Source organism: Carassius auratus, chromosome 4, assembly GCF_003368295.1.
Source record: "Carassius auratus strain Wakin chromosome 4, ASM336829v1, whole genome shotgun sequence".
Lineage (NCBI taxonomy): Eukaryota > Metazoa > Chordata > Actinopteri > Cypriniformes > Cyprinidae > Carassius > Carassius auratus.
In genome coordinates, this window is record NC_039246.1 from 23,463,573 (window position 1) to 23,535,661 (window position 72,089).

The 72,089-nt window shown below is 37.0% G+C and overlaps 2 protein-coding genes and 1 long non-coding RNA gene across 6 annotated transcripts; 1 reads left to right on the forward strand and 2 right to left on the reverse strand.

Annotated features, from left to right (window-relative positions):
- Positions 1-2,282: 2,282 nt before the first annotated feature.
- Positions 2,283-10,377, reverse strand: LOC113063304 (uncharacterized). 3 transcript variants are annotated; one of them, XR_003278656.1, is made up of 3 exons: positions 10,237-10,377; positions 3,276-3,446; positions 2,283-3,117 (listed from the first exon to the last, which is right to left on the reverse strand). It is a non-coding gene; the product is annotated as an uncharacterized LOC113063304 (long non-coding RNA). The 3 variants fall into 3 exon arrangements; XR_003278657.1 differs by having other exon boundaries at positions 10,233-10,298; XR_003278655.1 differs by lacking the exon at positions 10,237-10,377 and having other exon boundaries at positions 3,276-3,579.
- Positions 8,938-20,391, forward strand: LOC113063234 (inosine-5'-monophosphate dehydrogenase 1b). Of its 2 annotated transcripts, XM_026233484.1 has the most exons (16): positions 8,938-9,178; positions 10,975-11,073; positions 11,146-11,220; positions 14,127-14,175; positions 16,001-16,102; positions 16,186-16,260; positions 16,373-16,579; positions 16,753-16,840; positions 16,969-17,168; positions 17,385-17,475; positions 17,563-17,658; positions 18,369-18,512; positions 18,589-18,733; positions 18,947-19,090; positions 19,177-19,260; positions 19,359-20,391. In XM_026233484.1, exons 2-16 carry the CDS (start codon positions 10,976-10,978, stop codon positions 19,378-19,380), a joined length of 1,620 nt encoding a protein of 539 aa, XP_026089269.1. In that variant the 5' UTR covers positions 8,938-9,178; position 10,975; the 3' UTR covers positions 19,381-20,391. The 2 variants fall into 2 exon arrangements, with proteins under 2 accessions (XP_026089269.1, XP_026089277.1); XM_026233492.1 differs by lacking the exon at positions 11,146-11,220 and having other exon boundaries at positions 8,940-9,178.
- Positions 20,392-22,277: 1,886 nt separating this feature from the next.
- On the reverse strand, positions 22,278-47,817 carry LOC113063192 (proline-rich transmembrane protein 4). Its single transcript, XM_026233421.1, has 4 exons — positions 47,394-47,817; positions 40,686-41,802; positions 32,103-32,219; positions 22,278-25,061 (listed from the first exon to the last, which is right to left on the reverse strand). Exons 2-4 carry the CDS (start codon positions 41,704-41,706, stop codon positions 23,038-23,040), a joined length of 3,162 nt encoding a protein of 1,053 aa, XP_026089206.1. The 5' UTR covers positions 41,707-41,802; positions 47,394-47,817; the 3' UTR covers positions 22,278-23,037.
- Between the last annotated feature and the right edge of the window lie 24,272 nt (positions 47,818-72,089).

Below are 72,089 nucleotides of genomic sequence, written 5' to 3' on the forward strand. Positions count from 1 at the left end.
AAAGGAGCCCCTACCAAATACGGAGTACATGTACAGTAATTTTACATACTTTCCAGAAGGCCAATAATTCACTAAAAATGTTGAGATGTCGTTGAGTGAATTGGTGGGTTTTTGTTAAATGTGAACCAAAATCATCAAAATTAAAAGAACCAAAGACTTAAACTACACTACTGTGTGCACTTAATTTAATACACAGTTTGAGTTGAATTACTGAAATAAATTATTTTCCCACAACATTCTTATTTGAGAAGCACCTGATATAGATATATATACAGTATTGTTCAAAATAATAGCAGTACAATGTGACTAACCAGAATAATCAAGGTTTTTCGTATATTTTTTTATTGCTACGTGGCAAACAAGTTACCAGTAGGTTCAGTAGATTCTCAGAAAACAAATGAGACCCAGCATTCATGATATGCAGGCTCTTAAGGCTCTGCAATTGGGCAATTAGTTGAATTAGTTGAAAGGGGTGTGTTCAAAAAAATAGCAGTGTGGCATTCAATCACTGAGGTCATCAATTTTGTGAAGAAACAGGTGTGAATCAGGTGGCCCCTATTTAAGGATGAAGCCAACACTTGTTGAACATGCATTTGAAAGCTGAGGAAAATGGGTCGTTCAAGACATTGTTCAGAAGAACAGCGTACTTTGATTAAAAAGTTGATTAGAGAGGGGAAAACCTATAAAGAGGTGCAAAAAATGATAGGCTGTTCAGCTAAAATGATCTCCAATGCCTTAAAATGGAGAGCAAAACCAGAGAGACGTGGAAGAAAACGGAAGACAACCATCAAAATGGATAGAAGAATTACCAGAATGGCAAAGGCTCAGCCAATGATCACCTCCAGGATGATCAAAGACAGTCTGGAGTTACCTGTAAGTACTGTGACAGTTAGAAGACGTCTGTGTGAAGCTAATCTATTTTCAAGAATGATATCAAAAATGCTGTTTCTGAAGCAAAACCAAGAAATGTGAATGAATTGTGGAATGTTGTTAAAGAATCATGGAGTGGAATAACAGCTGAGAGGTGCCACAAGTTGGTTGACTCCATGCCACACAGATGTCAAGCAGTTTTAAAAAACTGTGGTCATACAACTAAATATTAGTTTAGTGATTCACAGGATTGCTAAATCCCAGAAAAAAAATGTTTGTACAAAATAGTTTTGAGTTTGTACAGTCAAAGGTAGACACTGCTATTTTTTTGAACACACCCCTTTCAACTAATTGCCCAATTGCACAGCCTTAAGAGCGTGCATATCATGAATGCTGGGTCTTGTTTGTTTTCTGACAATCTACTGAACCTACTGGTAACTTGTTTGCCACGTAGCAATAAAAAATATACTAAAAACCTTGATTATTCTGGTTAGTCACATTGTACTGCTATTATTTTGAACAATACTGTGTGTATATATATATATATATAAATAAATGTAAAGATGTTGCCATATTTTGTTTAGTGATTATATTTTCTTTATACTGTATTTCACCACTGAATTTTTTGAGTGTCTTTCTCCACTTAGTACTTTAAATGAGCAAATAAACAAATATGATGTTCATATTACATTTTTATAAATGTACACTTCAACAATCTTGGTTGTAGGAGTAATCTCAGGAACAAGATGTTCTTAATCTCTTCCTGATGCCATGACTCAGCTTGTGTAAACTAAAGTCACTAGTTTAATGGGAACATAGTGACAAAATGTGAAAAACTAGTACGGATGTCAAAGCGAACTAAACAGAGAAAGCTGTATGGATAAATTCACACGATGTGAGATTCAAATACAAGAAAAAGCTGAAATCAGCCATTTACAGAAAAAAAAAAAAGACAAAACAAAAACTTTCTTCTCTGATGAGAAAGTGGGGCTGTGGCTTTTATAAGGCTTGGCTAGATCATATTACTCAACATTCATCTACGTCAAGGTTCTTTTCAAAGCTGCCAATATGCAACTTCAGCTTTGCAAAAACATGTCACTATCTGTGGAAAAATGCCACGGTAAAGAGGAGTGGATTTCCTTGGAAAAATCAAGACCATACATAACATTTTACTATTTTCTATAACTCCCAATCACAGTTTTTCACCTGGCCAGCTTGTATTAAACATGTATAGACACACCCCTATAAGTTTCACCTGCCATTTTGTGTAGTTTTGGTCACAGAACTCTCTCAGAAAAAAGTGAAAAGAGTGAAAGTGTGCCATAAAAAAAAACACTACACTAAAACAACAAAACACTAAAACACTTTAGCAAACTTGTAGTGCATAAAACCAATTTTCTTGTATAGTGATATCCAGTGCAACTGTATATATTTTATTAAGTTTTATATAGAACAGTGAGTTTTAGTAACAACTTTCAGACCCCCCCTTTCAGAACCAAAACAACGTTTTGCTGCCTAATGCCAGTTTTTTTGTTTTAATGGTGAACACAGCATGTTACACAAATGTATGCAAACATTGTGTTAGACTTCATATAAAAAAGGAACACACATAATAAAAAACATAAAACATTTTTGACCATAAGGGGATTTCAATATTTTGATTCTAGCAGTCAAGCATATCATGTAGCATGTTTGTAGTATTTTTAAGCTTTCAATCTTTCCTGAAGATTTTGTTTTCTACTCTTGCAAGCTTTTCTTCTTATGAAGTCAGACAAGTTCTTTGCAGAAACCAGAATAACAAAGTAAAATGTCTAATGAGTGGGAAGAATTGACGTCTCATATGGCTTGTAGAATGATCAGCCCTTTTTGATGTTCTTCATGTCTGACTCACAGTAGTGTAATGCAGGAAATAATTCCACAGCAGGCTTTAGTAGGTCAGTAACATTAATGCACGGATTATTTCTCCTAGTGCAATTAGAGACTTGCCACCGATGGCAGTTGAGAAGATCACCTCGACTCGTGGCGCTTGGTGTTGTTGGCAGCCACAGATGTCCGTGATGAAGACCCAGGGGGAAGCTTCTCTGTCCAGCTGTCGTCTGCCCAGTCTGGTCCTTGAGGATACATCAGACCTCCGACCGAATCAACCAGCCCAAACAGAGCCAGCAGAAAGGAAAACGCGGTTCCGATTAAACCGATCTTCAGAAAGCCGAGTTCAGTCATGTTTCGCTGCGGATGTCCAGGACTGTCCTTTATAAAGAACAAAAGCACACACGAGCCACGCGTCCATCAATACCGGAAGTTAAAAACACACATTGGCTTAAGAATATAATTATTTATTTGCATTCCTCGTGTAAACTGAGGTTTCATATTCGCAAGGAAAATGCGTTTGCTGAATAAATACTTACCGAAAGTCACTTTGAGAAGGAATTCCTCAAATACGACCAAATATGCGAAAACAAATCCGTCTTTCTTACCAGGAGGGATGATTGTCTTGCTTGTTTGGAGATTTATTACAGCTGTGCCCGTGCTTGTGTGCCGCTCTCCTTTTGATGTCATGACATCATATTCAAATCCTCCTGTGAAGTGGGTGTTTCCAAAATTCAGAACATACAACATGCAGAAATTCCCGCGATGTGAAAGAACCGTGCTTTTGTTTTGAAGTGAATCATTTCTACGAATCACTTGAAGCCGGTACGAATCAGTCTACGTTTTTCTCGAATCAAAATCTCGTTGTTTATATATATGTTTTTACTTACATCGCGAAACATCACATTAATTAGACGATGAAAACATGTTAAAGTTGTTTAAGACGACCGTAGGAAAGTTTTATTTACGCATATCCTAAAGGACTTTATGGTTTTATGAACGGGGACACATTACAACAAACTTCCCTACGAAAAATGTTACGAATTACTCATATAGATGCATGGACGTAATTGCACCATAACGTAAAAGGATCACTGAATTGCTGCTTCTTGTAGATTTTAATAATGGCGGTTGGCATGCAACTTCAAGGTTTCACTGAATTGCTGTTTTCGAACCGGTTCAAAAGAACCGATTCGCGAAAATAGACTGCTCCACAAATTCCCATTTTCCAACCTGTAGCTATTTGAAATCTAAAGTCAGCACAAATAACGAACTCGTTTTACTAAAACCAGTAAGTAGATGGTTAATGACAAACTTGCTTATTACAATGAAACCGGATGTTCTTTGTGAGTCACCAGAAAGTACCAAAGAAACCCATGAAGTAAAAGTCGCAAAATATTCAATATTAGCATTCGTATTCACAAAATATTAACAGTAGGTGAGCTTGTGTGCAGTTCAAAAGTTTAGCAATTTATTTATTCAGAGGGCAATAGGCAACCGAGATCATATGTTGTGATGTCCTGTAAAGGGCACATTCAGGGCTTTTTACCAAATGGAGGATGGATCCATAAAATTGTAGGCCTAACGTACATCCTTATGGAAATGGGATACATTTTTTAACTTTTTTTTCCTGATTAATTTGTTTTTCATAAAAACAACATCTCAGGAAAATTTTAGGGTTTCAAAGCAAATAACTTCCTGTTATGAAACCGGTGATTTCATTCACAAACTCTGTAGAGGACAAAAGGACTAAAAGAATGATAAATTACACATTTTGGGAGACAAAGCATTTGAATAGGAAAATAAATTATATTCTTATGAAATATTTTATGAAAATCTGAAATAAAATCTGAAAACTTATTTCAACATGCCGTCACAATACAATATTCACATGCAAATTAGATAGTGTATAGATGACATGGTTTTTAATGGGAAAAGCAGGGTCTCAAGAGGATATGGGAAATTGCGAAATGGAAGAGATATGAAGATGTAAAAGTCTCTGCTGCTCTCTTCTGGCCGAAAGAGAGAAATGGATGTTAGTTTATTAAAATTACCATAAATGGTCGATAGGGGGGATCAGAAACCAAAACAGTACCAACATTTTTTTTTTGGGGTGTACAAAGACAATACCATGTAAATACCATAGTATATGAATATGGCAATTGATTAATGTTATAGTATATATAGTGATATGCTTATACATACATATACTGTAAGTCTTTGTAAGAAGTGCAGTGTACTGTTGGTAGATGTGGATAAATAATAAAATAATGTATTGCATTCAATCAGGAAAGCTTTGTTTTAAACTGTCATTATCCTTAAGTCAAACTGAAACCATCTGCTCACCTGATGAGAGTGAGAGTCACACACAGCCTAATTCCCTTAATGCACTGAATTTCTGCGCACACACACACACACACACACAGGCAGGCAGCAGAGGGTCAGGAGAGGACCTCTGTCATGTGCTTGACCCTCTAGTGAATGGGACTCCCCACAAAATATGCATGAGATTCCTTATCATGGTCATAGTAACCACAAGAGAAATTAAATGTTTGATTCACCAGACAAAATGACAAATCCATTATATATTTGAGATGACCATGTAGATAAATTATTTTGCATAGTTTCGATGATCTTCCACACACAGGTTTTGCATGTGTGGTTTTGAAGATAGTCAGCTACTGTTTTTTTTTATAAGGTCTAAGAGGATTTCAGCTTAAGCTAGTCTCAAACCAGCAACCACCTGCTTCTGCTTAATATGAACTATAAACGAAAAGAAAGCCTTCAGTTATAGTGCACAATGCACTTATCAGCTACTCAATGACAATATGTTTTGACGCATAATCTGTGGCCTTGCTATTGTGAAGAATACTTATTTAAAGACTCTTGATTAGTTATGAAAAAAAAACAACTTAACCCTAAATATTCAGCATGTGCTAGACATGAAGGATACTTCAAAATAAGCTGTAAACCAATAGGAGGATTTTTGTTTGGAATGCGAAAAAAAAAAAAATCAGTATATATATATATATATATATATATATATATATATATATATATATATATATATATATATATATATATATATATATATATAGTGGGCTATTTGAACTTGGGTAAGTGTATATATAAATATAGGGTGGGCCATTTTAACTTGGGTAAGTAAGCGCTACCTAGCGAGCACAATTAACACCCTAGCAACATTTTAAATGTTAGTTTTATATTATTGTTTTACCATGTAGGTTATAATTAATTATTTTATTTTATGCTTAATATAATTTATCTAGTTTTTTGTTTGGTTGTTTAATAGTTATTTGCTTGTTTGTTTCATCAACTTTTTCTGGTCATTTTATTAATGTTTTGAGTTCGTTTCAGCTAGTTTGTTGGGTTTGCTTGCAATATCTTGTTTGTTTTGTGCCTTCAATTCCAGCAGCTGTTGGCTCTACACACATATACACGAAGTCTGAGTCGTAGTGACTTTTTCATCTTAATGGTCCCCAGGTGTAATTCTCCAATCCTCTTTGTGTGAGTGACATGCGCTCTTGACAGAACCACAGCTAAAGCCACAAAGAGAGAGAGCATGAGCGCAAAACACTCCTTTCTATCTCCTCACTGTCCCAGTATGCAACTCCCTCAGGCTTGAACATTCTCTTACTATCTCTAGTTTGTCTGTAATTTGTTTTCGGTCCTCCTATTATTCCAGTGCTTTCGCACACAGGCGCCAGTGGGATTCAGAGGTGGGAAGATCTCCACGGTGACACCTTGGTCTCCATGTGAGCAGGTGCGTAGAGCATGGCTTCACAGTTCCTGGGAACTCACTCGCCCTGGCTATATGAGCTCATAGCAAAGCTCTTCGCTCACCTCGTCAAACACAACCAACCACAGGATCCTAGAGAAATGAAACCGCTTAACTCTGGATTAACAGCTAGATAGACCACTTTAGCCTTCGTAGTTACGTACTTATTTTCATTCTATTCTTGAATCTGAATCTTGGATCCATAATTGTGCTATCTTGAACAGGATTCAGAGAACATCATTTGAATTTGCACAAGACTCGGCCACAACTGGCTTGGACTGGTTGGATTTGTTTTGGAAATGAACAGTCCACAGACTATATCCCTAAACAAAACAGAGATGGAAAACATTCCAGAGGACTTCCAAGAACAGGAGATGGACCACGAGATGGTGAACAACAATGCATGTTCTCCCAATGGCTTCCCAGGGGTTCCTCATGTGCGCGGACATGAGTCTGCAGCCCAGCGCTACACGGCAACACGTTTACAAGCAGGTTTTCCAGACAGGTGAGGCGAAGGTTACAAAGTCAGAAATGTTACCCGTTCTTTATCATCGAGATTTGTGCATCACATATTCTTCTGAGCCTGTTACTTTTCTTAAAAGCATTCAACTTTGAATATAAATCCCCTCTTGTCATGCTATAATTAAATGTAGGTCTCTAATCTCTAATCTTTAAAACCATCAAGCTTAAGGGTTAAAATAGGCTTGTTTAATTGAAGGGCTTAAAATCTGATGCAGGGTCAACAAAAGTTGACATTTAAAAGAGCTATTCTGGGCATAGCAGATCAGGTCTTCTCCGGCTATGCGGTGGGCTGTGAAGTCCAAATGTTTTTTAATTTGTATAGCTGTTAAGTTAATTTGTATAGCTCTTTTCACGATACAAATCATTGCAAAGCAGCATTACAGAAATGATTGAGTTAGCTGCCGGTGCAGGATGATAGTCTGACCCACATGTCCATTGACCTACATATGGTGAGGTACATATAACCGCTTCACCTCTCTGTTGTGATGGTGGGAGACAAGGGTCAGGGCTTTTAACGGCTGTTGCCTCTGACACACACATGCTACTATTCTTAGCAAACTGAGCCATGATTATTGTCTGTACTTTTATACACACTCTCTTGTCTAAATAAATGCTACAAACCCACATGTACTTGCCATCTCTCCCCACTGGTCCAAAAGCTCCATGGGAAATCATGGAATATGTGCTCACATTACCATTGCCTCCGACAATTTTGCCTGGGGGCGTCAGACTTAAAGTAAAAGATTAAGCCTTTGGTTGCTTTGATGAAAAAGTTCATAATTTGAGTTGTTGAATGGCATGCCAACAAATTTGGAGTACAAATTGCTTTTTTATGGTTGGCTACCCATGTTAATCAATGGAATGCAAAGCACACCAGACTTGATCACGAGTTGCATTATAGTGCTATAATTGTTCAGTTTTTACAAGGACCTACATTGCAGTGTCTAAACAAATGATATATGAATATGGATAGAGGAAATTATTAATACGGTAGACATTACAAAAAAGTTCAGTGGATGGCCGAAGATGCTACTCGTTTTATAACATATTACAACTGTATCTTTTCTGCCCTCAAAAGAATGAGTAATGTGCACATTAAAAGACTACTTTAGTCAAAATTAGTTTGGGCTTTCATGTGGGCAAGGTGCTGGCCAGTCAATGGAGAGGATTTGTAATTTGCCTAAGCACAGTCATTCTTCAGCAATTGGCATCAGGTAATTGGTTGTGGCTGACTTTTAAATCTAGGAGTGGTGCTTAACAATTACCAATCTCTGGTTATAACATTATGTAATTGGGTCATTGGCTTTTTTTGCATTTATTCAAGACTTCATGAGACAGGAATTTAGAGAGAATACTATGCCAAAACTGACAACTTCCTTTATTATGCTTAAAAATACAAAAAATGTAATTCATTTAGACAGTGACTTGAATACAAACTTATGATGAAGAGGTTTTCAATTTCTGAATTTTAAGTTAAGTAAAAAATGAGGTGTAACAGATTATACATGAAAAGTCTAATTAAAATGTACAAAAATAGTTAGTGTGGCCTAACCAACATTTACATGTTACCCCAGCCCCTCCCTCTTTTTTTACCTTCCATTAAAAATAAGAAATGCATTAAAACACTTTGATTTATTCACTTGTACTCAAGAAGCGTTTTAGTTTATTATATATCACATGCATTTAAAAGTAGTGTGCATTTTAAGCCCATATGAATACAAATATTACCTTTAAATAATTTGACAGGCATATTAATCCATATCAAGCTATGTCACAATTTTTCTCAATGTCTCGGGCATCCTTATTTGACACCCCCATACACAGTGTATAAATATAGATAATGAATATACACCCTCATGTGGCGGTAATGAAAGAGTTAACCGTGCCGCCACCACGTGGAGCTGTTGAGGATATGACGCGCGCGCTCTGTGTCTGCCTCGCTTTCTACATAAAGCTAGACTCATTACAAAACCCGAATTCAAACGAGACCCTCTGAAGGATCTCATTTAGATGAACTAAGTTAACCGGTTTCAGATAACGCATTCTCCTACAGAGAGCGGTAAACTGGGTTTCCCATCCGACGCGCATCAGCTCCAGACACACGCGTGCTCATCTACAGAAAAGGTTTGGATTTACATTTACTCCGGTATCATGTTAAGAATTTTAGTAATGTAAAGCAGGAGGAGCACTAACAAAGAAAATCTCCACCAGGTTTGCTTTTGATTTCGACCGAGATTCCGGGTTTCCCTGACTTTCATTTATTAATGTGCATAATCTAGGTCACTGGGCCAGTAGTGCGAGTCTGTAGATTAATTTACTGTATTCAAAGAGTAATGCAAAAATACACAAATATAATAATTCTGCCGGTTTACGCCTGTCTGTGTGCACGTGACGTGTCAGTTCGGTAATGTTAACATCGCGGTTGCAGATGGAATAATGTTAGTAGGTCACGGCGCTGTGATAGTTACATTATTACATTTAGCGTTTTTGTTATCGATTGATTGTTTACATCGTGAAACCTAAACGCATTGTTCCTGATATTCCACGCGTAGCGACATGTGGTTTATCAGACATATGCGTGGCTTCCTGTTAACGCCAGTCTACTGAATGTGCTTTTTACTCAAGTAAAACAGATCACAAATGCATTTCCTGAAATAAACATTTCCTCCATAGCAGAAAAAAAGAAAAGTGCTAAGATTTTAAATTAACTTAGAAAAGAATATATTGACATTTAATATGTAGAGACCGTCAAATCGACCAATATTAGGCCAGAAGACAAATAACTGTGGCTGATTTCCATGGGCATTGAGGTTAGATTTAAAAACAAGTATCAGCTGATACTTAGGGCCTGTTTCATAAAACAAGTTTACCAAACAAGCCAGGTTTATTTCAGTTAGTCTGACTTATTTTGAGTCAAATCTACTGACAATAAGCCAGACTATCTGAAGTAAACCTGGCTTATTTGATTAACTTGTTTTATGAAACAGGCCCTCGGCCACTTAGATTATCGACCACAGCCAATGTCAATAAAAACACTGGCATAGCCACTGGTACAGACAGTCTATAAAAGTAGCCACATTAAAACAAATATCAGCCTTTTTTAAATTATTGGCATCAGCCAGACTCAAACAATGACAACCTCGTTGGCACAAACTCCATAAAACTGATGAAATCTTACCTACCAGTGTTTCCTGAGGGCCACCTCAGGTGAAGAGTTCATCTCCGAAGCATGTCTCTGGAGGTTTGTGGTCATTTCAAACATCTTGACTGATTAGCGAGTTCAGGTGTGTTTGTTTGGATCTGGAGCTGAACTCTGCAGGAAGGTGGCCCTCCTGTGGCATGATTGGACACCATTGGCCTACTCAATGGATGATTTTAATTTGTTGTGAATTTTGAGTAAATATTGTGTAGAAGATGCTTAATATGCTGTTACCCTCCCTGCTCTCAGGTTATAATTAAATTTTTATTTAGATTGATTGACAACAACTTAGATTGTTTGTTTTGATTATCTGATTGGTAGAGCTAGCTTTGCAGGATCATGGGTAATGTAGTTTTCACATTTAGGAAAACTACAACTAGACAGCTTTGTTAAACATAACTGTTAAACACGATAATAATAATAATGATGATAATAATAATAAAAATGGCTTCAACAAAAGCATATACAATTGATTAATAACTCTGCAGCTCATAGTTGGTATGTCTTTAAGTGATTGTTCAAAATAAATTCCCCTGTGGAAAAAAGAAAATTTTTACATATAGTGGAAATTCAGAAAGATGAGAAATTCAAGTGGAAATGCTATTTAGACTATAAACAGAATTCCAATATAAATACAGAGATGATTGGACTTTGCTTTGCAGATTAGCTACGACGAGAACTGTGCTATTTACAGCTTGTGTTTGTGTATTTCTTTTCCCAGTATGGCAGACTATCTGATAAGTGGAGGAACAGGCTATATCCCTGATGACGGACTGTCTGCCCAGCAGCTCTTTTCAGTTGGAGATGGTCTCACCTACAAGTAAGTGCTTGTCATTGGGTTCCTCTCCCTGTAGTGTACTGTGTGTGTATGTAATGGACATCCACATTACAGATCAGAACAGCAGTCTGTCCCAGACGGACTCACGGCGGAAGAGCTTTGCTCTATGGGGGACGGTATGACTTACAAGTGAGTAATATGGCCCTTTATTTAAGACATCGTCATCTAGTGAGCTCAATAAGAGACGCAAACGTTCCGGCTGTATACAGTCTGGATGGTCTATTTACTGTTCTTGCTTTTAGGCGACAATCAAAAAATTCAGATTTCAGTCGTAATCTATGCCCCATGTTATATAAGCTTGGTTGAGCCAGGATATATAATTCTATACATGTAGTAATTTGCATGATAGATTTAAACAAACAAAATCAAACTCAAATCAAAGTTTTTTTTTTTAAAGGGACAGTTCAGTAAACAACTAAGAATCGTCCCCATTTATTCTTGTCATTTTAAACCTGTGTGGCTTACGTTTTCTTTTTTGGTACACAACAGAAGATCTTTTGAAGAATGATGGGACAATGTTTGAACAGTGTGGACCGATAAGTGTGTTATGTTTGACAATGCATATGTGTCTTCATTCGGTTTACCCATAATGCATTTTAATGGTAGACTTGTGTTCTGACGGGTGACATTAGGACATGGTGAGTTCATGAACCGTATCGCCTTTAAGATTGAGATTACAAGGTGAGAGGTCCAGCTGTATAACGGTCTTATCTGTAATGAAAAGCGTGTAGGGATGCATTGTGGGCCGCATGACTTTCCTCACGCTGGCATCATGTGTGTGTGTATCGGTTGGGTGGGGGGGAGGGGGGGGGTGGGTGTTCTTCTACAGACACACACACAGAGACAGGGATGGAGAAAACGCATAAATCTGACATGGGTGTGTGTGTTGTGTGTGTGTTGAATTGATTTGTGTAATGCACTTGTGTATCTGAACAGTATATGGCATATAACACATGATGTCTCACCCCGGTGTTACTTTGCAGCTTGTTGTATGTTTTTTGAAAGATTATTTTATCAGAGCGATGAATGAAATTTCGGTCTTTATAAGTATTCAAACTAATTTCTCTGTTTATAACATTAGCTGACACCGAGGCAATGTCAGTGTTTTTTGCCATTTTAAAATGCACATAATCTGGAATTTCTTTCTTTCCTTTTTTTTTATTCAAACGATAATAAAACGTTGCAACAGGCACCATTTTTGATCTGCATTAAATCTGATTTAAAAACCCATTTCACACCTTGTAGGTCTTTGGGCTTTTGTTACATAGTTTTCTCAAATATTCTTTATGAATCAACCCCTCTTACAAGTGAAAAACCTCACATTTCCACCCAGTGGCTAACTTTTTTTTGCCTCCTGTTTATTGAATCTTGCACAAGTATGCACTCAATTTAAATGAAATTTCAGAACTTAAATACTTGTAGCCTTTTTTTTTTGTCTGTGAAAGAGTGTTACCCTGTTGCTTGTTTTTTTTTCTCAAACAGAGAATAAATCAAAGTTCAGTGAGGCAGAATGGCTTCACTAATGGTTTTGAATAAAAAAATAAATAAAATAGTATGAGTTAGGAGGGGAAGTATGGATAAGGAGATCCTGCATTCAAACAAAAACCGCAAGTGGATTACGGATCCGCTTCAGTCAGAGCAACTGCTCACTGAAACCATTTAGCTGAACAATTAGCATGTGGTTTAAAATTCATAAAAAAAAAAAAATAATAATAAAACATTTTTTAAATGTAGGGTTCAGTGGATCACCATGTTACCTGGATTATTTCAAAGATGGCTGGAATAAAGCTGTAGTCTGCGAGTCTGATGATTTTTGGCACATTTGGAGGTAGACTGGGTTTCAGTCTGTACTGTCTTTGAGTCTAGTGACGTCTACAGTCTGAGTCATCTAAAACTGAGACTTATTGTTCCACCAGAGAGACTGTAGAGCTGAAAGTCAGCAGTGAGTTCATTAACTGATTATAGATGCTAAAATGTGCATTCAAGGCATTATTTAGGTACATAAACACACATAAAGTAACAAAGCAAGACTACTTAATCACAACCTTTCAGAACATATCTAATGGTTAGTATGAAGTTATGCGAAGCAGGATTTTGAACAAATCTAATTTCATTGTGGGCAGGAACCATTGAATTCACTGGAAAAAATTTCCATTTCATTGTGGCTTGTTGGGACAAATAATCTGATTAACATGCATAAGAGCTTTTATTTCTTGGTGTCACTTCAGGAGAATGAGGTGTAACCGCTATTGCTCCCTGCAATATTCCTGCCAGTCAAACAATTCTTGGATCTGGACTCTAGCACATTAAATCAGGACAACTGTCTGTTTTGCCCTCATTTATTTGGGCTTTTATTTTATTTTTTTGATGTTCTCACCCTGTGTTGTTGTTTCGGGGCTGTGTGCTGCTCATGTGGGCGCAGAGGAACCCTGCCCTGTTCCAGCCGACACAAACTCCTTATTTAGCCCACCACAAAATGAGAAAATATGTATATGTCCTTCAAGTTGCCTCTGTCTCTCCCTTTATTTTTACGTATACATAACCTATTCAGAATCCTTCGTATTTTCTCTCTCTAAATTTTTTTTTTTATTAGCACTCATCTGCCAATCATATATGTTTCGTCTGTATGAGGAGCTTTTTTTTTTCTCTGGTTCTTGCTAGTAAGTCAGGAGGATTTATATAGCACGTATCGGTGGATTTCAGTAGGCCGGTGAAGGTTTGTTTCATGTAAATGAGAACATGTCAGAATGTGCCTGGGCCTCAGACGTTCCTCAAGCTCACCTCAAAAACTACACTTATTTTAGAGCTCCTCGTGATTTAAGGTCACATACATCCAGCAGTCAGCATCAGGTTTTCATTATGCTTGAACTACCGCCTCCTCTCCCTATAAAATCAAATGGAAGTTATTCAACATTTTACTCCATGTCTTTGCATCTTTGCATTTATGCAAATGCTAAAAATGGACAAATATGAAGACATATTTATATGACTTGATTCTTTGTCAATGATAGTTTTATTTCTGTGTCTCTTTGCAGTGACTTCCTGATCTTGCCTGGCTTCATTGACTTCACCTCAGATGAAGTGGTGAGTCGTCTATCCTCCACACTTTCACTCACTCATTGGGTTTGTTTTCACAATGACGTGTTGGTTTAAACAACCCATCTGTGTTTTCTCTGGACTTACTATTTTTAGCTAAACGGCTGTCTCCTTTGTTTCATTTCTCACAGGCTTTATTGCTCTTTTCTTTTCAAGATTTTTTTTTATTATTTTTTTTTTACACAAAGTAATGTTTTAGTGTTTTATTTTCTTTAATAATATAACTTAATATAAAAAGTGTCTATTTTTTTAATCCATCAAATATCTGTACCACCATTACAAAAGTTACTGTATCCAACAATTAAAATAAGACGTTGTGATAATTTTGAATTACGTATTTTATACATACAATATATTACAAATTAATAATATATATAATATTTAAATACCACAGGGATTTTCCTTAATTGTGAAATGTAGCACTTCACTTTTTGTGATCTTATTTGACTTCGTAATACTTAATTCAGCAGTTTTAAATGTGCATCAAATTACTCGTAAACCAGCTGCTTTTTTCCCCTTAATTTGAATTGTGTTCACTAGTAGATATTAAAATATAATGAACTTTGGATATTCTGCTGTATTGTCTTTTTGTTTTCTTTTTATTGCCTTTGGCGCACAGTAGGGCTTTTGAAATCCCTGTATTGAGTATAATAAGGAATTAAATGAGGTCGAAGCTCAAAACCCAAAACTACAGCGAGTGTGACCAGTATTGAAACTGAAACTCCTGTTTGGGTTTGTGTAGGCTGGTTTAATAACAGCTTTAATGTTCGTGTCTTGACTTTTCCCAAACCATAGATTTGGGAATTTCCCACTGTGGTGTCTGTTTTCCCAGGAGGCCACTTTCCCCCAGCGGTGTGTATGCAAAAGCGTATTTTGGGAACTTAGGCAAGGTGAAGGTTGTGAAGGGAATGTTTGTGAGCTTATCTGTCTTAGAGGAACACTTCTCAGCGCTGGTGTACAAATGAAGGTCACGGCCTTCACCGTCACTACATCTTAAATCTTCTACCCACCCACCCAATTGTATTATTTTTATAATTTTGATTTACATGCACACTTACCCACATGCACATGCTTAAATGTGATATTCTTTGAATTAGTTAGTTCTTTTAAAAGTTTAGGGTTAGTAAGTGTATCTGAAGGAAGTCTCTTCTCTTATGCTTGCCAAGGCTGACTGCATATTTCATTTCTTTTTAATTAATAATAAAACTGCAATATTGTTAAATATTATTATCATTTTAAAATAGTTGTTTTAAGGTATGACAAAGTTGAATTTTCAGCAACCATTACTCCAATTTTTAGCATCACATGATTCTCCAAATATATGTTTAATATGCTGATTTGCTGTTTAATAAGCTTTTCTTATTATTAATGTTTGCTTTGTACGTTGCTTAAAATTTGTATGGAATCCGTGAATCTTTTTTTTTTTTTTTTTTTTGAATTCTTTAATTCAAAACACAGAAGAACAGCAAAAATAATTTGCAATAAGTGTCTTTACTGTCACTTTTGATCAATTGAATGTGTCCTTGCTGAATAACTGCATTCAATCTTACTCAAACTTTTGAATAGTAGTGTTTTATTTATTTTATTATTATAGTTTCTTTTGGACCAAAAACAGTTATGTTTTTATCACACAAAAATGTTAGCACTAGGCATAATTTTCCTGTTAATATTCCTGATAGGAACAGCAGTTATTGATACTCTTCTGCCTCTATTGGCCAGACATGGAACTACATAGTCAAAATACACTCCTTTTTGGCCTGAAGTTTTATTATCAGAAATATTTTTTAACCATTTTCTATGATCTTTTATGTAGGACCTGACCTCAGCATTGACCAAGAAGATCACACTAAAGACCCCACTCATCTCCTCTCCTATGGATACTGTTACCGAATCCTCAATGGCCATTGCCATGGCAGTGAGTCCCTCTTAAATCCTCAATTTTGATTAGACTGAACTTCTGTCAATAATTCATATGAATGTTTCTGACTTGTTGCTCAGCTGATGGGAGGAATTGGCATCATTCACCATAATTGCACACCAGAGTTTCAGGCCAACGAGGTGCGCAAAGTGAAGGTAAGACTGCGCCAGCCTTCACAAACGTTTCATGCCAGGTCTTCTGTGAGTATAAGCGTGTGTTGGTACCTGTTAATATTGGATGTCAAGGACTGTGTGTATGTGCCTGCAGAGGTTTGAACAGGGTTTCATCACTGATCCAGTGGTCCTGAGTCCTCATCACACTGTAGGTGATGTACTTGAAGCAAAAGTTCGACACGGATTCTCTGGAATCCCCATAACTGAGACGGGCAAGATGGGCAGCAAACTGGTCGGCATCGTTACATCACGGGACATCGATTTCCTGTCTGAGAAAGATCATAACAAACCCCTCGAGGAGGTAAGACGGGAGTGTTGACGGGTATATTTGGCGGGTGTTGATGTAAAGCCATGCACACAAGCATGTATACATTTAAGAAATGTTTGTTTATATATTAAATATATTTATATATAACATAAATTAAATGGGGTGCTGTACCCTTATGGCTGTTCTCATCTGTACTTGTTTTCCAGGCGATGACTAAAAGAGAGGATCTTGTAGTCGCTCCGGCTGGTGTCACACTAAAAGAAGCCAATGACATCCTGCAACGCAGCAAAAAAGGTAAGAACACTTGAACACAGATTACAGTCATCAAATTATTTTAGTTTCAGTCCCCTGTCACCCACTATAGAATACAGTGTTTAACCATTCTAAAAGGTCTCAATGAGTTTTTTTAATTTCCTCGACAGGTAAACTGCCTATTGTTAATGACAAGGATGAACTGGTGGCCATAATAGCCCGCACAGACCTGAAGAAGAACAGGGACTATCCTCTGGCCTCCAAAGACTCCCGCAAACAGCTGCTGTGTGGTGCTGCCATCGGCACCCGTGAAGACGATAAATACCGTCTGGACCTGCTCATGCAGTCTGGGGTGGATGTAGTGGTTTTGGTAGGTCAAAGCCACTGCGGTTGTTCTAAAGGAACTGTCAGTCTTTGGTTTTGAAAACTGAAAGCAGATGTTGCTTGAGGGAGCTTATCTCCAAGATCAGTTTCATGCAGGCCTATAACTGTCATAAACTGTTTTGAGTTGTTCTTCTATTAAAGGTGAAGTGTGAGGTAAGTCCCACTAGCATCAGCAATACTGAGGACTTTATTTGTTTTTCAGGATTCGTCGCAGGGCAATTCTGTATACCAGATTAACATGATCCATTACATCAAGCAGAAGTACCCAGATCTGCAGGTTGTGGGAGGGAATGGTAAATATGGATTGAAATACTATCAGATACTACCCAGTTGCTCACTCTGGTTCTCTAACCTCAGTCTCTGTCTCTCTCTCTCTGTAGTGGTTACAGCTGCTCAGGGGAAGAACCTGATCGACGCAGGGGCGGATGCGTTGAGAGTGGGAATGGGCTGTGGTTCTATCTGCATCACACAGGAAGGTTGGGACTCAAGCTCACACACATGCAGTCAATAAAGTATCCATATATTGCCAGGGACGCAAATGGGCAGAGCCTCAGGGTGCTATGAGAGCATAGGTTTTAAAATGTGGATTTACAGTCGATTTAAGCATAAGGATGTAAAATCACCCTATTTTTGTCTTATTTTTTAATAGTATTAATATTTAAAAAATAAATAAAATTACACAACCATTACATAAGTAATACTATTATTTTAATATAATAGAAGTAATAATGTAACGTTATTTAATAATATAGAATTTTTATTTTTTGGCTTTTTTTTTTTTTTTTTTTTTTTTTCTTTCAAACATTAACAGCAGGGAGTTCTTTTGTGGACCACAGATTTATAAATTATTCTCATTTATAAATTTGAGAAGATGGTTGGGCTGTGTTGCATTTTCAAATGCGCAATATGAGAGACCAAATCTCTCCGCACTTGCAGACATGGAATTCATGTGGAGCTGCATTCACTGCAAACCGAGCCACTCGAAACACAGAACTTATAAGCTGCTTGTGTGTAAATGAACACCGTGTCACGTTTCAAGCATCGTATCTATAAGGGTGGCATGTTTGCAATCCCTGTGTTTCACAAACACAATATACAGTTGTGTACTCACTGTTATGTTGCACTATTCCTTTCACACGTTAACCAATCATAAAGCCTGACGTGTGTCCATTCCTGATCCCTGTAGTCATGGCATGTGGACGGCCTCAGGGTACCTCCGTGTACAAGGTGGCAGAGTACGCTCGGAGGTTTGGTGTGCCTGTCATCGCAGATGGGGGCATCCAGACGGTCGGCCATGTGGTGAAAGCACTGTCCCTGGGGGCATCGACAGGTGATTGTTGTTATAGTGCACTGCTGAACATGAAATACATGTCCATTTACATGAAACGAGTGCTTTCTGTCTGCAGTTATGATGGGATCTCTGTTGGCCGCCACCACAGAAGCTCCGGGCGAATATTTCTTTTCTGATGGGGTGCGGCTGAAGAAATACAGAGGCATGGGCTCACTAGACGCTATGGAGAAAAACGCCAGCAGCCAGAAACGATACTTCAGGTACACAGTAGTTTCTGTTTATGTACTACACTGATAAATTATTCAGCAGTTGGAAGCCAATTGCTGTGTTCAGAATGAAACCCTTACTGAATAGTGTGCTGCATACACTGTATTCTAAAAGAATAGTATGTGACCCAGTATGCAGCATATAATGATTTATTATTATTATCGTCACATGACCTAATCTTCTTTGCTGATTGGCTCTCTTGGCAGCGAGGGGGATAAGGTGAAGGTGGCTCAGGGAGTGTCGGGCTCAGTGCAGGACAAAGGCTCCATCCATAAATTTGTCCCATACCTCATCGCTGGAATCCAACACGGCTGCCAAGACATTGGTGCAAAAAGCCTCTCTGTGCTCCGGTAGGCATGTTTTGGTGTTTTATTGGGCATTTGGCTTTTTTTAAACACTGTGAAAATTCCTACACTGTTTTTGTGTGCGCATTCAGGTCCATGATGTATTCCGGAGAGCTGAAGTTCGAGAAGCGGACCATGTCTGCTCAGGTGGAGGGTGGCGTGCATGGACTTCACTCGTGAGTCACTAGAGGGCGCCAGTGCTCAACACTACCTTAATATGTCAAAGCTAGGATGGGTTTCACTATCTCAAAACTATTGTCTTTTGTCTCCATAGTTATGAGAAACGTCTTTACTAATGGAGCATGCAGAACACGGATGGGAAACAGCGACCAAACACCTCAGACAATTCCTAGAACTTACCCCACCCTGCCAGAACCCGTTCTCCGCTCTTCGCCGTTCCTCTAGCACGACAACCACAGTGAGATATGGAGAAGAGAAGTATTAAATGAGTTTGAGAGCAGGACCACAAACTAATTCAGTCCCCACAAACATGGCAGTTGCACTCAAGGGAGCATCAGGGTTACTGAAAAGCTGCTTGTTTGTGTGTTTTTGCAGTTGTGTTTATGAGCAGACTGGCAGAAACAAGGCAGCATTTGCAGCGAATATTCTTGAAAGCCTTTTCCCCTCCCAAACTGATTCTTCAACCATGTTGTTCTCTTGAATATTTTTTTAAAGGCAGCATCAGTGTCTATATCCACCTGCAAAATGTTAGCTGCCTTGAAATCAAGTTCTTTGGCTGTACTTGAGGCAGTCTTTTCTGTAGTAGATTTGTGACTACTGAAGATGCTATGAGATATATTTTTATTTTAGAAGGCAGAGGTACATAGCAAATTAATGTCAGTTTTGTGATAGTTAAATGTCTATTGTATTATCTCGGTGGGTCAGGTTTCTCTACGTCCACCTTCCTGCATCCTGTAACTGTGGGTATGATTCATACTGAAAATAATTATACCAAAACTGATTACTGTAGATATATGTAGTTGCTCTGAGAGTGTCATGCCAATGTGTCTGGATTGTATTTTTGACAAAAGCTGGAAGTTATACTGAAGGGTTTGATAATCGTCAAGGTCAATTATGGGTGACTTTTTAATGCAGTCTATGAGGAATTTTAAAGAAGAATAGTAATTATGGAATCTGGGTTAATGCAGTTGTGACTCTGAGTGCTGTACAGGTATGAAACGTTTTATTTTGCATGCTGCAGTATTCTTTTTTTTATTATTATTATTTACATAAATGCCAAGTGCATTTTTGTTAACTTGACTATTTAATCTTCTATAAAAGCCAAATAAATGCTGTGAGTATCCTGGTCTTCTCTCAGGATATTTTTGTCCATCTAAATGTCCCCTACAGTGTTGGGTGGACCAGTGACATGCCTTGAATTGTGTAATAAATGAAGGACACATTCGTCTTAAATCAAAACATGCCACTCATGCTCGCAAGATCCTGTGGCTTCATTTATCTATCACTGCCAAATGAAGCATGTCAACCATATGTATTGAAACGACTGTTTATGTAATACAATTTAAGTACTATTTGTTTAGCGTTTTGCATTTTTTTTTTTCTAGAAGTTTTTTATTTTATATCTTAGCATTAAATATGTGGACGATTATTCAAGCTGTACAAATTCTCAGTATAACAATGTACAAAGACACCCTTTGCATCCTTTACATCAACTGGATGTTTTTGTTAGTGTGTTGCTTTTCCCACAGTCACGGTCTCTGACAACTCAAGAGCCAAGTCTGTTTACCGCAGTGTACTCAACTGAGGTTGCATATCCTATTCCAATATTGTTTAAAAAATAAATAAAAGTACTTAATCTGTTACTTGGATTGTTTTGTATGTGAAATATTTGTGCATGAGACAAATGTCAGTTTTCAATATATTTATTGCAAATCTCCAACAGCCTCTAATGACAAACATTAGATGTATCAGCAGTTTCTCACACGTTTTCAGAACATGCACGCTATAAAATGTACAAAGTAATTTTTCTTCATACTAATATGTATTGAATAACAGTGTATAGAGATTTTGAAAACATGACATAAGATCTGGCAGATAAATAAATGATTAATTGTAGTTATATATCAAATATACACTATGAAAAGGAAAAAAAATGGCAGGCTATAGTTCAATTCGTTAAGTGCTACAGAACGACTGAACTTTAGCTATTAGCAGAGTGTGCTGCGAGAATACTTAAATCCTTTTTGTCTTAAAGGTCCCCTTCTTCGTGATTCCATGTTTAAACTTTAGTTAGTGTGTAATGTTGTTGTTAGAGTATAAATAATATCTGTAAAATGCTAAAGCTCAAAGTTCAATGCCAAGCGAGATATTTGATTTAACAGAATTCGCCTACAAAAAACGACCCGTTTGGACTACAGCCCTCTAGTTCCTGCAGGAATGACGTCACTAAAACAGTTTTTTTGACTAACCTCCGCCTACATGAATTCACAAACAGGGGGCGTGGTCTTGTTGCGCTCCTACGGAGAAGAAGGAAGAGCTGTTTGTTTTTGTCGCCATGTCGTTGAAACGCTGTTATTTTTATCCAATCACCTTTGTTTGGGCTTCCCAGGAACGCTATACTTTGAGTATAATGGTTACAATTTATGTTTAACTCGGTTCCCGGAAATTATAATGCACATGTAAAACTATGTGCAGCTCATTTTGCTGAGGACAGCTTGCTGAGGACAACTTTCTCAATCTCAATCAGTTTAATACCGGATTCGCACAAAGATTATTCTTGAAAGATGGAGCAGTTCCCTCTTTGTCTGGAGAAGGCGTTGTCTATGGACCACAACTGGTAAGTGTATTTTATTATTTAAGTTGGTGCGTTTAACAGTTTCTGTAACTTATTACACAAAGGGCAACGCTGTTTAGCTTTGTTAACTAGATGATAGGGCTGTGCAAAAAAATGTGGTTTTCATGCGCATCTCGTCAGTAAAAACGCTCCTGTGACTATAAACACATCTCCAGCAAGTGCGTTCTAGCCCAATCGTGTTACCAGGAGGGCAGCCTGCTCTCAGCTGCTGTCGAATCACTACACAGGAACCGCTGGCCCAATCAGAACCCGTTACGTATTTCTGATTGAGAGGCTTCATAGAACAAGGAAGTCATCAGCCCGTTTTTGTGACAGTGAAAAAAGCAGTATACAGATAGGTGAATTATGTGAAAAATACTGTTTTTTTTTACACGCGAAACATGAACATGTTATATTGCACATTGTAAACACAATCAAAGCTACAAAAAAGCGCGTAAAACGGGACCTTTAAGAGAAGTTTTCTCCCTCGGAGCTGATAAAACTATTGGGTCTTTCATCTTCATAATGCATTGTTGCAAAAAACAACACTTGAATTAACTGTGCAACTAGACCAGAAGCAAAATTAACTTTACTAAGGGTTTCCAAAATTGGATTGAAAGGTTATATTGTGTTTAATTTGAAACTATTTTTTTGATGCTATGTTGCCTAGTATTTGTTTAAGGTTATGGTTATCAGTAGTTCGCACTCTTACAGTATTAATCACATAGACCAAAAAGTGATTTTGCACAAATTCATACAAAACGTCACTGTTAGCATTATAGAGAAAAAATTTGAAACAAATGTTTTACAATTACAAATGTATCAATCACCAAAGAACTTTTGTACAAAATCTGCCTAAGCTTCTGGCAATTGCTGGCACTTCTTAAACCTTTACAAGGATATTGACTTCAGAACCCATCTCTTTGGAGAACTTACCTGACAGAAGCAAACCAACCCTTACAAAATGAAACATTTGGCACAGTTCTAGACCACAATATGTTTACCTGTATGTCTACACATAGCAAGTGCGTTTTGACACCCTGGCAAACAGACTCACCGAATCACCTGATCTGTCCATTACCTGCTCATCATATATCTAAAACTTTTGGTTTCTTCATATTACATCATTTTGTTTTGTCCGAAAGTAAGAGGTCTGCCCCTAGAGGTCAATAGTCTCACTGCAGATGCTCAGAGCATCAATCTGTCTGCATACACTGATAAATTCTTCTTGGACAGATTGGTCAAACTCTGACTGCTGGTCCATACTCTCCTCTGACTTTAATGTTCTGTAGGGTCTCTGTAAGCTTCCCCTTTGGTGGCCAGAGCTGGCAGTGTGGCTGGAACCCCCACTGAGGGTAGAGGGTGGTGGATGGTGTCCTTCCGGACTAGAGCACAAAACCAAAGAAGAGCCACCCAGAGACTGTCTGTAGAGGGAACAGGAGCTGGAGCTGCCTCTCCAGTGCTCTGGAGATGAGCAGCAAGTTGAAGATGATAGTGAGGGAGATGGGGATGGAGGAAAACCTAACGATGCACCATCTGGTTGAGCTTGAGAAGCAAGGGGATTTTTAGGTAGCACTTCCACACATGAAGATGTTCGATATAGGCCTGGATCAGGAGTAAGGGTTTGGGCACCACTGGAGTTGATCTCTCTACCATTCAGCGAGCGGTCACTAGAGGTGAAGGGTCGTAAGGGGCTGAAGAGACTCATGGGAAATAGAGATTCACCAAACAGTGCTTCATCAATGCTTCGACGCAGATTTATGGGCGAAGGAGGGCGCAGGTCCGCTGTGGAGTCGCTGGTACAGGATGAACCTACAGAAGGGGCACCAGTGTTGGGTTGAGTGTTGGGCATGTCGAGGTCAAGGTCACGATAGGCTAAAGCCCGGTTGCTGTGGTATAAAAGGTCAAGGCCATTCAAGCTGCTGAGACGGTCATCCACCAGTGTGTACAAGGGTAGGCACTCGGTCTCTCCATGCCCAATTGGATCACAGATGGCCAGCTTTTCCTGGTGAGAGAGAGTCCACTGGTAGCTCCCAGGAATGATAGGTGACTTTGCTGCAAGCAGTTCTGTCCAGCAACTTCCTGGCTGGGGAAGGTGATCAGAACAGTAAACTGGCTGAGCAACTACCAGGACCAGTGTGAGGCAGATCACTGCTTCACAAACTCGGCAGCTGAACTGGAAAGTCCACCACGGCCAAGGCCGAAAGGACTCCGCGCTTCCAGCAATTCCGAGAGCGTGCAGCATGGCGTAGAGTTGCAGCCCTGCACAAGCCAGAGAGAAGACAGCACAGAGTAACACTGCGGCTGCTGCCCGGTCCCAGTCTCGGCTCTCTGCAAATGGGCAACGGTTGTAGCGTTCGGCTGGTGTTGGTGATGTGTTGTTCAGATGATAAATATGCTTGGAGTCAGCACGAACGTAGCAGTAGAACACAAAATATGCAGCTGATAGGAAAGTTGCCAGAGCCACAAAGGCACCCCTAGAGATTAAGGACAGAAATAGGTAGACTTGCTGATCAACATGGAGTAATGCAACAGGGCCAAAGGCAGCAGCAAAGTGCAGAAGCACCAAGCAAGCCAGGAAACAAGGTCTCTGAAAGGCGGAATAGGACAGCTGCATACGAGAACGCATTGACAGGAGTAGGAATACTAGGCCAAAGGCGGCAGTCATGCAGGGAAATGGTGCCTCGTAAAGTAAGAGTAAAGCCTCTGTGGATGCCATGCGGTCCTGGTATCCGTATGCGTCGTACACTAGAACGAAGGCTCTAGTGCAGCCAGCGGCCACCAGACAGAGACTAACCAGAGCGAAGTAGCCACAGCCTGATGGGTACTGTAGAGGCAGGCACAGGAGGTTCAGTGTGGAGGCCAAAGCGACTAGACAGAACACAGTGCCCAGGCCATAGATGTGTGCTTCCCACGCTGAACCCCATGTCGCCAGGGCACTGTTCCAATCAGAATATAGCACCACAAACATAGGTGGGGCTGGAAATGGGTTGGGACTTTGAGAGAGGTTGGTGGAGAGGGTGGTTGTGCTGTCATTTTTGCTGCTGTTGCTCAGGACAGTGGTGGTGGTGGGCCAAGTGTCACTAGAACTGCAGATTCCAGAACGTTCTGCATTGCAGTCAGGGAGTGCAGATTCTTGGGTAAGATCTGTCAGCCAGTCTTCAGATGTAGCGGTGACCATTTCTAAAAGGAAGAACAAAAACATTGCATTATTAGTACAGGACACGTGTAAAGATGCACTACAGATATTGATTCTCAGGAGTGGACTCATGATTTAATTATTCATTGACCGGAAAGCTAGTTACAAAATGAATAGCACGAAGAAATAAATCAGTAAAAAAAGAAAAGGTAAATGGTACTGGAACTTTTACTGGGACTGGTAATTTTCTTCAAGAGCATTTTCAGATAAGTTTATGGACCTTTCCTTTAACTCTAAAACACAACACAATGCAATGGCTTATTAAAATTATAGATAAAAAAACCTGTGAAAACTCAATATGGAAAACTCCATGTTAGCACAGTACATTGGGCCCTATTTTTGAGGACTTTTTTTGGCGTGTATACAAAATGGATTTTCCAGAACATACAACCAAGGCAGTCATTACTGTCACCAACTTCTGGCAACCTATGATTTGTTTTTTTTTTGTGTGAAAGATATCACCACTAGAGGGCATTTTTGAGGTGTCTGCCTAGCTGAGCATGTTTCACAGTGGAAAACCAATGGTTTAGATGGGAGATTCCTAAATTTGGGAAATGTCTAGTGTTTCAAACCTACTAAAAGTAAAAGTTCTCAATATGACGACATTTCTAACTGGGAGAAAAAGTTTGGTGAACATATTTGTCCAAGTAGCAGGGATTGGTGGGCTGCCATGAAAGGTGGAGATTTGACATCTGTTGTTTGTGTATAAAATGTAATTGTGATTGTATTGTTTGATTCGCATACTGCTCTGGGAGGAGGCTGCTGTTTTAGATTTTGGATTCTGTGGCTTGGCTCTGGTGCTGAGGAGTGTTATATACATTAGAGCTTCTTAGCCTAACAGAGTTGGAACAGCATGTGAAGTTCCATGTGACAGGCATTTCCAAATCTGGAACTGCTTCCTAACGCTTACCAAATTTTTTTTGGAAGTGATGTATAAGCAATCCAAAAGCAAGTCCTCAGATGAACTAACATCACCATAGAGCATATAAATGTTATGAAAACCCACACAGGTTTGTTTGTGTCATCTAATGTACTACTATAAAATTTGATAAGACATTCAAAATATGTCAATCCCCCTGTACTAGAAGGATTGCCCTGCTCTGCATTTGCAACGGATGTTCAAATCCATATGAGATGGAAGATATTAGCTTCCACAGCCATATCAGTCCTTTGCATAACAGCGTGGGGATGTACGTCAGCGCTTCAAAGACTGACACATCTAATTACACCCTTTACAGTGGAGATCAGAGTCATAACTCATCTTAGCTGCCACGATCAGGCTTTCTAAAAATGCCGGTGAGTTTACTGAAGCCTTGAGAGAGAAACCATGGAGCATTATGGGCCAACAAAGACTAAAAAAGATTAGATGATGCCAATTTTTACAATATGTTCATGTAGACATTTCTCAAACAAATCAGCTTAATTCCTGTTCCCATCCCTCCAATTTCTCTTTGTTATATTCGCAAACATGAACTGATGAAAACGAAATATGCAAATAAAAGCATAAATGGCCATTCCTTTTACATCTCTGGATGCATATTGCTATATATATATATATATATATATATATATATATATATATATATATATATATATATATATATATATGCAATTTATATATTCAAACTGATTCGATTAAAAGTTAAAAATGGCTCTCTCATTTCACAATGTTCAAAATCATGCATAAAAAAGAAATACATTTTAATTTAATAATTTTTTCATTGTTTGAGTGTGACATCAAAACACGTCCACATTGTGCATGGTAAACACATAATTACTGAATGTTGTTGAGTGCTGGTTAAGACCCTGCCTCATTTTAGGTTGCTTCTGTATGCTTTTAGATGTTGGTAGTGACAGACAATTTCCTGTTACACCCAGAGCCAAATTAACTACTTTGTTTATGACCTTCCTCCTTTTAAAAAAGCAGAGGCCTACACAAAATCATGGGTCACTCCCAAAGGAGGGTCTGTTATTTTTTTTGCACTGGTTTTGGCTTTTTTGGCTGATGACCACCACTATAGTTAAATATACTCACCGTGCCCAGTCAGTGGTGAGCACTGGCTTCCATTTTAATGTCAATGTGTTTTTTTTTTGATGGTGGGAGTAGATAATCAAACCAGTTGCACTTGATTAATGGTAGCGTGTGTGTGACAGCCACACACTGCTCATTAGATGCTTCTCTTTAATCAACACTACCACAGCACTAACCACCAAGCAGTGCTCATTAGATCTATAGATGGCTGTTTATCCACTTACATTAAATATAGGTTACAGCTGACTCCTGTTTGCGGCACACTTTGGCTCATTGGAGTACACTGACCTGATTTCTTTTCAATAAAACTGTCTGAATGGATGTTCAGCTCTTATTTGCTTTACTCCTTTATGTTGTTCATTCATGAAATATACACCTTTGTTGTTCATTCATGAAAATATCCATTCTTAATGTGCTTTATTCAAGAAGAATGAGCAGAATGAATTTCTATGTACAGTAAATCCTACAAAAGCATTCAAATGTAAATTGCAGAACGGATTTCAATGTGACGTACATACAAAAAGGATTTGGAAATGATTTATACAGAAATTTGTTCTGTATGTGTTTTGAAGAACAAAATGAAATACCAAATGAGTTTAACGTATTGCTTTTGCTGTATTTTTTAAAGATGAATAAAAATGGCTTTAATTCAGTCTCCTGTTTTGCTGTTTGAGTTTCAGTCTTTATGTATAAATGTGCTAAACTTAAAGTGTTTTTGAGTCATTCTCAACTGTAATAATAATAATTTTTATACTAATTTTTGACAGAAAGAAGGCATAATACTGTAATCTAATCAAGTGACAGTAAATAAACTCTTTTCTTTTAGTTTCACAAAGGTTTCCCCCAAAATAAGCAACACAAGTGTTTTAAACTTAATTATAATAATAAATGTTTCTTGAGCCCCAAATCAGCATATGAATGATTTTTAAAGGACCATGTGACATTGAAGCCTAGAGTAAAAGAAGCTAAAATTTCATCTTCGCCTTTACAGGAATGAATGACATAACAGTTATTTTAACTCAATCCAATCCTGTGTTTGCACAAGAATGTACAACTTATGTTTAAAATTTAAAAAATAAGATTCCTGATTTAGGAAATAACCCTTACCCTTACCCTAACCGGCTTGTTAAGAATTTTCATACTGTAAGTAAAAACTGAAAAAGAACAATTAAGCAAAAAATACAATTACAATTCTGTTACAAATGTCGTTTAAAAGATCAGCATAACAGCTAGAAGAAACCAGTTTATACTTGCATGGAAATTAATGCTGGACTCAGCAGGGTAGTCTATTGCTTTCTAGATGCTATCACATGCCAATTTAAGTTAAATGAGCTCAAGATGGCATGAAAAAGTGTCCAGCTGTCTTGATGAGAATAATTAGTGTTTGATTAACTAAAGGCTGTGAGAAGTGTGTCACTCTGACATGAGGAGAAAGTGTATGGTATGCAGACACAGAAAGAGTGTGGCGAGAAGGCCGGGCAGTGATAAGAGGGATTGTTGTGGCAGGAGCTTCACACGTCCTCCCTCTTCATTTCCTTTCGCCTGCTTGTGCCCTCCACCCTCAGGGGTGTGGAAAATATGACTAGTTTCTGGATGCGAGCCAGAGTTTGAAATCTCAATGACCCTGATCCCTGCACACAACTGGATGACACTCTATTTGTGGAACTGTGTGCACATCTATCAAAACAAAATACCTCTAGAGAACACAGACATGTAAACATAGCAGGAATTCAAGCCAGGTTAACATCATCATCCTATGGGGTTCCATAATGTTGTTGTTATGGCCATGCATTGTAATGGCAGTGGATAAAAGTTCAGGAGGAGGGGACCGGAAGCAGACCAAAGGCAAACAACTCCACTGATCCACATGGGGTTGATGGGATTTCAAATGATAGGTAGGGTTAATTGTTGATGGTGCCACCCTGGGTGTGTCTATACAGACATCTAACATTTTGGGTTAAACGTTTTTGCCCAGAAGGTCTGTTCAGACAAGTCACTCAAATAAATAGCTTTCATTTCATGGTTACATTTTATTTTAAGGCCCAATTCTTGCAATTAACAAGCCATTAACTACGACTTTTCCCCCAATAAACTCCTTATTTGCTGCTTATTAATAGTTAGTAAGGTGGTTGTTAAATCGGGCGGGATTAAGGATGTAGAATATGGTCATGCTGAATATGTGCTTTATATGTACAAATAAACAGCCAGTATGTCAAAAGGCATGCTATAACTCAGCTAATTAATAGTGAGAAGTGGTCCCTATACTTAAGTGTTACCCATCTCACTTAGCACTAGATTCACCTGTAGTTTATCAGTTAGCATGTTTTTGTGGAGACCGTGATCACAGTGAGTGCAAATTTCGATTCAGGTTTTTAGTGAAGAGCCATCTTGCCCAATAGAGTTACAAACAAACAGAAATGAATCCAGATGCATAACTGCTTTTTTTATTATCTGTAATTACACATCTAGATTAATTAGTTTGCTTTATGTGATTATTATTTTTGTGCTATTATAGTATTTATTAATTTAGAATTAGCTTGTATTTTTATGCTTTAATTTCTGTTTTATCATGGCCGCCGAGATATGCAGGCTTACAAAGTTGCATCCTTTGAATTGAGAAGCACCCTATGTTTATACCTCATTTTGTTATAAACTATCAATTTAAACAGTTCAGTCTAATAAATGTGTGTGCTATGCATTTTTATGCTCAGGTTAAACTGATTTCTGAAAGGTGTCCTGCTTTGTGTTTGACAAGTTGTTCATTATCTTAGCAACATGTTAGCACCAAATTCTATTGGAATTAATTGTGAGTAGTATCTCCGATGCAACTTATTTATTTATTTTTTTACTGGTCACACTTTATTTTAAGGTCCAAATGTCCTAATAAACAGCCAATATGTTAATAACAGGCATGCTAATAAGCAACTAGCAAATAGAGAGAATTGTCCCCTATACAAAAGTGTTCCCTTTTTTGTCTGTAATTAGCATATACACCAATGCGTCAGCTGATGGAATCACCCAAGACGGAAGTGTAAAGAGGATCTGAGAGTTTTCCAGGTTGTCAGAAAGTGAACCAACAACAAGTATTTTAGGATTAGGAATTCAGACACAACTCGCTGATCCGATAATAACAACTCCCTCTGCTTAATTATGGAATACAGGGCTGTGATTTCGTTACAATTACTTTCAGATTTCATCTATCCTGTCTCGCTTTCAATTTCTGCTCTCTCTAATAATAGATGAGTGGACAGCAAGGTAGGACGACCCCATTCATATTGATGAGGCCTGGGTATGCTGACTTGGAGCAGTGAAGGAGAAACGACAGGAAGAAGAGAGGAAGGCCTTCTGATCTCATAGGACATTACATTTTCGGGTGAGATTTCCATTTTAGAAACCTTTTGCATCTTTAATTTTAGATATGGCAGCTGCTTTTTTGTGGGTCGGATCTCTGCATGCAGTTTACTTTACGAGACAGTCCATAAACACAGATATTCTCGCAACCTGGTTCTTGGATCGTTGTGGCATATTTTGTCCATCTATTAATGGAATTTAGGTTATCCCATTGAACGCAGCGGGAAGAAAGTAGGTTAGGTGCCACAGAAGAGAAGCTGGGTCTAAGACGTACCTCATGATCAACAGGGAAGGTGACGTAAAATGGCACACTTAATGCCATATGTTGATAGATCTGATCTACTGAGACATGTTGCGTAACTCAACTCTCTTGGGCAGTTTAGTTAACTCAACTTGGCTTGTTTGTAGGAGGTGCCAACTATGAGATAAAAGTGCTCGTTTCTCCTCCCTCTGGAAGCAATTACTGGCAGGTAACAGACGGTTGGTCGTGCTGCACTCGGCCATACCAAAAGATATCTTCCTCTAAATCATGTGGAGGAGGAGGAGGAAGAGTTTGACTTTCATTTTTCAGTGAAAGAAACAAGACAAGTTGGCTCACTTGTTACTGTGTTTGGGAAACGTATTACATCCTGCCAGCTGATGTGTGTATTATTCAGTGTTAAAATACTTTCTTCTAACACAGTAATGTCCAGAAACAAGTAAGCCATTTCAAGGTTGATTCCTTTAGAAAATGTATCTTTTTGTTTGGACATCCCAACCAATCAGACAAAGCTACACAGGCTCAATAATGTTTGTTTTAAGGCAGGACTATCTGTTTGTTCAACCAACGGAGAGCTGGTATGACATTCTTAAAGGGATATTTTACTCAAAATCTACCTATCCTCATGTTGCTCTAAAGAAATATGACTTATCCAAACTCCAAAACTAGAAATTTCGCAGAATGTACTGAATATCCTTTTTCATATACAATTATAATGAATATTAGAGCTCTGAATCTCCGAAAATGGTCCATTAACATATCATAAATGTGGTCCATATGCACTATATACCAACTCTTCTGAAGTCATATGCTGGTTTTGTGTGAGAAAGACCAAAATATAAGTCTATATTCGCTGAAATTTTTAACATCCATCCTACGTGTGCCTGGAGTATTTATGGCAGTTCATGAGTGAAGTGGTCAAATTTGTGAACAAACTGTTCTTTCGGAATCAGATCTTTTGGGTTAATTGGCTGATCCAGTGAAGACACAAATAAATAAATTAACAAATTAAACTGCTCTGGTTCCTTAGACTCAATTGACCTGCTCCAATACCCACACTTGCGGTCTTTGTACTTGAGCACTTGTCTACTTTCCTGTATTTGGCAGGCTCAAGTGTTCAAGTGGGATTTTACTTTGGTGGACTGATACTTTTGTGATAAAAACATTCATTCGGAATGACATGAAGTTGGGTAAACCATGACGATTTTTCATTTTGTGTGAACTATTCCTGTAACAGATTAGTCTGGATGGAGTGCTATTTACTCAGGTCGAATCTTTCTCCATTTTACTTGAATTCTGAAAACTGGTTCATGTCCCAAGATGAAAACCGGAGTATAATTATCACAGGTGTAGATTACATAGAGGCGTGTATTGCATAATTACCTGTGTTCCTGAGAGTCGTCACGCTAGCTGATGTTGTCAGTTCATCGTGTCGCTCTTGTGTTGTCAGATCAGCACTCTTCCCCGTTTCCTTATCGCCTTCCTCCCATGGGAAGCCTTCTGGGAAAACAGAGCACACAAGTCTGAGAATGTGGTGCTGAACGAAAGTTATGACTGAAAGAATCAAGAAACAGGAACATTTTCTAACCTAGTTATGTCAAACAGATTTCTGCAGTATTCAGGGTCAGGATTTGATCTCCCATTGTTTAATTACAATAACTTGCCTTTCATGTTTGAATATGCGCAGCCTACTCTACTGCGACTGAGCTTTATTACGGATCAGAAACGAAAACCTTATCTTTGTGACGAAGCAGGATAATCAGACTAATCCGAAGCAAAACTTTCCTATGAGAAACAGCTACAAACAGTCACTAGGTTGTGTGTCGCTGTGCAAAACACATACCTTACTAGGACCGAAAACAGACCTGACACAATGAGGCCAGAGTGTTTAATATCTGGTCACTGGTCAATGATTCCCACAGATCCGACTCAAATAGCTTGTCCTATTAAGCACCACACATCAAGCTTCTGTGTTTGTTACATTCTTTATTAATAGATTTTATGATGAAATATTTACATTCCCAAATGTGTAACTATGCAGATGTTTGGGCATGCGTGTGCGTATGGACTCTATGTATGGATGTGTAGCATAAATGTGCCCAAATAAGTGTGTAGACTTGTGAGTATCTTAAGCTAAGTCAAAGCTTTCATTGCTTAGACACAAACATGACCTTTAGGGTGACTTCAAGACGGTTTGTGTGTCTACATTAATTCCTTGTGGTAACTGCTTAAGACCTGCATGATGTTCTTTTTTGTATATTGTCAGGATGTATGTTTCAAGTCTGATCACAGCAGATCTTCACTCTGGTGATGATACTGTCTCTCATTAGCATGAATAATGAGCTCTGCACCAAACCAAGCAGGGAGACTACAAAAGGACAGTGAGTGTGTGTGTGTGTGTGTGATTGTGCAGAGCTCTACTCATCCTCTCTTGGCAGGGGTTCACTCATGCTAAACCATCAAGCACCACTTGATTCCATGATTTTCTGTAGGAGAATCTGTCTTTCTGTCTGTGTATCCCTGCATCTGTCTAAACCATCTATATCTATATTTTCCCATTCATTTCCATTTTTATGTAGCTTATGTTTAATATATATCCATCTTTATATATTATCTTTATATATCCTTCCATCTCCATCCATCAACCCACATCTAATCCATCAATATCTTCCCATCAATCTATTTATCTATTCCGCTATATCAACTGTATCCATCCAACCAACTTTCCATATTTGTAATGAGAATTGCTTAAAAGAATAGTTCACCCAAAAACAAAAAGGTTGTCACCCCCATGTTGTTCCAAACCTGTTTAAGTTCCTTTCTTCTGTCGAACACAAAAGTAGATATTTTGAAGAGTTTTTGAAGAACCTAATTGTTGTTGGTCCTTGTTGACTTCCATAACAGGGAAATAAATACTTTGGAATCAATGGTGAACACCAACTGTTTGATTACCAACATTCTTCCAAACATATTTTGTGTTCAACATAAGAAAGAAACTCATACAGGTTTGGAACGACAAGACGACATTTTAATTTTTGGGTGAACTATCCCTTAAACAAAAGAGAATATTAAAGTGCTCCTTGTGGTTTTTTTTATCAACACAAAAGAAATCCAGCCAGCCATAAATATTTGCAATATAAATTTGTAGTGTTTTAGATTTTTTATTTTACAGTGATATGTTTTAATAGCATTTGTATCCTCTTTTAATTTTATTACAACAACAACAACAAGTAATTATTTTTTAATTATAGCCATTTTGACGTCACACAGTTTTGGCTAAATTATGCAACTCTACAAGCAAACCTGGATTCGCAATCTTCATTTTTAAAAACAAAAATTATAATTAGATTTGTATTTATACCTGCATCTATGCATTGCCCCAACATTAACCTCATTCTGAATTACTCTCTGCTGTCTCTTGATGGGTGATTTAAAGATTTTGACTATTAAACCAGCTGTGTTCAAATGAGGCGTCAAACGTCCCCCATCACTCTCTGTCCGAGCCACCCAGATCACCAGTCCTCATTAGATTATGAGAAAGCTAGTTATTCATCTAAGCAACCCTCTTTACCTTCATCTTCCTGCCTTGTTCTCGTCTACCCTCCTCCTCTCTCCCTGGTCACCATTAATAAAGAGGGAATTACATCAGAATTTGTAATTTTGGCCTCTGCACAGTGTGACATAAATCATTTAATCTCCCTCATGGGCCTGAATGTGTGTGTGTGTGTGTTTGTGTGTGAGATTATGAACACAATTCAGTTTAAAAAGGCCAGTCTGAATTTCATTTAAAAAGGATTTTTAGGATAAAAAACATCACTAAATTTCCTTCTGTTTGGATTCACTGAAGTCGCACATAATCTCCACACAGGCTGTAATGATTTGGTTGGTCTAGACGCTTCGAGAGATCCTAATCATAGGATTAACCTTCTATGAAATGACAGTGAGGTGAATACTTTAAGTGTATTGTTTGTGAGTGTGTGTATGTTCTAGTGACAGCCTGCACATGCCTCTGTCCTCAGTTTACCCGAAACACACCCATCAACAATACACTACATAGCACTTTTCAGCAGTGTTGCCATGACAACAATCACATTGTAACCAGCCTGAGAGCCGTATCCTTGACAACCGTTTAGTTTATGATCTAGCATATTAACAACCCTAGAGTTCAGTGGTGTTTCATCCCAAAGAAAAGAAATAGAGGATTTGCATTATATTCATTACAGGTCAAACCCTTGTATGGTCTTCAGACACTTTTGCATGTTAAAAATCGTAGCTGCATTGGAAACTTGAAAGATTTTGTATGAGTGCAGCATTTATGAAAACAGAAAACAGATTTTGTTTATGATATAGTGATTTTTATTTTGTATAATGCATAACAGTGACTGTAATTATGTATTTTAAGAATTTGAGTAGCATATTTTGGGTTAGCGTCACTGGACTAGTTTTAGGCTATTTTTGACTGGCCCTTAGATTAGTTGTTTTTTTCGCAGACCTGGCAACCCTGCATGTGACCCAGACAGTGTTTGAGAGATTCACGCTCGTTTCTCTTTCCAGTCCATCACTATTCCAACACTCTTTCTTTCCTGTTTAATGCCCTCCTCTTTCCCAGTCTCCCCTCCTCCTCTCAGTTCCAGTGTGGTAATTGACCTTGCTCTCAGCTCCGGCGTGTTTTTGAGGTGGGGGATAAGCAATTTGTGGCTGCCTGCACCTCCAGAAGACAAGGTGACCCAAACATTAGTCAATAATTTGCTGTTTCACACACCCACACCCACAAATGCAGAGACAGTGTATCATGCCCTTTAGAGTATGAGCCATGTTTCTGTAGTGCCTTCTACAAGTGCAGGGAGCATATTTATTTACAACCCTTTTTGATGGGCCGGTTTTATATACCACCACAATACTAAATTGTCTTTGATTTTTGGGTTTTTTACTGATTACAAATTTTTACTGATTGGCTTAAATGGATAGTCCATCAAAAAAAAAAAAAAAAAAAAAAAAATTATAAATCTTCAGTGGAATACAAAAAATATACATTATGAAGTATGTTGGAGAAAAATACTATGTAAGTCAATGGGGACCAGCAACCATTTGACAGTACACTATCTTAAAAGGTGTAGTTTAACCAAAAAAGAAAATTCTTTTAATCATTCATGTTCCAAACCTGTATGAGTTTATTTCCACTGTGCAACATAAAATAAGATATTTTAAAGAACGCTGTAGTAGAACGCATATTATTTTTTTCAACATCCTTCAAAATATATATTTTTTGTATTCCACAGAAGATTTTTTTTTTTGATGATAAACATTTGACAGATGCAAATGATTCTACAACCCAAAAATTTATAGACAATTTAGTATTGTGGTGCTATATAACAAATTTACATTTACTAATAAATACATGAAAAAGGGTTTTAAATAATTATGCTTACTGCACTTCTAAAAGGCACTACAGAAACATGGCACATGGTGAACAATCCCTTTAAGAACTATATATATATATATATATATATATATATATATATATATATATATATATATGTATGTATGTATGTATGTATGTGTGGTTCGTAAAGGGATTGTTCACCAAGAAATGTAAATTCTGTCATCATTTACCCTCATGTCGTTCCAGACCTGTATGAGTTTCATTTTGCTGTGGAACACAAAAGATGATATTCTGACTCCCCATATTCCTTTCTGAAAATCTCTCTTTCTATGCATTTCCTTTCTCCGTCATCTTAAAAAAGATTCTTTGAGTTCGAGAGGAAAGGAAAAGAGAAGGACATGGAAAAACATGTCTCTGGGAGCCAGGAGAGGTTGAAAGAAAACATGAGACTGAAGGGCTAAATGAGACTTATTGCTGGAAAAAAAAGAGAGATGCCCAGTAAACGTCAGGAGAGGCCTATTACTGCGAGAGAGGATGGATAGAGTGAATTGAGAAAAGGAGACTAAATGTTGAGAGAGGCATGCTCAGCATCCATGAACAGACGGTGCGGAAAAACATCGTCCCTGAGGATTCACTGGCTCTGCTGACTCTGCCATTGGAATACTGATCACATACCGCCCAACTGGCTGCTTCTCCAGTGCAAATCCCATGCTTACTGTACACATACACACCTGTCTTACTGCTCCCTTAGCTCTAGATATCAAACAGAGCCATGTCAATACTGGTTAGCAAGCTTGGCCACCTCACATACACCATATTTAGGTGTTTGGCACACTATTGTCACATATATCTGGAGAGTTTTAGTGTATGTTCATCTCAAGGAGGTCTGTATTGATTCGTCTGGATCGCATCATGAGCTTAGGTCTAGATCTTCTTTTTAATGACTAAAGTATAGTAAGCACTGACCTTGGATCAAAATGTTGCAAACCGTTACAAAAAAAAAGTCCCTGCAGTGGGTAAACCGGACCTAATTTGACCTTCAATGATGCCAGTAGTTTTGTAGTGGAAAAATGCTTTTTAAACAGTATGACTCTTTTAAGCAACATTACAAACATTAGTACATAACAGTACATTGTTGTCATTGCTGACTTCATTAGATTTGGTCAGACATAAATGTAAATGTAAATAACTACATTTGGATTGTTAAAGCAGTTTTCTGTAAAAAAAAAAATAAAGCATTCCGTGCACATAAGCCAAGAATAAGATTAAGAATCTGCATAAATTAAATTTAATAAAACAATCTTCTATTATTTTATGTTTAGTAGGAACTTTACAAATTTACTTCAAATTTTTTCTGCATTATGGTAATGAGAATGAAATTTATGTGCACTATATAGTAACCTTTTTCACACAAAATTTGTCTTGATTTTGGTGTCACATTCGTCTCACTGTATACATACTGTAGTAGTAGTAGTATCGCATCATATATATATATATATATATATATATATATATATATATATATATATATATATATATATATTAGTGGTGGGCCGTTATCAGCGTTAACGTGCTGCGTTAACACCAGACTCTTATCGGGCGATAAAAAAAATATCGCCGGTGATCTATTCTCAAAGTTAGGTTGGCAGCTGGGTCTACACTAAGCAAGCTATGATGACTTTCACCTTGATATAGTCTGACTGGGGCCAGCCTAAAAAGATGCTCAGGACAGTTGACGGGCCACTGCTGCGCATCGTCATGAAAGCTTATCTTTTTCACGTGTTTTTAAGACGTAACGCTTGTCGATTTAAACATTAAAGCATCCAAACACAAGACACGGAAAAGCTTAACAGAGTAGCTGGTTACTCGCGTGCTGTGTTCGGTGCAGAGAGAGATCGAGAGCCGCGTATCACGGACAGAGCTCTCTTCTGCAAAGTTCTCCTCGAAGTCCCTCCTGCACCTGATCGAACAAATACAAATCGCAGTTTGAACAAACTAAAAGATGTGAAAGAGTCCAATTCAGTACTCGAGGTGTTCCGGTGTTCAGGGCTCACGCAGAGAAAGGCGTCTTGAGACGCTAAAAATAAGCGTTTTCAAGTGTTTTGATCAAAATTCTTATTTTTGCTCTAGTGCCGACAAAAACATACAAAATATGTAAAAATATCCACCTTGGAAATTATGCTCGAAAAAACTGTTGGTTATTTCTTAAGTGAAAGTAAACAGTTGAGGAAAAAAATGGGATGTGTATTATATTGGATGCATTCATCGTCTCAAAGTGACCGCGCCTAATTTAGCGACTGGCTGCTGTAATGTTAATCCAAGAAAATGAAAATGAAAATCACTCACTGCTCTTGACTACTTTGTAGTTTTAACAGTCAAACCAAAAATTATTCACACACCAGATATATATTTTTATATATATAGCAAAACTGTAATAATGTGAGAAATGTTGAAGGTGTCTGAATAAATGTAGGTTTCATTGTATATTTCATTTTTACATGTTTCACACATAATCCATCTGCAGTGCGTATGCAGTCCGTCTGTGTTACTCGGTAGTAGTCCGTTAACATGGGTGCATAAAAAAATATGCAACGCATACGCACTGCAGACAGAGTATGTGTGAAACAGGCGTAAGGTTGTTTGCACCTTGTGCAATGTGGAATTAGTTTACAGCTTTTTCAAGCAGTTTGTGATGCATTTTGAAAACAGGAGATGAGCCCCTTTTCTAATGCACCACCTAGCTTGATAAACCCCTTCTTAAAGACTTACTGTTTGTCAATTTTATTTGGGTAACACACATATTCTGAATGTCGTCGGCAGAATTCGAATGAGCCATTTTAATCTACATTAATTTCAAGATCACAGTGAGATTTATCTAGATTAAAAAAATGAATCTATGCCCACCTCTAATATATATATATATATATATTAGGGGTGTAACGGTTCACAAAATTCACGGTTCGGTTCGATACGATACACTGATGTCACGGTTCGGTTCGGTTCGGTTCGATACGTTTTAGATACAGCAAAATGTAAAAACATCTCAACTTTTCAGAATGCCGCAAGCGCACCGCGGGTCATGTGACAAGAACCAACCAATCAGCTTCATCCTTTCCCGTAACAACGTTGAGAGCTCAGCCAAGATGAAGGAACAGCTGATCATAGTTGTATATGGATTGCAATTTTGAAATAAATTCAGTAGCAGAGCTACTGCAAGCGATTTTTAGAGCTGCAAATCCATTTATCCTTCGCTGAAATTTTCGCGTCTCATGGAGAGAGCACATCATTGTTGCTTAGCAAAGACAGACGCCTCAGGAGAAAGACGCGCTTAGCGTTTTCCATGCGTTTTTAGGCACGATATGTGAACGGCCCCTAAGGCGCTCGCTCACTCAGCACGCGCTGAAGGCTCGTTGCAAAATGTCTAATGCATTTAACAGACCAGAAATATAAGATCTGGTGTTTGGGTTGGATTCCCTGTAAGCTATAGTGTCTAAATGCTGCAGGGATAGTTTGCTGCGTGCATGATTCTCCTTTTTTTCGTCTTTTCCCAGATAGTACTGACGCATATATCCCAGATATTCCCGCTGTTTTTTTTCTGTTTTTTTTTTTGTAATCCCGCTGGTGTACCCTGTCATGTTGCAGATGCGACATACCGTTGTTTTTTTATCCACCACTCTCTTGCCATCACCATTATAGCTTAAAGGGAATCCAAAGTGCACCCAAACACCAGACCTGTTGGTTATTGGAGGATCTTCTCATTTCTAGTCTGTTAAACGCATTGGCTATTTTGCAACGAGCCTTCAGCGCGTACTGAGTGAGCGAGCGCCTGCTGAGTAGCCTAACATAAACATATAAGATGGTGTTTTTTTCTTCTTCGGGAGTGTCAGGGGCGTTGCCTGTTACGTTGTTTGGGTTATTGGGCTACCTTGTTGAACGCATATCATTATATTTCTTTCTCTCTCTTTTTTTTTTTTTTCAAATATAATTAAATACTCCAACAAACCGTTCGGTATACATAATGCGTACCGCGTACCGAACCGAAAGCGTCGTACCGAACGGTTCAATACGAATACGCGTATCGTTACACCCCTAATATATATATATATATATATATATATATATATATATATATATATATATATATATATATATATATATATATATATATATATATATATATATATATATATATATATATATATATATTCCTTGCCAGGAATAAAGCTCACGGACTAACTATATGAACAGACATCAGACATCATGGGGCGGTTCTTCTTCTTACTGTGAAATGAAACATTCTTTTCACTAATTATTGACAACAGTTAGCATAATTTAGGTATTTTTATGTTATTAATCAATAATTCATTCGTACTGATTCCACTGCTAACCCTTGACTGGTAATCAGTAAGGCTCTGCAATTCATTAAACACCCATTTTCACCTTAAATAAAGGTATAACATAAGAACAAATGTACTGTAATACACTCATGCCAGCTATGGATGGGTCAAATTGTGTACATTTTTGCTTATCTTGGATCATATGCTTGGGTTGGAAATGAAAAGACAAAGGAGGGGTTGACTTACCTCCTGCTGATAGGGAGGGAGTAGGATCTGGGCCAACACTTTGCACTCTTCTCTTTTCTGATGGGCTTGTGGTCTGCCCTACCCACGAAACTCCATCCAGAGCCTTGTCAGTGGTTTTAGAAGGTGTCCGTTCTAGTTTCGAGGTCATGTTTGTTGTGTTTTGTCCAGTGTTAACAGTGGTCAAAGGTTGGGTAGATACTTCTGATTCTGCTGGTGTGAGGAAATGTGTGGTTTGAAATGAAGGTATCGTAAGTTGTGACGTTGTTGCCTGAGTGTCTATGGCTATAGTTTGGTCACTGTAAGTGTTCATGGTTTGCGTCATCGGTTTCAGTGCTTTAGTTTGCATGATGCTTGGATTCTGAGCAGTGGATACAGTGTACGCTTGTGTTGTGAGTTCTGACATTGTTGACGGAGTATCTGTGGGTACAGTTTGGTCACTGTAAGCGGTCATGGTTTCCGTAATCGGTCTCAGTGTTGTAGTGTGCGTGGTGCTGGTACTCTGAGCCGTGGTTACAGTGTATGCTTGGGTTTCTGGTTTAGATATCATTGTTTGTGGGGTTTTCGCTGTGCTTTGGCCATTATTAGGGGGCCAAAGATCAAGATCATAGCTTTGATAAAGTTTAGGAGGTTCTGTTCCATCTTTTTGTGGCAGTTTAGCTGATTTTGAAGGCAGCAGGGTGCCTGTCTGGACAGTGCTGCTTTGAAGTACCTCAAACGAGGTTGTGGTCGGCTGATATTTTGGGCTTAAGTCCTTCGAAGACAGAGTATAGTCTTGTGTGGTTGCTTCTGGGAAAGCTGTGCTCACCTTTGTAGTAGCAGACCCTTTAGTGCCACCGAATAAAAGTCGTGATCCCAAATCAAAGAATGGAATGTTAGATTTCAATGTTTTAAAGTTGGGCATGCCCCATCCTTTGGAGCCTGCCTTGGTCTGGGTCGTCGGTTTTGGCCCATATTCGCCGAAAAACCCACTGACAGAGCTGAAGAGAGAGAATACCACAAGAGTCCCACGCAGAAGAAGCATTCTGCCCCTCTTATGTCGTCACGGACCACTGCTCACATGGTGTCTGAATTTCCGAGGAACGCCCACGAGATGCACCAGGCTTCTGCTGCAGATAACCTAGAGATGCAATAAACATTTATATCCGGTCAGTTCACTTCAACTAAGTTACATAATAGAGCTTTTCCCATCACACCTGTAAGAGGATCTGTTTAAGTTTAAGCCTTTGAGTTTATGCCAAACTCATATCTTTCTGCTGTCCCAGAGGTGGCCTCAACTCTCCATTGACAGAGCAATTATAGAAGCAGGGCTCTTGAAGAATACTAATGTGAGACTAGAGGTCTGTATGTATATATGGGGGTGGTGTAGTAGGAGGTATAGAGGCCGGTTTCTTTGTGGAGCTTTGGGCTAATTTTGGAGTATAAAGCTGATAGCCTGTAGCCTCAGTGAGAGGAGTTGAATTTGATGGAATTTCTCTCGGAGTGAGACTTGGACTCTTTTTTTCTTTCTTTGCCACCCCCGCATCCCTCTTTCTCGCCCTCTCTCTCTCTCTCTCTCTCGTTCACTTTCTCTCCCCCTCACGCAATTGATTTGTTCTCGAAACTGCAAAAACTCTCTACTCTCCCGCTGGGAATAACATCAGTTGTTTTTGGTCAGCAAACAGTGGCATAAGTATTATGAAATTCTTTCATTTCATTTCTTTCTGTAACCCCATTGTGTCTCTTCCGTCTCTCAATGCCATCTGTATCGCAGAAATTGCCTCCCTCAAGAGTCTTTTTAAAGATCTCACAGCTTAATGAGGTTTGCTTACTAGATTAAACCAACTAACTGGCTCTGGGCAAATGGATTTAAAAAAGACTGATGGATCTCAGATTTGTCTTTGTAAGAAAATCCAAAACATCTGAACATCTGAAACTGTGATAGTTTTTCTTCTACAGCATTTTTTGATGAATAGAAACTTTAAAAAAAGAAGCATGTCTTTACTGCTTACTTTTGATCAATTACACGCATCCTTACTCAAAAAATAAGGGTATATATATATATATATATATATATATATATATATATATATATATATATATATATATATATATATTAATTTCTCTAAAAAAAGAATGGTCCAATCAAATAAAATATAAAATATTGTTTCCATGTCACACTGAAAAAGCAAGGTCAAGGCCAACATCCTGAATTATAGGATGCAGTACCTTGTAAAATATATTGTGCTTGTACACAGCACATTTTGATATCCAGCTATTCTGTGCATACAGAACATCTGCTTACTATGCATAGCAAGAGCAGAATGGTAGTGTCAGAACTGCATACCACCATAATACTCTCACCATTTGTGATGTCTCCCACCATTTCAGAAGCTTTTTTAACAAGCGTAATCTTTTCACAGGGGGCGCAGTTGAAACCTGGCTGAGTCATAGTCATTACCGTCATCACTACTCAGACTGTTTACTCATTACCACACACCACCTGCTTTGAGCGAATAGAGTCCCGTCTTCTACAACCTCGCTATCAAAGACCGCATTACTACAGGCCAGATTTCTCCGAAAATGTATCAGATGCCAGATCAGTTGATTTGCCAGCCCCTGGGTTTTTCTTTCACATGTTCTGAAATGTTTTAAGAACAGTTTTGTCTGAGCTAAATGCCTCCGAAAGTCAGACCCCACAGGAGCTTGTTAAACAGCATCACAAACGCTGCTGTGCATGTGTCAGAGTCGGTACCAAAGAGGAAACATAAATGACTGTATAGCACTGATCTTTACTATTAGACCCCCCTCTTTTCTTCTTTTCCCGTCTCTATCATTTTTCTCTCTCTCCCTTCACTCTTTCATTGTCATTTTGTTCTACTGTGCGTGGCAAAGAAAGGGCCTGCCAGAGCAGGATGTAATCACTCAAGCAGAAAAAGGGAAAAAGCGAGTGCTCGAGAGCTACTCCTGATTTAACATCACACATTTATTCCTAGCCTGAAATCCCTCCCTTGTTGAGTTTTTTATATTTGAGTTTTTTATATTATTATAGATGCTTGACCTTCACCATCTTTAACAACCCCCCCCCCCCATTAAAACAACAAAAATCTATTACAAAATCTATTTTTAAATATAGTTTTATACTTTCAGCAGCCCGTTCAGTTTGGCATCTGCAGTGACAGATTAATTTTATTTGTCAAAATACAGATTACAGTTGGATGTGCATAAGATTTGACTTTGCGAGAAGAATCAGGATTATTGGTTCCTGTATAACTGAACAATTAAAAGTTAATATGCATCTGAATGATCCATTCAAAGATGTTTAATAGCTGCTGTGAAAAACATAAGCTAACAGCAAATTTACAGACACAAACACATTATGTAAAGTTATACAAAGAGATTAAAAAGGTGTGTATTTTGAGTACACTGCCATTTAATTGTCTGGGGTCAGAAAGATTATTATTATTTTTTTTAAGAAGACTTTTATGCTCACCTAAGCTGCAAACCTTTTAAAATTAAAGTATTTTCCTCTCCCTTTAAAATTTTTGTGAGACTAGTCATTTTGCTGTCACACCTATATTCAATTGTATTTTATTATGTGTCTTTCAGCATTGTTTTTTCTAGCTCTCCACAATCCTGTTTGGACCCACCAGTTGAGAACCACAGCCATCACCATCTTTTGTAAACTGAATTTGTGATCCAACGCATTACTTAATCAATGAGAGGCAAAATAGTGATTTCACTTGACCAGATGAGAGAGGACCTGAATGAACTCATCAGAGAACAGAGAAGGTTGTAAAAACAGAGGGTTAGGGTCAAAATATCCTTCTTTCAAATATATGTGTGTTAGGTCTAGTGTTGAGGACCCTCTTAAGTGCTGACGGATCGACCCATCATGATATCAATTATTTTAACAGGCCTCTAGACCTGCATGATGGCTGTGGGAATCATTGGTTCATGTCTTTATGAAATCAAATGATTTATTCACCGAGCCTCTCTGGTTCTTATCCTATAGACAAGATGGGGGAGGGGATATTTATGACCTCCAGCCATAAAAAGCACAGGATTTTCCTTTAAACACCGTCTAAAGGTTTTTACAGACAGCGAAAGCCATTAGCCTAACCTTAACCTCAAATTAACCCAACCATGAACCAAAGCAGCCATGGTCTGGCGTTTCATGGTCCAAATGCAACTTAGTCCTAAACAAAGAACATTTAGTGTGGTTCGCCAAAAAACACAGAAATAGAAATCAAACTTAATCCTAGGCTACAAAGGATTGAAGTAGTAAAATCGCTTAAATCAGGATTAAAGACATCTAAGTCTAATTAAGAGGTTTTAGAGTCATTTTTAAGATGTTCTTTCTTTTGTGTATTGTGATTGAAAAACATCACAATGTCAGTAAAACCACACCATCAGTAGTAGAGCTGTAATCGACAGGACCTGAGCCCGACAGATTTCGGCCCGAGCCCGACAAGTACAGCTTTTTAAAAGCCCGAACCCGTTTACAGCACAACATTATTCGAATGTTCTCACGCACACGGCTCTTTTACCTTTTGTCAAGAATGAGTCATTTATACATGTTTTAACAATTTATTCATGACTAACGTAGGCTATAGGCCACTTGGAAGTTGGAAACAAAAAAAATAAAATAAGTCGTAACATCTCAGCACTCTAACTAGGCCTATAGCCATAGGCTCATTTAGCCTATAAATAGGTCAATGCACCAATAAAAACGAGTGTTTCTTAAATTAAATTAAGATAAATTCTAAATTAAGAAGGGTATCTGGCAATAACGAAATTAAGATAAAGGCTCCGCTGGATTTGCTTCGCCACTAGCAGCTGAAATTTAAAAAAAGAATAATGCAAAATGGCAACATTAGCCTATATACTCTGTCTACATTATGCATTTAAGACTCATTTATTATTTAGTTATAAATTGAAAAACCTTTACTAATCAAGATTAGAAAATTATTAAATCCACATGGCTTCAGCGCGTTCCTGCGCTCACTGATGGTGCGTCCAGAAATATAACCCAATGGCTCATTATTCTCATTATAAACATGGTTAAAACTATTCCACACCTTCAACTTTGGTTTAGCTGCTGGTGCAATCAAAACGTAATCGCCAAAGGCAAGCCTCCGTTTCACCTACTCCGCATACATTTTCCCATCTTTCTCGCGCTAATAGAAACACATCACATGACCGCTCATTTACCCTGTAAAATTATATAATTTTCCCGCCGGGTTCGGGCAAAGATCTTCAGCTCTTATCAGCAGCTGTACGCTAGGTTTATTAGATGCATTTATCTATATTATTATTGATTCACATAAAAAATGCTTGATTGTTTGAAAATCAGTAGTTTTGGTGTCATATTGAGCACCCATTAACTGTAACTACAGTAGTCAACTGGACACAATAACATCAAACCAAGGACAAAGTCCAGTTTTACAGAACCCCTTAAATCACCTCAATCGACCGGTGTTGTTATTGTGTTGTTATTTTACACAATAGCTGGGTTTCCATCAAAAGTGGCGAATTTTATGTATAAACTGGAAACAGGAATATCGCACAATACATTTGCAAACAAGCACTGTTTCCATCCAACGAGACAAAGGGAACAAAATTGTTACTCTCTGATAAACTGGGATTATACGTCACTACGAAAAGTAGGAAAGCTACTGAATATAATAATTTTCAGAAACCACCTCAAGCGAGCGTTAAAACTATTTCGCGAATTACAGTATTTTTATTCGAAATTAAGCATTTCCATCACTCGATTCTGATGCGATACTTCAAAGTGCGCATAAAAGCAGAGTGATGGAAACCCAGCTAATATTTCTCCTCCCATTCCCTCACACTGCAAAACACTGGGCTCAATACTGTTGACTCCACGCACATTGCACACAATAATTTTCCACATCAACGGCTCTCTGCGTCCTCATGGTGGTCAGTCACCACAGTGTTCATTAACAATGTTATCTTGTTGCAGGCCTGAATGAATCAATCCATTTATGTTTAGCCTGTGTGTGCATGGAAATGAATTATATATCTTGATTATAGTTGTTTGCTCCCAGCCATCAACCATCAATGCTGGTTGTTTCACTCAATCCCCTGCTAGCAGTATCAGAATACGCACTCAACATACTCCAAAATGTGTTATCTGATATCTGTCTGTCAAATTCTTTAATTTGTTTTTAAAGATGTTAATCAATGTGGTCCAAACAACCTGTTGACATTTGTGATTCTTTGCCTATTTCACTGTATTTTCCAAATGTTGCAAATGTTTTTCACCATTTTCTGTCTTGGCACATGCACAGTGCTGTTGCTCAGAAGTCGCCAATTACACTTGCCTGTGAAAACATGATGAATGACCTGTCACGTTAATGTTTTTGTGGGCTTTTCTCTTCAAGCATCCGGATCACCTGATTATCTCAAAACGCACAGGCTGCTACGCCGGCTGCCTTCGCCATGGTTACCAAAGGAGCAGAATGCGTCTGAAACGCAGAGCTTTTTCATATGTGAATGTGTGAAGAGGTCTGAGAGGAACACAACCATCCATTAAGCACAAGAAAGAGCACGAGCCGTGGGTATCAATGAAAATTACAAATGTTTATGGACCTGAGTCACCTTACTGAGACTGTCACATATATATTATACCGAAATCAGGAACCAGGCTGTAGCTTCTACAATGAAACATTTCTGGAGAGATGAAGGACAGAAGGAGAAACTTACCTTTCTCCCAGTGGAAGAGAGTAAACAGAGAATCCAGAAGAGCCACCAGCACTCCACTGCAGGACAGCGAGATCTGTCTCTCTGTGCGTGTGGGAGAGAAATCGTTTTTGGTCGCACACTCTCTCTCTCTCTCTCTCTCTCTCCCTCTTCCTCTCTCCTCCCCTCTCCCGCTGCATCAGTAGTCTAGTGTAGGATTCAGATGCACAATATCTGGTCACACATCGCTGAGCAGATTGTTAGAGAGCAGAGAGCAAGCACCGTACAGCAGGCAACTGTCAAGGAATTAAGGGTCCTACAAAGATGAAAAACACACGTTCGAACACATACAGTGAATACATATGCACACTGGAATATACCACTACCAACATCTATTTTTTTCCTCACTATTTTTTTAGACGATCTTTGAAGTGCATAAATAGTTATGCACAATTATTTCTTGTGGTCTTATTTAACATATTTAACTTATTTAAGGTCATACAAACTGCATGTATTATACCCATTCAGCAAATTAGTAAAAAAAATGCTTAAATACTGTAATATTTCAAATGTAATATTTATTTTAAATACATTTTATATATTTAAAAGTACAATTTAAATTAGTAACTTAAATACAGTATTTTTTTAAATAAATTATCAACATTTCTTTTAATTATTTGTGACCCTGGACCACAAAACCCAAGTAGCACAGGCATGTCTATAGCAATAGCCAACAATTGTATGGGTCAAAATTATTGATTTATTTTTTATGCCAAAAATCATTAAGATGTTAAGAAACGATCATGTTCCTTGAAGATATTTTGTGAATTTCCTAACGTAAAAATATCACAACTTAATTTTGGATTAGTAATATGCATCGCTAAGGATTTCATCTGGACAACTTTAAAGGTGAATTTTTGTCAATATTTAGATTTTTTTCCCCCCTTTAGATTCCAAATTTTCAAATAGTTGTATCTGAACCAAATATTGTCCTATCCTAAAAAAACAAAAAAAAACATGCTTGTCTATTCTGCTTTCAGATGATGTTTAAATCTCAATATAGCCGCTTTTAGACATCCAGAAGTGCACAAATATTTTTGCTGTGTTAGAAGGTAATTTTAGCATGTACAAATACCACATATTTTCTCTTATTTGCATAAAAAGTGAAATGTAAGATAAGAGTTAGAAAACATATTCTATTTTAATTCTCAATTCATATTTAATTAATTCTATTTTATTAATTTACTTATATTTTTGAATGGAAGTAGAAATATTCCATTTAGTGTATAAATTAGGGAATAAAAACCTGCATGCACAATTACACAAGAATTAGAGATAGGATTTATACAAAAGTTAGGATTTTGAATATTTAATAACGATAATTTTTAAATAAAATATACATTTTAAATAAATTAATATTGTTTTGATAAATAAGAACTTAATTTCATACACATAAATTATAAACGAAATTTGTAATTCAGATTGTGTGTTAAAAACCCTAACAATGTAAAGAAACTCTGTCTCTGACAATCATAAAAAAATGTTACATCACACTTCAGCCCACAAGCATTAGCATGTCGTGCTTTTGAGTTGACTTGTGCCACACTTCGTCTTCTTGTCAATGGAACGGCTTATCTCTGATGACAATCAGAGGTAGCCAATAATAATCCATTCTCAATGTTCCTCCTGGGAGATGGTATATTCTGGGATATCACAACCTCTCTGATCCAAAGGAATTCACTAAATTTAGAAACAATCCGAATTGTCCCATCCGAAGGAAACATAATTTCCTGATAGTAAGCTCAACTTTGTTCAACTGGATGGAGCCAGGGAGTCTCAATGCCAGTTTGACCTTTCATACAGTACGCACAAACACATATTCAACTATTTTTTACCATTTCGCTTATGCTCCAGATCAGTACTGTACATCTCATGAGAGCAGGGGTAATGTTTTTGAGAACAGAATGATTTAAGGTGAAGTGCAGAGCTTTGCTGAGGTTTGGAGAACATGATGATCATCAACAGTCCATGATATACTACAGCATTCAAAAAACATATGAGGAAAACTACACAGTTAAAAACAAATCTGTCATTGTTTACTCATGCTCATGTCACCCCAAAACTATATTTAACTTCCGTGAAGCACAAAAAAAGTATTTTGAAAAGAATCTCAGTGTTTGTCTATACAATGAAAGTCAGGGGCCCAAGTATAGTCTGGACTGCAACATTACTCCAAATATATTTGTGTGTGTGTGCTAAGAAAGAAAGTCAAAAGAGGTTTGGAACAACCGGAAACCGTGAAAGTCAGATTGAGTGTTTTGGGTTCAAGTTAGGTTTTTAGTACATAATCTGCACAAAACATCGAAAAGTACATCCCCTTGATGTAATGACACCACATTCTGACTGTGGGCAGAAACGTGGTTGCAAAAGGCCATGTGTTATTAAAACACAGCAATGTAATCTCTCAGCCTTCCTGGTTTTCTATAAAAAGTTCAACAATTGCATTATAAGACACTTGCCAGAAGCAAGACACCACTGTCCACTTTTCATATTTCTGCAAAAAGCCACTTGCTCTGGAGGCCCCTTCAAAGGAAATCCATTTTTAAAATGAGATAACTCCATAACTCGACTGCACAGATGAAAAATGTGTAGTCATTAAGCCCAGCTCAGCAAACAGGCTCGTTCAAGGCCTACAGTTACAGAAAAATAAAATGGTTTTCCATTTAGCGCAATGTTCTTTTACTGAATCTGTTTTCTTCCACCAATACATGGTTAAATATTTGATTACAGTTGAAATGGTCGTATTACATCACATTTCCATGTTCTAGGATGGTACATAAGCCCATGCTCAGACTCCATATTGTTGTGTCTGACTGCTCGAGCCGCTCACTGAAAAGACTAAGGTGGGCAGGGTCTCCCTCCTGACCCTGTGTGTTTTATGTTCACCCACCCCCAGCATCCGGAGGAGCTCACAAAGGCTGCCTCTGATAGAGATAAGTACCTTTGTCTATAGGGAACAATGAATCCTAACAGTCTGCATTAACAAAGCTAAAAGACACAACTTGACTTTAATGTGCAGTTTTCCTTCCTTGGCCATCCAGTTAACGGATGCATATGGATGTATGAATATGTGTGCACTGCCTGGGAACGGTCTACGAATTCAAGTCCACCTGGGAAGTACATGTATTTATGTGCTTTATGTAAATCTTACGATGTCAGACGCGTTAAAATCACTTTTTTTATGTAAAGTGATTTATGTTTTTGCTGTATGTTTTTAATAATGAAGTCACTGTAAACTGAATCAATGTACATTCTTTCGTAATTGTACAATACGATCATATTTTGTACATGCAACAAAGATAATTTTACAGTAAAGGAAAAGTATATAATTTTCAGCATTAGATGTTGCATCCATCGTTTTCTCCATGTTTTCTCACTGGCACGCCCCCATCTTGGCAAACCAGGGTTTAAAGAAATCTCTAATAATTCCAACTTTGCTGTGCCGTTCATGTGTGCTCAGGTTATAAATGCAATCTTTTTGACATGACTTTAAGGGATAGTTCACCCAGAAATTTGTCATCATTTGCTCACCCTCATGAGTTTCCCACACAGAAACAATAACTACATAGATGTCAAATCAGTCACTTTTGAGGATGTGTGACAGTTAGGATCCTGCCTATGTAGGCAGTAATAATGTATGCAAATATTTCTGAAAGCAATCATGCAAACTGAAACAGCACCTGGCTGTCATATGCGCTGAACATTAATTTATCAGAGTGCAGATAAATGGAGATTTCCTATGAGACTTCAAAACACATACTCACAAACATGCTGGTTCACAAGAATCAATAGCAGCATTGTGTGTGTCTTTGCCTCATCTTTTCCTATTCATTTTGGTGACATGCAAACTAGCACCTCATTGGAAAGCTATGGAACCTTGTTTTCACTAAAAAAAACAATAATAATAATAATAATAATAATAATAATAATATATATATATATATATATATAATAACTATAAATATAATAAATAAATATAATAACTTTTTTCACAGCTGAGATTTTTTTCCCCAGAAGTGTGAGATATAAACTCAGAATTGTGTAAAGTCACAATTACCATTTTGTGCACGAGGTAGTAACAAAAACACAACTGTAAGATGTAAACTCAGAAGTGCACTTGTGAATTTACATCTTGCAATTTTAAGAAAATGCAGATATAAACTCAGAATTGTGAGTCGCAATTACTATTTTTTTAATGCTGTTGGAAAAACTCATAGATATCAGTCAGCAGCGAGAATACATTTTTAGCAACCTGTTAGACTGCACATGGGCCTATTTGAAGGAGGCGAATGATAGTGTGTGTGGGCGCTTCAGCAAGTGCATGCATACATGATTAACAGCTATGTAGGCGTATTTCTTTTCACATCTGTTTTAAAAGTTTTCCTTCTCAATTGATATAATATGGCCTATATGCTTATTTCCATTATGCCTGTACTACTGGGTGGATGTTTCATTACATGCAGTTCTAATATGCAAAGAAGTTGCAGAGTATTAATTAAAGCAATGTAACTCGTTCTGTATTTTGAAGTAGTCATTTGCCAATAAGAGTTCATTGAGCGTGTTGAAAACACTGAGAATAAGAGGGTCGCGGGGTAAAGCATTGGGTTCTGATCAGCAGCGGATGCTGGCAAGCAGGCAGATTATATTGGATTAATGTGCACATGTTTAATGCATCAAGCCCTGTTTACCCAGGGGGCAAAACATACAGTGCAATAATCCTGTACTGGTACAATGCAAAAAAAAAAGACAAAGCTGCATGGGTGAGAAGAGAAAAAGAGGAAGAAACAAAAAAGGAAACTGTGAACATTGCACAGAGGAAGGCCGACCCTAAACAGTCTCGCTGGCCCCAACCTTGAACAATACTTGCCTAATGAGCAACAATAGAGAGGGAGGGTCTACTGGACACAGTGTGTCCACCCTAGCCACCCAGTCTACTTCTTGTTTTGAGATTTTAATCTCCAGCTCCTTTTTTTTAAAGGGTGGCAATTGTACACGGACATATTGGCATTGAGATGATTGAAATAACAAAGGCACAATTTTAGCTACATTAGAATATATATATATATATATATATATATATATATATATATATATATATATATATATGTGACACAAAGTTTTTATTAAAAAAAAAAGCACTGAAGCGCAAATGTAAGATATTGCTGCCACCTTGTGGGACAGAATGGAAACTCGGCTAAGGTTTGATTGACGTTTGTTTTATTTTTAGCAGTAAAAAAAAAAAAAAAAAACTTGCAGAAGACAGTCTGCGATGTGAAATCAGGGACATCATAATCAACATTTACAGTTGTTGCCAACTTTCCACAATATATTCATAAGTTTATCAAATAATACATTACTGAATTAAATACATTTTTATAAAGTCAATAAAAAAAACACGCTTTTAAACTACTTTAAATATTATTTTGATTGTGAAGCTACTTTTTAAAACACATAAGTGAATTAAATAAATTTTTATAAAGTCAATAAAGATACACGCGTTTAAACTACTATAAATATTATTTTGATTGAAAATCGGTCATTACTATTTTCACTTATGATGTTTTCTACATGTTTATACAAGTAAAATCTAGTATTTGTTGTTTAGTGTGGCGCGCAGTACGGTTTGCTGAACACGCACGTGCATGCTGGTTTAAAAAAATAACCGTCGGACTTGCAAATCTTCTAGCCACGTCGGTCGAAAATAGTATTTGTTAGTCATTGAAATGTTAGGCTACTAAGCCTACACTATACTGCCTTTGAGTCGCTATAAATATATAAATCAGCAGAATAATATTTGTTTATCCTTAATTTTTTTGAAAGTTCAACAAAAGGTAAAAACTGTCAGGAACGCGACAATAATGCGAAAACTGTATCGGTCCTCGCTTGATTCTCATACAAATAAGAGTAAAGCGATGAAAACGGCTGGAAGTAGCGACATTTGGATGAAAAAGAGGACCGCCTTTGAGTACCTGAGCCGTTTCGACACCTGCTCAAATGACTGCAGACTGGATGGAAAGTCAATGTTGGACATCTTGGAGATCTCCGCAGCACAGACTGCTGCTGGTGAGTGTTACTGCACTTTAGCAGACTGTATCAAGCAGAACTGTAGCTAAAAGGCACCTTCATTTGTCAAAATATACAGTGGAGGTTAATAATTATAAGCAATAATACAATCAGACACGTTTACAGTAGTGTGTGCAATTCTTTGAATTCGCGTTTGAAAACTTCTGAGCAGTTCTTTAATAATTAACGTTATTTAATCCACATGAAGGTAATTACCATCATCAGACTGATAAATGACAATTTGGATATCAAAAGAAAAAACTGTCAAGGACAAAGAAAAAAAAAATCACCTAGCCTATATAAGCAAACCCTATATATATATATATATATAAAATAAAATAAAAATTGGTGGAAAAAGTTTGGTGTATGTAATTGCTACTGAAGCAGAGAAAAAAAAAACTTAAAATGATATCTATTGCAATTAAAATCTACAGACACAAATAGTGTAGGCTAATAAAACAGACTCTTCAATTTGGATGTTTAGTCTGAAAGAATACTAGTTATTGAAGCAAAATCTGAAAATCATGAAAAAAAAATTCCTGCCTTAAAATTCCCAGCCAGTGTCATCACCAGTTTCAGAAGTCAGACGACAGAAGTCAGAAAGAGCTTTATTGCAAAGTATGTTTGCACATACAAGGAATGTGTTTTAGTGTCACAAGCTTCCAGTACACAGAGACAACAACAACACACAGACATAAAAAAGAGGTGAATAAAATACACATGCATAAATATAAATAAACCACAAAAAATAATGTATTGTACCGGTGTGCAATAGATAGAATAGGTATAGAATAAAATAAAATAAAAAATAAGTTGTAGGTATGTACTAGGATTTAGGTTAATAAATAAGCATAAGGCTATTGCATATAATTGTATTGCACAATGGGAGAACATTAACTGATCATGAGGTGGAAAGAAACGCTTCTTGTACTTGGCTGTCCTGGTATTCGGTGCTCTGTAATGCCAAACAGATGCCAAAAGTTCAAAAAGGAGATGGCTTGGATGTGAGGGATCCAGAGCGATTTTCTGAGAACGTTTCCTCACTCTGTATGTATACACTGTTTGTTTTTAGACAAATAGTTTATTTGGTAGTCCTGGGGCCAGTTGCAGAAACATAGCCACTGTGTTAAGACTTGGGTTGACTAGCTAACAGGTAATACTTTAAATATTTTGGGGGGATTCAAATTAGACCAATCTGCATTTTTGTCTAAATGAGGTGAATAATTTTTAAGACCAGTCTAAGTAGTTTATTCAACCGGGCCGGCCACCTGATTCTACTGTAACATGTCATCAAAAAAAGAACTAAACAAGAACTTGATTTGACTTTAAACAAAATTACAAAAATACATTTGTGTATTTGCTGTGGAAAAATAAAATTAATTTATCTTGTGCAGTGCCTCTTTAAAATAATACAAGAATTGGGTTTATTTATATAGAGATTCATTAAAATAATCTCTCTCTCTCTCTTCAACATATAAAAAAATACGAAAAGGTTCTGTAGAGGTTTTTGTAAAGATAATTTATTGTCTTAAAAATTCTTTAAAAAATGCATAAAAAAGTGCATACCATCGCAGTCCTTCTGCATTCATGTCTGACATAGTAAATAACAAACATCTAAAGGCATTTATCAGTGCTCTGTTATAATACAAAACATCATCAAGTGCTAAAATATTACAATATAGCTTAGAAAATAGAAAACTGTAGTATAAAAGACAGCACTAACATAAGCTGAAAATTTCAATACAACTAACAAAGTATAATAAGTTAAATAATTTAGAGAACTAGTCCTTGCTTGTGAATTTTTGAGAGTAATGCATAGAAGTATATAAGCATGGCTTACACATTTCAGAATATAAATGTCTCGGCCACATCCGTGTCTTTGCACCATTTTAGTTTGTCCATATTCAGGCAGAGCTTCTCGAGGTACCTCTGGAGCTCCAGGAGATACAGGTAGTTGGAGGTGACAGGGAAGGCTGTTTCATCTTTGTGCACTGGGGTCTCAGGGTTGGGCAGGGGGCATCCCTGTGAAATTGCCAGTCCCTCCAGTGTTCTTAGGAGAGTTTCCAAGTCCACTTGGACCTGCTGTAAGTGCAGGGCTGGAGGCACCCGCAGCCTCAGCTGAAGGTAGCTCAAGTGAACGAAGACAGAAGTGAGACTATCAATGGGGGTATCGATGTCAGTGCCAAAATCAATCTCTGGAGACATCTGGAAATGCTGTGAAGAGAGTCAGAAATGTGCTGAATATTCAAATAAGTTTAATGTCAAATGGAAGTCAAGCTCTTAAATGTCATGTGGAAAAATTTTAATAAATAATCAAATAAAATGTAAAACATAAATAATTGAATTAAATATATTTCAACTAGATATTTTATTCATAGTTATGTATAATAATTGTAAGTAATTTTAAGTTATTTTTCAAGTAGTGCAGAGTTTGCCTTGAATTTCCCACTTTGCGAGTACATTTCTTTATCCACAAAAGACAAACTGGGTAGTTTGTAGTCATATGCTATCAAAATTAAGTTGAACTGAATGCCAAAAAAATAAAAAAATAAAGTTGCATTCAAAAGAATATATAAAAAATAGACTGACGAAACTATAAGAATTTACATGTAGCTGTGCTACATTTGTCTTTGTTTAATTAGTTGAAGAAAAAAAATCTTAAATCAAGCTACATGCTCTTGTTAATAAAATTATAGTTACTCACCCTGATGTCATTCCTAAACTTTCTGTTATTTTGTGGAACACAAGAAACTTGGATCAAAATTGTTTGAACTTCAACATGCTTAAAATAATTAATTTTGTGATCCACAGTAGAAAGTCAATCTTACAGGTTTGGAATGACATGAGGGTAAATGACATGACTTTACCTTGATTTAATACAATTTACCTCATCCTTGATTTTTTTAATTCTGGTGATGATAGTTCGGGCCATGATTCGGATCCTCTCTTCTGTAGCTGTGGGTCGGCTGATGCTAACGGCCACCAGGGCTGTTATTAAGAAGAAAAAGATCAGGGAAGACTGCATCTTTCTGCAAAGAAACAAATCATATTGTCATAAGCCACGCATTTAGTTGTGTGCAGTATTAGATAATCATTAGATTGTCTCAAAATCTTCCACTTTACATATAAAATAATAAATATATAAATAAAATAGTTATCCTGTTTAGTACAGTAATGAATTAAGCTATAACAAAACTGTATATTTTTTATGTCTCATTGATATAAAGGTGCTATTGTGATGTTTTGTGTCCATGTGGACAAGAGTGTCTGTGTGAATGAATGAATGAGCTTACCTCTGGTGTGTTGATGTGCATATTGAGAAACTCAAGCAGGAATCTGCCTTTTATAGCTGTGGATGATTGACTCATTGCCCCAGTGATTCACCCAGCGCCGGTCTAGTCTGATTCGCCTTTGTCGTCCACCATAGCTTGAAGCCTGCTGAAGACCACTGCCACATGTTCTAGTCCAAGACACCGGAGCCCCAGGTAAGGACACTTCCAGTAAAGTTGTGGTCAATACAGCTTGATAAATGACAATTGAGCACCAACTTTTTCTCTTTTTTTTTTATGGCTGTACATTTATACACAGACCTTTGTTTTTGATATTGACATGTATGTAATACATTTTGGAAATGTAAAGGTCTTAAATTACATTTAGACAATAAATTACATATAGACAAGTTCTAAGTTCAACACACACACACACACACAAATTGTTTTAATTTATATTTCAAGTCTTGTTCACTGAAATCTCAAGGTTTCACCAAATATTTGTCCTGTAAGATATAGGCAGCCAACTAAATATTCTAACAGTAACTTCAGTAACAGTAAGAAATTTATGGATAACCAAACGTTCAAATACTGAATTTAGTTATTCAGCATTAATTTTATGAAACAATTACATGGAAAGAATATATGTAATATTATAGTCTTTATAATGGTCTGTCCTACTGTAAATATACCTTATGTTAAGAAAACATTTTAGCATGGAAACAGTCAACAAATGTATTGATAGTCTATGTTCATTCACTTCCATTTATTTGTAAAGTGATCTTAAGCAAGATAATATTACAAAACACTTTTTTTTCTATAAACGTTCCTACAGTTACAGGACAAAGTACAAATTAAACTGCAAATTTAGGTTAATATTAACTGCTTATGAAATATTGATGGACTTTTGAGTAGGTTTTAAGTCACTAAATTATTCTCTGTAAATAAAGCGATGTTTGATACTGACCAGACATGAGATAAATTAAAAGAAAGGAACAGTTTCTCATCTTATTTCTCTTGGTATTTCTATAAAAGTGTGGTAAAAAGGCCTAGTTAAAACATGCAGTACTGTACTTCATATACAGTGTTTGAAAGCCAGGCCTTGTGACTTTGTTTTGTTGTAAACGTGAACAGTAAAAAAGGTTGTATCCGAAAACTTAAGCAGCTGACTTGTTGCCTCACTGCCTTATCAGTCAATTCACTTTACAGGCAGCATTTACACATGAAGGTACATCCGGAAACTAAATTCGGACAGGATTTTGAGGCAGTATAATAGTCTAATGATCTACAACACACTCAAGATAGCTCTAGCCAATATATAATTAGTACAATACTAATTTCTTTCTAGAAATGAAATCAGAAGTTGAAAAAGTTGTTAAATAACATAAAATTAAACATAAAATGACCACCAGCCAAAACTTTTATATGCTATTTTAATTAAATTTTTCATTAAATTAAACAAAGTATGGTGAGTTATCATAGACAATGAGGGAAACGTCTAATGTCAGGTATCTGAGTAAGATGTGGCATTGTGACCGTTCCTTACACAAGATATTTACACAGAGTGAATATAAATTTGCTGGCCAGTGACTAACACATTACAAAATCATAACTGCAACTTAGCTGGCACACTGTTGCCTGTTAAATGTATGCATGATTTTATGGTCGTAATGTGTTGTTCGTGACTGTATCATTTCATACATACTTCGTGATTTAGTAAAAAAGGATTCATTTTTTTATTACTCAGTGAGTCTTTTATGCGTCACTAAATATGAGCTACAGTAGCATGGTTGTTGAGGGTCTCATATAATAGTCTTCTTTAGAGAAGTTTATTATTCATATTATTATTTTTTGATTTGATGCAAAACATATTGAACAGACAACATTTTTTTGGGTAAATGCAAAAGCTGACAAAGCACAAAGCACTCTGGATGAAACTGGTTTGCAGGCTGGAATATTCTTACATTCTTTGAGTTATATGGACTGTGTGTTCATGCTCATGTGTGTTTCCTGTCTCTCATCTGTGTGTGTGTGTGTGATGTAATTCCCTAAGGCTTTCAGTGTTAGTTCCTGGAAATTACGTGCTTTAGATTTCATTAGCTTCACATGTATTGCTTTAGCTGAATGTTGGTTGAAAGTTGTCGTGTTTTTCTAGAGATGAGCACAGACTATACAGTAGATATGTACAACTTAATACTGTTAGTAGCAATCTCAATTTTAGTATAATGGTGATGTACATGTTGTTAGTCACAGATGGCTTTCAGATTTGCATGACACAGAATAATGAGTATGTTAAATACCCAGCGTTTTGTTTATGTAACAGTATTTTAATCCCAAATTATGTAGCACTTCAGTTTGTTTGTAAGTGTAAACATTGGTTAAGAAAAGTAAGTTTTTAGGAGTTTTGACAGAATTAAACCTGAAGTAAACTTGTTTACATTAATTATTCTGTGAAACTTGAACAGCATTTTTCTTTTATTTCAAATATATTTATTTTTACCCCCCCCCCCTTTTTTTTTTGCTTAATTGTAATTTTATCTACTTAGGGATGTTTTATAAGTAGACTAGCATATTAGATGAACTCAAGGCTACCAAATATGTATCAAAAGTCCAAGTCCTATTTTGATTCTATGGAGTTTTAATTATCAGAACAATGTGACTCTAGTTGGAACCCAATGTGACTCAGCCGATCATCTTCCATGGAAAACACTGACTTGACAGACAGTTTTGTTTTGCCAAACAAAAGGCTTTGGGTCATTTCCAACACTGTTACCGTAAACCATAATTGGTTTTATTTGTTGCAGTATGTACTATTTCTCTTTTCAGATTTTTTTTTTTTTTGAGCAAGGGATATTTAGGGATAAAATGTTCCTTAATTACGTTTTGACTGTTTTGTATTTTTTTACTCAAACAAAAATAGATTTGAAATGATTTTATAGGTTAATGCTAATTCATGTTTTAATGCAGGCCATGTGCTTTTAGAGTCTGTGTGTGTGATAATGAGGATTTGAAAACCAGCTCTGCCCTTTTGTTTTCACTTACTGGTATCCAGTTGCTCTCAGACATTTTTTCAGTTTGATCACACATTAATTGACGCTTCATTGGGATCCAGTAATGTGTAAGAGATGAAAGCAATGAATTTGACACTTTTATTGGACCTGAAATAAAAATGTTGGTGTATTTTTACAGACGTGTGCTATGTAGACATACTAATGCAATCAAATGTATTAAAACAAATTCTCATGATCTTAAAACATTTTGATGTGTACACAAATGTAGAAAAATCTGAATTTATTTACAGCATTTTTAAATGAATAAGTAAAAGGAAAAGCAGGCCACTCATTATGATTTATTTATTTATTTAGATGATTATTTTCTTATTACATAATTCCCATGCTTCCCATTTATTTCATGGTTAATTATGTTATTTTAAAATAGGGAAAATAGTGATAATAAAAAATGAGTTTATGTGGATTTAATTTTGATTGGTGGAGTATGTGTAACAATATTTTATTTGGCTGACAACATTGAACGACTGGTGGTAATAAAAGTTCTCTTCCAGTAAACTGACAGTTCATAAAAGCTTATTTTTTTTCCAATTGTGACGCATATTTACTTCCTGTCCTTTTATCTCAATTTACTGTCAGAGGTTAGAGTTTAATCCCAGATATCCAATCTGACTGCAGTTCAGGAGACACAGATTTATAGCATCATTCATAAAAGCCTGAGGATTTTAATGATCTTTCACAGCTTCCTTTGGTCATCATTACACATAACCCATCAACATGAGCCAGCAAAAACAGTGGGGAAAAAGCTATTTCCTGTATTTAATAGTCTGTTAGATATGCTTTAACGAGATGAAAATAAAGAAAAGGGAATCATTGGAAAGGTATTCACATCCTCCTCAAGTGTTTTTGTAAAAAACAGAAGTATTCATTATGTCATTACAGAAAAATGGTTTAGTTTGCATTTGGTTTTCCATAAATCATGTGGTCTTTGTGGATCACGTGATTTTGTTTCTTTGGGTTTGAGAGGCTGTCTATGGGTTTGGTCTGATTTTGCTCAGTCAGCTTGGAAATGGGTATCCTATGACTCACACTTTGTTCAGGATTGCCATCTGTTTATGATTAATCTCATATAAATTATGATTTCTCTGTAATTTCCTTGTGTGCAAATCTGTGGCTGTAACCCACACTGATCTTTTAGACTGGGTTACAGCCTGCTTTCATCCCAACCGAACTTGCAAAACTGACGTACTGCTGGGGGAGGGGAGTGAAGGAGGGTCCTATCTGGAAATCATGTGCTGCATGATGAAGGCGGGATATGTACAGCTCTCCAAATATGGACACCTATGTGAGCATGGAGAATGCCACCTGTAATTAATAAAAACTATGACACTTTTATGACAAGTTAGAAATACAGGTGGTTACACACTTTTTACTGCCTTTTTACTACTACCTGTCTTTGACAGGTAAATACATACTTATGGATATAGTGTATGTATTATTATATAATCATTTTTCTGTAGATATGGAACTGAGCCTTGAGAGAAATACAAAGCGTGCTATACAAGTAATACAGTGCATAATTATACTTCTCAAAGATATAGCAAGTAACATGTTTAATGAAACATTAAGTTTTGGAGCAAATTTATTTTTAATTATTTTAAGAATATTTGTTTTATTTACAGCAAAATGTTTTTTTTTTGTTTTTTTTTGTTGTTTTTTTACAGTGTTGGCTCATTTCTAAAACACTGTTTTGATGGGCAAAACCTCACTGTTCAATGAAGCTTTCAGTTGATGAACATCTCTGTGTTTGCCTCACTCTTGCCGTCTCTTTCTTTAGTATTGTGCTTGTGAGTGCATTGCTCAGTTGGACCTGTAGGAGGTTTCACTGAGTCAGCTTTCACTGAGTCAGTTTTTTTGAAAACCAGAAGATCAGGGTAAACATAAACCGGTCAAAAGGAGGGGAAATATACCAGAATAGACAAAAAAGGATATTCCCTCTTATAAAAGAAAATGTAGATTAGACTGAATTATCCAACATGTACTAAACATCTCTCAATTTTTGTTCATACACCCTCTGAAAAAAGGTACTAATACTTTGGGTACAAATGTGCACTTTTAAAGTACCAATATATGTGCTATTTAGGGTTAAATAAGGTAGAAAGATTAAACTTTTAGGTTTTTCTTTTACCTGGTATCACCCAAGTGACAGCTTTGTACCTTTTTTCTGAGAGTGTAAGAAGGTGAGGATATAAGAAGACAGCTATGAGTGCAAAAGCCTGCGTGAGTGGTTATCTGTCAGGCATCTACCTGCAACCTTTGTTTCATTCTGTTGAAGTCCCATTTTAACATCCGAAATTGATTTGCTTCTTGTCTTAAGTATTTAGTACCCGATATACAGACTCCTCACTCTACACTCCTTACAGATCTCTCCCAAAACTCCCTTGCATATTATTTGGCTGTGCTCAAATCATTTTATCATTTTAAAAAGCTGCACAATTTAGAAATGCTAAAAAAAAGAAAAAAGAAATGCTCTCAGATCACAGTCAATAGCTACTTTAAACTCAAAGTAATTTTTGCAGGACTCTTGAATGAAGGGTCACTTGCCATTAATTTGCATTTATACATTACATCTCAAAATATTTACAAAAAAATAAAACAATGACTTAATGACAGTTTTATTGTCATCTGGCCAAAAATAAGCACACATATTAATAGTGATTTATTTCTATAAAGAACTAGTATTACAGTAGCAGAACATCATTATTATAATTATATATAGTTTAATATCAGAATTTCTCTTTTACATTTTGGACTTGGACACAGTGTGGTCCATGCAGCTAGAGAAAGATGCGGGTGCAGGAAAGATTCACACAACATTAGAAGTGCACCAAACATTATTTTTTTAATTACAGAGCTGTTTACATGGTTTCTAACAAAGTAGTGTTAATAACGAATAATTAAATAATAAAATAATTATTAAACTGATTTGAAATTGTTATTTGCAAAATAAGAACTAACATCTACAGTAGCGACTTCAGCAGGCCGTTACAACATTGAGACCCTAAAAGTGGTTCCACAACACTACGTCCTATGCTGATGACATCGGCAGAGCACTGCTCCATTTCCCAAGGCTGAAATGTGACACAAATTGTGTGCCATGTTTTTGGATAATAATTCAAAGGGACTAACCCTGTCTCCAGTATGAGGGTCACATTGTCATTAGTACAGGAAGGATTATGCATTTATTAAAAAAGAGAGATAGAGGGACAGGAAATACTTTGAATAATCAGAATACATTCTCTAAGCTATCAATTTGATGTAATGTTATAAACCTTTATGAGTTAGGCTTCTCTGATTCCACTCTACTGCAAAACACCTAATACATTTAATATTAATTTGGGAGAACCTTATTTATACCTAATACATCATTTATTTATATTTATCTGTCAGCATATGGTCTGTGTTTTTGCAAAGTGCATGATCTCCCAGAGAAGAGCGGAGACAACGGAAAGGCCTGCGGACAGTAGAGTCACATGACCAAAGCACTCAGCTGGTCTCTTGGTGAATGGGCAGGAAGTTATGGGGATAAATGCTCTGGGCAAGAAAGCACTATAGCAAGATGCCCATGGACCTGGCTGAATACCCAACTCTCATATCTTACGGCTGTCATAGGCACCAAAAGGGAGAACGGTTGCCATTCGTATACAGTCTTTATGACCCATTTAAGTTTCTTCTTTGTTTCCTTTCAATACTTTTCTGTATTGTATCATACAATGCATTAAAAGTATGACAGTCTAACAGGTTGACTGAAATACTTTCTTTTTTTAAAATACAATTTAATAGAATAAAAACTTTAGTGGGAAGAAAAAAGATAATGGACAATGTGGTCGTTTCTACTTCTATATGTGATCCTGGACCACAAAATCAGTCTTAAATGTCTTTTTTTTTTCATTTAGATTTACACATCAAGATCACTTGTCACTTGTTTCTTTATCCTTAAGAAATGACAAAATTAATTTAAAAAGCACTAAACACTTTGAATCACAATTAATCCTCTCAAAGGTTTTATAGGCTAATAATTATTATTTTATTTTTTTTTTGCATAGACCAATATACACATAAATGCAACTGCATATATGAATGTATAGACTGTTTCATGTTTAAGCAACTATTATTACAATATAAATCAATATTGATGGAATGGTCCATTAATTTTATTACACTTTCTGTAATAAAACTTTTGAGATGGATCCCCGCCCCCTTATTTAATTAATTATTAATGTATTAATTTATTTATTTTACGCTTCATTTACCACATATATGAAATTAAAAATGTATATTTTATTCAATCTACATTTTTAATGTTTAATGTTATTGTCACCATTTGTAAATATGATAAAGTCTCTAGAATATTATTATTATTTTATTCAGAATATAAAAAATTAACTGCTGTGAAATTATGTACAGAATAAAAATTGGGAACACTTTTTTTCAAGGTGTCCTTTTTACATGTTACATGTACTTACTATTATAATAACAATAAATCATACATAATTACATGCAAGCAACCCTGAACCAAACTCTAATCCTAACCCTAACCATATAGTAAGTACATGTAGCTAATTAATATTACTCAGTACTTAAATGTATAAATACACTACAACAAAGACACTGTAAAATAAAGCGTAACCTAAATTGGTTTTATCTTAAAACATTTTTCATAAACAATTCTTGCTGTCCCTTGATTCCTTTTTGCGAAATCTCTCCATATCCTACAGATTCAGATTACAATTATTATAGATTAAATATAATCTAATTAAGCAATATCAGTTATCCAGGGCAACAAGTAAAAGTTATGATCTGGTTGCTTTCAGATTGAGGTTGCTAGAAGTGCATTGTCACAGTTCATCTTGTGCGTCACAAGTGTGGTGAGAGCTGTGCCATAATTCCTGCGCTGACATAAATGTAGATTTTGTTTCTGTTCTCCTTCACCTACTGTGTTTTTAGTTGATTTGAGACAGAATTTTTGTTTATTTTTAGAGAATGCAAATTCTATTCAAATGTAAAAGGTTTGTTAATTTTCCACACAATGTGTGTAGCTGGATCTATGCAAAATGCGGTATTGTGAGGTTTATGGCTTAATATTTCCTATTAAATAAATGCTTAGATCATCAAACTGTTTGTTTAACCAAACGATAAACAAAAACATACCATTTATGAGTGTGCTATGCAAAAGAACACACTTCTTTTTGGCAGTCTAAGTTTTGATGGAGATTTTGAGAGCTTGATATTTTTGTTATGATGTTTTGGTCCTCTGCAGATACTTTTTGGGGTAAGGGCTTCCTGGCTACTGGTTCAAGGAACAGCAAGCCCAGACCGCAAAAAGACCTGAAAAGGACAAGACAGGGACCTGGAAATCAGCTTCATGTTGCCTATCTGAACAGAGAAAGGGAGAGAGAGAAAGGGAGGGAAAGAGAATGAAATGTGAATGTCAGCCTTCTTTCATTAAGAAAATATTTCTTTAGAAAGAAATATATGAACACACACATGCACACATTGATCCGTCCAAGACATTTCCAGCCAAACGAAGAAATGCATTAATTGAAAGTACTACAATTACACAATGAAAATGATTAAATTACACAGAACGAGCATCATTACTTGACGGTTTCCTGTGTTCTCTGATTGTGGCGCAAGAGTTATCTCCCGCGAAAATTGACAATAATTTTTGTTTCTACGCATCTGTTGTTGCGTTTATGACGTGCAGCCTAAATTTCACGCGTCACATGTTAGTCCACTTACATCGTTCTCGCGCAAAGTGTGAGAAACCAATTACTGTAGCCCATATGAGTCACTGTCATTTTCCCATTTGCGCAAGTTCAAATTTTATTGAACCTTCCAAAATGCAGCCTGAGACCGTCAGGTGCCGGATGTGAAACGCCCTTTAATCCGATCCTGCATTGTGTTCTGCGTATGTTGTTACCCGGGCCAAAGATGGTTAGGGTCCAGCGGAGTACATGACGTAGGCATCAGTAAGGCTTACCTCACTAAATGCGTCATATGTGTAAAAGTGTCGCCCTCCCATGCGCGCTCTCCTCCCTTTTCTGATTGCGACGATTCCTATAACGATTTTAGCGGGTTTTTGTCTCCCAAATCAACTACCAAAATCTAATAGGCCTTTATTTAAGACATACAATTATTTTTAACGCAAATTTGTCTCCATGTACACATATATCGTGTATTTTGTGTAAATGACCATAACTGAGAGATAAAACACTACATGCGTGTATATTGAGAAACGCATAGAAAAACGTACTGGAAACGCTGATGTGGTGTATTCGGGTTGATTGAAGGAGGTGTAAATTAAACGGGTGCTGTCCGTTGTTCTGAACGGGCTGCTGTCCACGGTGCTGAAACCCACCCGTCGCGGTGAACGCCTTGTGATGCACACACCCACAGTTTGTGGAAGAGATGGAGAAATAAGAGTTTTTCGTCAGACCGATGATGGTGCCTGTAATCTGGAACATAAAATTGAATTTATTCAAATCTGAATATTAAAATCACTTTTTTGATTGTGTGTCCCTTTCAAGATCCCGCTTTCTCCTCTCCTCTGAGTGTACTTGCTTTATGGGAGTGTGCATGTGTGTAATATTCCCTTTTTTTGCGAGGGTGTTTGTTTCTCATGAATGTTTGTAAAAAAGGTTTCAATGGTTACATTTAGTCCAGCGTGTTGCACAAAATGGAAACGTTAATAATACAATCCTTGTAGTACTTGTTGCTAATGCTTTTGAGCTACCCCGGTGTAGTATTGGATATAATCGTGTTTATGGAAGTAGATATGGGTGTCTAATTATTGCAATTCTGTACATGCCACTGTCCCACACCTTTAGCTGTGTTAAAAGACATATAAATGCACTTGTGAATCGGAAGGTTAACATAATGTGCGTTTGCATCGTATTTTCCCAGGCATACTCGTAGGCGCCTGTTCCACACCATGAAGTTAAAGCCAACAATTCAGTCACGAGTCAGCATTTGAAAATCATAATTAAATATTTAAAGTAATTTCAGATGATTCCTAGCAAGAATAAGCAAGCATTACGAAATTATACACATTTCAACAGATGCAATGGCTCTAAATGGGTTTTAAAAGCGCGCAAAGGGACGCAGGGCGAAGCACGCGCGTTATAGCTCATTTATAGGCGCTTATAACCGCTGCTCACCTACCCGCTCCATAGAGACCATCTGAAACAGGGTGTTTTCTCCATGTGTTGAGTTCACAGATGAAGGAAGAACATGCATCAGACTGTCTGTCAGAAAGTCAGAAATACATTAGCAATGCTTCTACCAAGCCCCATTAAAGGGGACGAGACAATACAACGCGGACCCGTGAGCGTTAAAAGAAAATCAACCCGTTGAAGAAAATACATGTCCGACTTACCGTACAAGCGATGCTTCATGGAAGACGAGATCTTTTTTTCCCATTTGCTTTTTATAGTAATAATTCCAATACATTCGAGCGTGCTCCTCTCGTATTGATCTTTACTGTTTTTAAATGACACTCTGGTGATTTTAGTACAATTTAAACTAATCCATTTTGTCCTTTCCGCGTTTCTGGAAAATACTGCAAAATCTAATGGAAGCGCTCAATTCCTCCAGTCTGCTGTTGACCTGCATTGACGTCATTGCGTCATTAGGTTTCCCCTGGAAACACAGGCGTTCCAAAAATAGTAACACATTAATTCAACTCTGGCTGAGGGTTGGCGCGAGCGACTATTTGTATCAATCCATAATATTCTGATTCGCACCCTCCCCCCTACATTTTCTTCTTTTTATTCTTCTTCCTCCTCTTTTTCTTCTTCTTCATTTTCTTCTACAGAGCGTTAAAGCTTTCAAGGACGAGTGGCGCACGAGCAGGCACGACTTTACGACTATTTTAAGGAGCGGGCAAGGTTACATTAATATCAAAGTGAGGGACAGAGCAGAGGAGAGGGTTTGTTTTATTCCCGCCCGCAATCGAAAAATGGTAGTAAGAGCAGAAACAGCGCCACTAGGACAAAAATAGAAAGTGCCGAGCGCGAGCAGTCATATGTCTGGAGAGCTCGTGAGTCCTCGCGTGTTTTAGTGGGGAGCGCTACTAAAGAAAGCTTACAAAACAGAAACAAAGGAAATAATGGTTCTGATACAGTATCTTATGTACTGAACTGTTACATTTATATTAATCAAAAAAAATTTTTTTTTCCGCAAACATACACTTGATATGGAAATATTAATTGGGTTTGCAATGGTTTTATTATCATTACAAGTTGGCCTATCACCATTACATCCGCAGCCATTGTTTGATTTGTTCAGATGTTGCATTTTCTTCTCGGTTCGGTTAGCGTTCACAAGGCAACATTGCAAAGCGTACCAAACTGTGTTCATACAGCTCACATGTGAGTAAAGCTGTCCTCTTATTGGTCAGAGTTCACCTGTTTACGTTCCTCATCAACATTGATCAAGATGGTGTGACAAATGGGCTATTGTGGGCTTTGTAGCTGTTCCTGGCAAACGCAAAATCATTGAAATAAGATAACATGCATTTACGTGCATCTGACTGCCACTCCAGCTAATAGGCTATATATTAAATTATTATTTAATTATTTTTTAAACTATTTTTTAACTAGTTTTCTCCATTACAGAAGGCATCTTGAAGCTGCCATACCAAATAAGCTTTTGTTCAAATTATGAAACAAATTTAAGTAGATCAATATTTTTTCCATGTGTCATTCCATTTTTATTACACAAAACTTAATTTCTGAACTTTTCTGTTTGTTTTATTTGTGTGTATGAATTACTTAGGTTGTTTACCGGACATCTGGGCCTGTACATGAAACTGGATTAGCTGACTGTCAGGTAAAATTTCAGGTTAGTTTGCACCAATCCTGGATTTTAGGTACCGTGTAAGGGCTTGGCTTTTAGCGACATTCATTTCTATGACAGTAACTTAAACTCCATGGCTAACCTGCTCAGAGGCAGGTCATGTTCTGGGTCAAAGATCTCAAACTGAAAGTGGACCAGTCAGATGTGAGAAAAGTGACACATGTCTGACACAAAGTCACTCCCCCAGTTTGTCTTGCTCCAAATTAAAGGTCACTAACGCTAAAAAAAAGAGAGAAGAAGTCTCGGTTTAATGATAATTACAGAGTAATTTTATAATTTACATATTTATTATGTTTCATATTATTATTTATATATTACACACAAGCAATTTTAGTTTAACAGTTATTATAAATTGTTTATTTTAAATAAATGTTAATTTCTACAGATCATGTAATGTAAATAAGCTGTAGTATTGCACTATTTAAAACATAAAAAATCTGACCTTACAAGTTTCTATCTCTATTTTTTTTAATTTATAAACTAAGTTAACAAGTTTCACTTGTCACTGCACTGATAGAGCAAGATAATATATTTTATTTTTCATATGACGTTTAAATTTGTCATATTCTTGAATCTCTTAACCTTTAGCAAAACCTTTAACCTTTAGTTTTGAATCTCGCTGGGTCTCTCGCGAGAAGTAGATCAAACATGCTTTGTGTTGCAAGGCTCGTGATTGGCTGTTTGACAGTGATGTCACACATTCATGTGCACAAGCTCCACAAACTCAGGATCAAAGCCTGAGTTGACTAAAGCCCCTTTCACACTGCCATTGGGCAAATACACGGGTAAAGTGTTCCGGCAATTGTTCCCGGGTCGCTAGATTTTGCACTTTCACACTGCCAGTGATTACCAGGGATATGTGCGTGCTTTCACACACAACCTGTAAAGATCCCTGTAACGACACGTGACATCAGGGCGTGACGTGTAATGTACGAGTCGAAAATGCTAGGCATGTTATACTTTCACTGAAGCAAGTAAACGATCTCGGCGTCAGCGGGGAAAGTAAGGAACTAACTGATCTCTGCTTCATTACATTTTGCACATATTCTTTTTTCACGAACGTTGATCTTTCTTCAAAACAGCCAGTAAAAGAGTCGATAACACGCATCATCACTTCAACACGTCATTAGATCTGGCTTTTGTTCACACAGCGCTCGTCCCGGGTTGAACCCTGCAATGTTACTAGGTCCCCGACACGGGTTCAATGCCGGAATCAATCCCGGGACGTGGTTGCTTTCATACAGAAGGTGACCCGGCAATGTTCCGGCAATATGCCGGGTCCGACGTGCAGTGTGAAAGGGGCTAAAGAAAGTTGATGATCAGCATCATGGTACCAACAAAGCCGGATTTAGAGAGGTTTGGTTTTGTCAACTCAAAACTAATCCTGTAACTCTGAATTTGTTCAGCTACCATCATGGTACATGCCCCTGGTGAAAATGTCATGTCAACAACAAATTGAGATATATATATATATATATATATTTACTGGGAAAAATGGTTTACCTGCTGTATATTTCACACACACACACACACACACACACACACCATTCTGTCGTCGCTCGGCTCGGCAAATGTCCATCTTTTGCACTGTGCACTCTCTCCTGCACATCATGAGTAGACATGCCCTTTACTGCTGATTGGCAAAAAGTTTGTTTTGGTACTCGTCCCGACACAGCTTTCTAAAGCGATTTTGAAAATATACATACCTTGGGCTGGGTAAAAAAATATAGATATCTCGATATTAATCGATTCTTTTTTTACGGAAAAGATATTGATTCTTAAATTCCAAGAATTGATTAGTATAGCCCGTTTTCAGTTGATAGATGAAACATTGAAGGAACATTATGTTCATTCAAATTATGTCCATTGTATTGCAGTATTTAAAGAATTGTTTAATGTGGAGTGACAGATGAATGGAACTGATCATCTCCTCCACATTAATACAAGTTTCAGCACAAAATAATCATGATTAAACATCCGAAGATAAGTTAAAAGAAAGAGTACAACTTTAAAATCCGTATCCTGTCATGTAATTGCTCAATCAGTGTTTCAGCCACATGAATAGATCAATATAATATGAGTCTTGTAAACAATGTCACGTAATGACACATTTACCTCAGAAAAACATATTCAGTGACCATAGACTATAGAAAAATAGACTGTAGAGAGGGCTATTTTGCTAAATATATGCACCATATAACATATTCATTATAATTTTTACTATTTTTATGTTTAAATTATGTTTGAATAAATATTTTTTTTATGACAGCCACCATTTTAATTTTTATATTAAAAAACGAAGTAGAAATATTTTGATGTAATTGTAACTTATTTAAAAAACTTCATTGTGTCATTTTAACAGTTTTTATGTTATAGCTTCCAATTCAGTTACTTTTAACCTTCAATATTATAGTAATGTAGTACCAAATTACTCTCACGTATTAGTTGAGAGATTTTTTTTTTCCTAGAGAAAATTTGGCATGTCCAAAATAATCGTTATTGAATCGAATCGGTAATCAAATCGAAAGCTTGTTGATGAGAACTGAATCAAAGTGTGAAATGTGTGTCAAAACTCAGCCCTACACATACCACACATTTAAATGTACTGTAACATTCATACACATTATACAATGTTATTTGACTCTTTCAGTTCATAAAGTAAAAATACTTTTACAATTTCCAACTGCTAGATGGCAATTGTAGCCCTAGTGAGACAAGACTACTGGCAATGGGAGATGTGAAAGTTAGTAGAGATCACTGTTGCAAGGTACTGCCATAATCATTTCTTCTGTTTTGTTTTTTTACACGAGAGAGCACTAAGTTTACCTGTCGGGGAGCAACAGGCAAACAACAAACAATAAAGGACATTCCTGCTTGGTCTTGTAAGTATCTGTGTTAAAACACAGCTTTAACAAAGATTAATCTATGTTAATTTATACAGTGAACACATAAGAATAGGAAAAACTGATGAGGCTGACACAGAAGAGTGTACAGAAAGTCTTTGCCTACAATAAGTATTCTCATCGCTTCATAACGTTGCAGTTTAAACACTGATGGCAGATGGATTATTCTGACGATGCTTTTCATACTTTTCTGGACCTTGACAGTGTAATTTACTTGGCAGTCTATGGGACAGTCACAAGCCTCCCGGTTTTCATCCATAATTTATTCAATTGTGTTCAGTTAAAGAAACAAAGCTTTTACGGGTTTGGAAAGACATGGGGGTAAGTGATTAATGTCAACATTAAATTTTGTGGTGGAATATCCCTTTAAATTTTCCCTGACAGTTCAAATTTCGCCTGGTTTTAGCCTAGATATAAGGGCTGTGTTTGGATGGCTAATAGACATCTTTTAAATGCAAAATTGCTTATTGGGAAGCTAATGCCTGTGAGCGTAAGCTG

Coding starts and splice junctions, on each gene's coding strand:
- LOC113063234 (XM_026233484.1), top strand. CDS start 10,976: ATGGCAGACTATCTGATAAGTGGAGGAACAGGCTATATCCCTGATGAC. Junction 16,103..16,185: donor CAATGGCCATTGCCATGGCA/GTGAGTCCCTCT, acceptor CTTGTTGCTCAG/CTGATGGGAGGAATTGGCAT. Junction 18,513..18,588: donor GTCCCTGGGGGCATCGACAG/GTGATTGTTGTT, acceptor TTCTGTCTGCAG/TTATGATGGGATCTCTGTTG.
- LOC113063192 (XM_026233421.1), bottom strand. CDS start 41,706: ATGCTTCTTCTGCGTGGGACTCTTGTGGTATTCTCTCTCTTCAGCTCT. Junction 32,220..40,685: donor TCCCTCCCTATCAGCAGGAG/GTAAGTCAACCC, acceptor CTGTTTTCCCAG/AAGGCTTCCCATGGGAGGAA. Junction 25,062..32,102: donor GACGACTCTCAGGAACACAG/GTAATTATGCAA, acceptor TCTTCCTTTTAG/AAATGGTCACCGCTACATCT.